Below are 72,089 nucleotides of genomic sequence, written 5' to 3'. Positions count from 1 at the left end.
TTCTAACATGGTTCAAACATAATTTGCATCATTCCTATAAATTATAACATAAATCCACAATTTCACATAATCATAATTTTGCATAATCCTTCATCAAACATAAAATTAAAGGAATTAATCATTTGGAGCATGTTATTTACCTCACTTTGATAAGGATTTAAGGAAAGAATGCAAGAAAAATCAAGTTTTCTTCTTCTCCCTCTTCAAACCCTAGCTTGAAATCCTTCCTTCAATGCATTCACCACCTTAAAATCAACCCCCTCTTTATGTTAATTAAGTTACTCACTCTAATTACTCACTTTAAGTAGTGAAATCAATGAGCATTTAAGTAGAAAAATCACACAATTCTTCCCCCTCTCTTTGTAGAAAGCTCACGGCTAAAAGAGAAAAAAAATGGAGCATTTATAGTCTAACTTTTACTTATTTACACATTGGCCCTCATTTCTTCTCATTTCTGTTTTTGCCACTCAACTCTTCTTTTTACTTAATTCTCACCTTAACATCTTATATTTTATTCTATTGTATCCAATTAAAATACTTGGAATCCTTTTATTTAATCTATTTGGTACTTTATTTATTTTACTCAGATTATAATTTAGCGGGTTTTCACATTCTCCTCCCCTAAAAAGAAATTTTGTCCTCAAAATTGAACCTCGTACCTGAATCTAGAAATAATTCGGGGTGTTTCTGTCTCATTTGAGATTCTCTTTCCCAAGTCACCTCCTCGATTTGGGAATTCCTCCACAATATCTTGACAATTGGAATCTTCTTATTTCTCAATTCCTTCACACTGTAATCTAAGACTTTCACTGGCTTCATTTCCAATGTTAAATTCTCATCAATTTCCAGAGGAATTTGAGGCAAGACACGAGATGGATCCACTTCAGCCTTTCTTAACAGAGAGACATGAAACACATCATGGATTTTGGCCAAATGTGGAGGTAGAGCCAATCTATAAGCTACGGGCCCAATCCTTTTGGTGTCCTCAAAAGGCCCAACGTACCTCGGCGCCAATTTCCCTTTCAAGCCAAATCTTAACACATGTTTCCACGGAGCGACTTTCAAAAATACTTTGTCACCAATTTCAAACTCTAGGGGTCTTCTCCTATTATCTGCATAACTCTTCTGCCTATCCTGAGCCGCTTTCATTCTATTCTTTATGATCTTTATCTTCTCAGAGGTAATCTGTACCAGCTCTAGTCCAATTAATTGTCTATCCCCTACTTCTTCCCAGCATACTGGCGTCCGACATCTTCTACCGTATAAGGCTTCATAGGGAGCCATTCCTATTGTAGCCTGGTAACTGTTGTTGTAAGTGAATTCTACTAACGGTAGATGATCTTCCCAATTTCCTCCAAACTCCAATATACAGGCTCTTAGTAAATCCTCTAATATTTGAATAGTCCTCTCAGATTGACCATCAGTCTGAGGATGAAAAGCTGTGCTTAAATTCAACTTCGTTCCAAGAGCCTGTTGAACACTTGGCTATAATCGAGAGGTAAACCTTGGATCTCGATCTGAAACTATTGACACTGGCACACCGTGTAACCTTACAACTTCATCCACATACAAATTTGCCAATTTCTCCACTGAGTCTGTCATTTTCATTGCCAAAAAGAGTGCAGATTTAGTCAATCGGTCCACAATGACCCAAATAGCATCGCTTCCTCTTTTTCCTCTTGGTAATCCAGATACAAAGTCCATCGTGATATTTTCCCACTTCCACTCAGGTATCAATAATGGTTGTAAAAACCCAGCTGGTTTTTGGTGTTCCACCTTTACTTGTTGGCAAATCCCACACTTTGCCACATATTCAGCCACTTCTTTCTTCATATTCAGCCACCAATAAAAATCTTTTAAATCCCGGTACATTTTAGTACTTCCAGGGTGTGTTGCAAATCTAGACTCGTGGGCCTCCTGTAAAACTTCCCTTTTCAGCGGTTGATCATCTGGTAAGTACATTCGTCTTCCAAGGACTACCATTCCATCTTTCTGAATTTGAAATGACGTCTCGATTCCTGACCTCACCTTTTCTCATATCTTACGAACTTCCAGATCTTCTTGCTGAGCTTCTAGTACCCTGTCTCGGAGTGTTGACCTTACTCTTAATTGGGTCACTAATGACTCATCCGGTCCCGCCTCTACTTGAGCATCAATCTTTCTTAATTCTAGCAATTCTTTTTCATCTCAATCCTCCCACTGAGCATCGATTGTCTTGACCTTACGACTAAGAGCATTTGCGACTACATTTGCTCTCCCCGGATGATAATCGATTATACAATCATAATCTTTTATCAATTCCACCCAGCGTCTTTGCCGCATATTCAATTCCTTCTGCGTCATTAGATACCTCAAACTCTTATGATCCGTGAATATCTGAACCCGAGACCCATATAAATAGTGCCTCCATACTCTTAAGGCAAACACCACAGCCGCTAATTCTAAATCATGCACCGGGTAATTTATCTCATGAGCCTTTAACTGTCTTGAGGCATACACAATTACTTTACCGTGTTGCATCAATACACACCCTAATCCCTTCTTCGATGCATCACTATAGACCATTAATCCTTCAGTTCCTGATGGAAGTGTTAACACCGGTGCAGTAGTGAGTCTTTTTTTCAGTTCTTGGAAGCTTTCTTCGCATTCCTGAGTCCACTCCCACTTTGTCTCTTTTCGAGTCAACCGAGTCATGGGAATAGCTATGGTAGAAAATCCCTCAATAAATCTTCGATAGTACCTTGCTAATCCAAGAAAACTACGAATTTCAGTGATATTGGTAGGTCTTTCCCATTTCAATACTGCTTCAACTTTTCTAGGATCCACCGATATTCCTTCAGCCGATATAATATGTCCTAGAAAAATCACTTCCTTTAGCCAGAATTCACACTTGCTAAGTTTGGCATATAGTCGATGCTCCCTTAAGGTCATCAATACCTGCCTCAGATGTTGTTCATGCTCCAAATATGACTTTGAATAAACTAAAATGTCGTCTATGAATACCACCACAAACTTGTCTAAGTATGGTCGGAAGACCCTGTTCATCAAACCCATGAACACAGCCGGTGCATTTGTTAGCCCAAACGGCATTACTAAGAACTCGTAATGTCCATACCGAGTTCTGAATGCGGTTTTTGCTACATCTAGTTCCTTAATCCTCAACTGATAGTATCCCGACCTCAGATCTATTTTCGAAAACACTCTTGCCCCCTTTAGCTGATCAAACAAATCATCTATCCGCGGGAGCGGATATTTGTTCTTTATTGTTACTCTGTTCAACTGCCTATAATCTATACAAAGCCGAAGGGTCCCGTCCTTTTTCTTCATAAATAGCACAGGAGCTCCCCAGGGTGAATTACTCGGACGAATAAACCCTTTATTTAGTAATTCCTGTAGTTGGATCTTCAGTTCGGCCAACTCGGCTGGCGCCATCCTATACGGTGATTGGGCTATCGGAGACGTACCAGGCAGTACATCAATAGTGACCTCCACTTCTCTCTCCGGGGGGACTCCCGGCAGTTCATCCGGAAATACATCGGGAAATTCCCTTACTATTGGAACATTTGACACTTGAATATCTCCCATTTTGGTCTCTAAGACATAGGCAAGGTAAGCCTCACACCCCTTTTTTATCATTTTCCTAGTGGCCATAGCTGAGATAATACAGTTTGGGATGACATTTCTCTCCCCCCCTAAACACTATCTTCTTACCATCGGGCCCTTGAAGAGTTACTGTTTTTGTGAAACAGTCCATTTGAGCTTTATTCATACTTAGCCAGTCCATTCCCAAGATGACATCAAAATCATGTAATTCTAGTGGCAATAAATCTACTTTTAATTCACAACCACCTATATTAATCTGGACCCCCTTATACATATGATCAACATTCACAGTTTCACTTAATGGAGTGCTTATAATAAACCCATTTTCTATTCTACAAGGATTTTTCCCTAATCCCCCCACAAGTTTATTTGCAACAAATGAGTGTGTGGCACCCGAATCAAACAATACTTGAACTGACAGAGAATTTAACTGCAATGTACCTGCCACTACGTCAGAAGCGGCCCTGGTCTCCTCCTGGGTCATGTAGTATACTCTGTCTTGGGTTCGGCCCCCACGTATTCTGTCACCCTGGGCATGAGTTCGGCTCCTACTGCCGCTAGCCCCTGACAAAACCTGTCTGGCTGGTCTATTCACGGTAGCGGACTGCTGCTGACTCTAAGCTTGCTGCTGATTTTGGGTGATTTCAGTCCTACGGGGGCAATCTCTTTGAAAGTGCCCTTGACCCCCGCAATAATAACAGCCTCGGCCTAAGTGCGGGCAGTCCCTCCACATATGCTCCCCTTGGCATATATAACACCGCCTGGTGTTGCAGAACAGTCCCCTGGATGTCTTTGCCCACAGTGAACACACAAGGGATAAGTGATCGTTCTCTGCTCTGACACTCCTCTAGAAAAATTACCCCTAAGATTTGGCTGTCCTCCTGTCGACCCCACCTCAGTAGTCTGAACTGATGCAACTGATGTACCTCCCACCTTTTAAAACTGGTTGTACTGTCCTTTCCCCTTTTTTGAGAAAGGGGGTCTGTTATGGGTGTACTCTGTATCCTTTCGTTTACCTAAACCATGCTGGCCTTGTTGGCCCTCTTTCATACAAGCTTCCAGGGCCTCTGCTGCTTCAACAAGATCTCTAGTGGTCTCGAACTTAAATGCAATCAACCCTTGTCTCAACTCTTGCCGCAATCCATCCCTCAACCTTTCCACCCTATGTTGCTCACTAGGGACATAATGCGAGGCAAACATGGAGAGGTCATGAAACCTCTCATAATCAAGTACTGACATGTCTCCTTGCCTTAGGGCCAGAAACTCCTGTTCCTTAATTTTCCGATGATATGAGGAGTAAAACTGATGTTCAAACTGCATTTTAAACTCAGCCCAAGTCCAAGATCCTGCGGGTCTCCTCGATCTCACTGTATCCCACCATGACCGTGCCCTATCAGAAAGCAAATGAGCGGCACAGTTCACTCGCAAGCCCTCTGTTACCTACATCTGATCCAGAGTATCCTCAATTGTGCGAAGCCATCTTCCTGCTATCTCAGCGTCTGGTTCACCTAAAAAGGGCTCACACCCAAGTTCTCTCATGCTTTTTACAATCCGCACTAATGTAACCACATTATCAGCTTTTTTCGTAGCTGCTGGAGCTGTTTGTACTGCCGGAGCTACTGGGATTGTCGGGGCTGAGGCACCAGGCATTGCCTCAATCACTGCTTTCACTATCTGAGCTATGAACAAAGGGTCGACATGTAGTGTAGGGACCGTTGCAGGTGCTGGAGTCGTAGCTGGAGGCACGACTTCCTGTCTCTGCTGGTATGAACCCTCGAGTTGTAACCCCTCAGTCTGTCTCAAGTCGGTGTCACGAATAAGTCCAGTCGACTCTCCCAGTCTTGACTGCTGAGGCTCTAGGGGCATATGAGAGGCAGTATCCTCCAATGGATCCTCTCCTTGTCTCTCCTCAAACCCTTCTCCAATCATTGTACCCTTCCTTGTGCGAACCATCCTGGTACAAGTCAAAAATTTATTAAACCCTTTTTTTTTTGTTTTCCATTCCTGAACCCAAACCAGGGTTCTGATACCAACTGTAACAATCTCAAATTGTAAACTCAAAATATATGATATATATTCGTAGCTACAAAAAATTTTTTATATATATATATATACAATTTTCCTAAAATTTCGGCAGAGTTTCCTTTGTATTCTTTAGATACCAAGTTATCGACTCAATCATTTCTCAACCTGTAACATCAATCACAATATTCGTCCCATTATTTGGACTTCAAAAAACTCAAGTATATTTCAATATCTCAATTCTATTTTTCTATAGAACACTATAATAAAACTAATAAATTCTTAACATGTATCGTCTCTTTTTCTTTTTCTTTTTATTTGTGCTCAAAAATATACACAACCAACCATAATTCAACTTAATAATAATAATAACATTATAAATTACATCATACATAAGATAATAAGTTAAACATTACATTTTTAGATATGGAAGTATATTACAACAAAATATTAGTTCTTCCCATTACATTAATCACATAACAAAATTATTTATCCAAGCATCCACTTTCCAGATCGAGGGTGCGATGTACCTAAAAACATTATCGCATAAAACATGATTAAAACAATTGCACATTTCAATAAGTAATTGATTAAGGACTAATTATTCATATACATTAAAGTGACTTTCATATCATAGAATAAATTGTCTCATTTTCTTTTGAAGTTTCTAATTTCATAAATTCTCTTCTAGACATAGGGATACAACTACTAAAATAAAATATCAAGAGTGTCTCCCACAAACCAGCATATTTAACTTCAAAGTTTTACAATTAATCTATTTTACATCAAGTGACTATCCCATTAATTTGTAAATTAATTTTCTTAACATGGTCATGCAATCAGACATAAATTCCAGTAATCAGGAAATGATCTTCAAGGCTTGTCCATTCAACAGAACATTATTTCCAGTAATTGCCCATTCACCAAGGCATTATTTCCAATAACCAGAAAATAATTTTTCAAGGCTTGCCCATTCACCAGGGCATTATTTCCAGTAATTGCCCATTCACCAGGGCATTATTTCCAGTAACCAGGAAATAATTTTTTCAAGGCTTGCCCATTCACCAGGGCATTATTTCCAGTAACCAGGAAATAATTTTTCAAGGCTTGCCCATTCAACAGGGTATTATTCTCAGTAACCAGCACTAGAATTTACAATCTATAAAAATTCATTTTACAATAATAATAATAATAAATATAAACTAATTAATTACTCCAAGGTGTCGAACACCTACCTGGTGTCTGTGCGCGTGAAGATGTCCCTTGTTGCTGATTAGGTCCTGCGGCCTCCTCTGTACCAACAAAAATTACTTTGTCATTGTTCATTCATTCGAACCGGTAAAAATTCTAATACCCATTACATATTCTTTGATTAAATCCAACACCCTTAATTAAGTTTAATTGACTTTTAATTCAAGGAGGACAAAACCCTCCTTTATGAAACATTTACTTATTATTATTATTTTTTCACAAAAGTCCCTATACAATTTAATCTATCAACATCAATTGTCTTCAATTTGGTAAGATTCCTCAATAATAATATTTAAACTCCATTCTCTATTTTTTCTTCTCCATTTAGTCAAAAACTCCTCAATAATATCATTTAAACTTCATTCTCTAATTTTTCTTCTGTATTTAGCCAAAAACTCCTCAATAATATCATTTAAATTTCATTCTCTAATTTTTCTTCTCTATTTAGCCAAAAACAACCTAGGGAAGGAAGTGAAGATTTTTCTTTTCTCTTTGAAAAACTCTTACTTCATTTATATAACAACACTTATAAACCTTCATCTTCCCATATTTTCCAAACAATTGTATTTAACCTCAATTCCCCCAAATTATTCCTTTTTTTGGCCAAATATTCAATTAAAATGAGGAAAAATAATTTTTGTTTCTTTTACTTAAAATTAAACACTTACCCAATCATAATTCATGCTTTCTAACATGGTTCAAACATAATTTGCATCATTCCTATAAATTATAACATAAATCCACAATTTCACATAATCATAATTTTGCATAATCCTTCATCAAACATAAAATTAAAGGAATTAATCATTTGGAGCATGTTATTTACCTCACTTTGATAAGGATTTAAGGAAAGAATGCAAGAAAAATCAAGTTTTCTTCTTCTCCCTCTTCAAACCCTAGCTTGAAATCCTTCCTTCAATGCATTCACCACCTTAAAATCAACCCCCTCTTTATGTTTAATTAAGTTACTCACTCTAATTACTCACTTTAAGTAGTGAAATCAATGAGCATTTAAGTAGAAAAATCACACAATTCTTTCCCCTCTCTTTGTAGAAAGCTCACGGCTAAAAGAGAAAAAAAATGGAGCATTTATAGTCTAACTTTTACTTATTTACACATTGGCCCTCATTTCTTCTCATTTCTGTTTTTGCCACTCAACTCTTCTTTTTACTTAATTCTCACCTTAACATCTTATATTTTATTCTATTGTATCCAATTACAATACTTGGAATCCTTTTATTTAATCTATTTGGTACTTTATTTATTTTACTCAGATTATAATTTAGCGGGTTTTCACACTCTCTCTCTCTTTATATTTTTGTAATGCTTAAGTTTTGTTTATATTAATCTCTTGTTTATGCTTTTCATTTCCTTTCCTTTACTTAGTTAACTTATATCTTATTTATGTTCTTATCTTGTTTATTTATGTTTCTCTCTTTCATTATGTTTAGCTAAGTTTATTATGTCAAGGTGAAAATGTTACACTAATGGTGTAAGAATAAGTATAGTATAAACTCAACATGGACTTTAATGTTTGATACTAACATGTTTTGTATTTGTTATCTTGTTCACTTTTAATACTTTGCTTGTTAAATGGTTAATCTAGATGTATGTTTTATAACCCTTGGTACAACAAATACTTGGTATTTTCATAGCCCAGCCGTATGGTATAACCGACACCTGTGCTATGAAAGGAACTTGATTTGTTGTTAACATAAGTTATAATCATGAATACCTGACAACATTTACAAGTATTAGCATTATTCGAATAAGATAACTAATATAATCATGTTAACAATTTATAATCTGATTGGAACCTTCTTTGTGTGTGGTTTCCAGTTGAGTAATAAAAAGAGCTTATAATATACTTGTTTGAAATACCATTAGTGGATCCTCTAACCTTAACAATTATTTTATCATTGTTTAATCCTTATATCAATATCACATCTCAAAGCTCTCTTCAACTCCTTTTCCGTTATTATCTATTTCTTTATTTGTAGTTTATACAGTTAACCTCCATGTGGTTCGATCCCGGTCTTGCCGGGTTATTTATTACTTCGACACTCCTACACTTGAAAGAAGACATCAACTCTTTAGTCGTGTCAGTAGACCTCCTATCATCAAAGTCCTCGACATAATCTGCATCTAGATATCCCCCAACCGAAAGATTACCCTGTTGTTTGTTAAACATGATATCATATTTTGTAGTACCCCTCAAGTATTTGAAGATCCATTTGACTGCATCTCAATAATTTTATCCCAGATTTGATAGAAACTAGCTCACCACACTGACTGCATGTGTCAAATCTAGTCTTATACAAACCATAGCATACATTAAACACCCTCACTACACTAGCATAAGGGACATTTGACATGTCTTTCACTTCATCGTTTGTCTTTAGGCACTGTGTAATAGATAATCTGAAATGATTTGCTAAAGCTGTACTCACTGGTTTTGCATTATCCGTGTTGAACATTTCCAACACTTTCTCAACATAGCTACACTAAGATAACCATAATCTACTAGTAGTTCTATTTCTATGAATCTCCATACCAAGAATCTTTTTAACAGCACTCAAGTCTTTCGTGTTAAATTCATTACTCAACAAAATCTTCATCTTATTGACCTCACTTATACTTTTTACAGTAATCAGCATATCATCCACATAAAGAAACAAAAAACATGAAAGAATCATCATCAATGCTCTTTACATAAACACAACAGTCATGAATCATCATCAATGCTCTTTACATAAACACAACAGTCATACTCATATCTTTTACTGCCAATCCTGATCATGTAGGAGTCAAATCACTTATACCACTACCTTGGGGACTGTTTTTGTTTATAAACTGATTTTCTCAATTTTCAGACCAAGTGTTTCTGTCCAGGTTGACTAAACCTTTCTAGTTGTACCATGTAAATTTGCTCCTCCAAACACCATGGAGAAAAGTTGTCTTGACGTCCATCTACTCTAATTGCATATCAAAATATGCTACCAAGTTTAACACTACCCTGATGGAAATATGTTTGACTATATGAAAAAATATCTCATCGTAGTCAACATCTTTCTTTTGTGATTAACCTTTTGCTACTAGACAAGCTTTGAACTTCTCACCCTTTTTTTTTATATTGCTTCTTTCTTCTTATACACCCATTTGTATCCTATCATATTTTTCCTCTCTAGAAGTTCAATCAACTTCTATGTCTGGTTCTTATGCAGAGACACTATTTTTTCTTTCATAAAACCCATCCATTTACTTTTATCTTGATTGTGTAATACATCATGAAAAGTAGTAGGATCCTCACTACTAGTAAAAGTGCATAAAAAACCAAATCTTCAAAACCATACATAATGGGTGGTCTAATGGTGCATTTAGGCCTACCTAAAGCTATATTATCATATTATTGATCTTCTAAACTAGAACTCCCTGAATTCTCAATGGTTTTTATCCTTAATATGAGTATCTAGCTCCACATGCACCTCATGATCATTGTTGTTGTAATTTTCTAGTACCTATTTCTTTTCTTCTTTAGTACGTTGTAACATGGCTTTTTCATTAAAAAAACCACATCTCTACTGATCACCACCTTGTTTGCTTTAAGATCCCAGTGCTTGAAACATTTCACCCCTTTCTAATACCCTAGAAAGATACATTGTCTAGACTTCGCATCAAACTTTGACCTCTCATTACTATAAATATGCATATAAGCTAGACATCCAAACACTCTCAAACCAAAGTAGTCTAGAACAAGAAACATGAAGTACACTTCCATATTCACTGCTTCTACCCAGAAGTTTTTAGTAAGCCCAGCATTTAGCCTAAAACACCTTGCTTTTTTAGCTATGGTTTTGTTTATCCTTTCTACTACACCATTTTGTTGTGGTGTCTTGCATATTGTGAAGTGTTTCTTGATCCCATGTTGCTCACATAACTCCATTAACTTTGAATATGTGTACTCAATACCATTGTCTGACCTAAGGCATTTGATCTTCCTCCCCGTCTATTTTCTACTTTTGCTTTTCATACCTTGAACTTGGCAAACATTTCTAACTTATATCACATGAAGTACACCCAATCCTTTCATGAATATTCATCAATGAAAATCATAAAATACATATATCCTTCACGTGATGTTACCCTTGCTAGACCCCAAACATTTGCATGAACATAGTCAAGAACCCCCTTTGTCTTGTGTGTGGTTGTCTTAAACTGCATCTTATTCTGTTTTCTAAAAAAACAATACCTACAGAAATCATGTTTGCATGTTTTGACACCCTTCAATAGATTATTCTTATAAATTTTCATCTTCCAACGCTCAACTATATGGCCTAATCACATGTGCCATAAGTTTGTGTTATCTAACTCAGATTCTACGACTGCAGCTTCATCTACAATTATGGTACCTGACAGTCTATAATTATTTCTAGGCAATCTTTGTCCCTTCATAATTATCATAACATCTTTACTCACCTTCAATACTCCACCTTCATACTTGAAGATGAACTCATTATGGTCTAAAGTGCCCAATAAAATCATATTCTTCCTCAAATTTGGTATATGTCTAACATCACATAAAGTTCTAACAACACCATCAAACATTTTAATTTTGATATTTTATATTCCAATAACTTTGCATGGATCATCGTTACCCATCATAACAGACTAACTTGTAATTGTGTAACCAATCTTTATTGGGAGTCATATGATAAGAACATATTGAATCCAATATCTAAAAATATATGGGATGATTTAAACTGGATGAAATAGAAAGCATGTCTCCATCATCGCTCTCTGAGTTTTCTTCCACTACATTCATAGACTTTGATTAATTCTCTTTGTTCTTTACATCCCCCTTCTTTTTCTCTAAACATTCTTGTGTTATATACCCTATTTTTCCACACTTATAACGCTGTATATCCTTCCTTTTATTGGATTTGGATCGAGATTTGTTGTTTCTTGATTCATTCCGAGATTTGTTTTTCCCACACTCTTGATTACTCCTCACCACCAGCTCTTCACCTTTTGAATTTTCATCACCAATTTTCTTCCTCAAATTAAAGCTTAATAGGGCACTTATGATCTCTTTTAATATGAGAGTTTCTTTTCCCCACATAAGAGTTGTAACCAAATTTTTATATGTAAGAGAAGTAGGTGGAGAATTCAGTAACATCAACACGTTGTCTTTATCGTTGAACTTCACATCAATTCACTTCAAATAGTTAACAATCTGATTGAACACATTCATATGTTGATTCAAATTTGTACCCTCTGACATATTAAGACCAAACAATTTCTACTTAAGATAAAGTTTGTTTGAAAATGACCTGAACATATACTAACTTTTTAGTTTTTCCCAAACTGTCGTCGATGATTCATCATCTATGACATGATACATCACATCATCATCTAGACAAAGCCTAATAGTTTCCACGACCCTGGCTTGTAGTTCTTACCAATTTATATTATCCATGCCTTCTAGTTGCTTTTGGTATAACACATTCACCATGCCCTGCTACACCAACAGATCCTTCACAAGTATTAATAATTTTTTCTAATACTCATTTATGATACTGCAAGGACAATGCCCCCGCACCCCCACCTATTAATCTTCCCTAACAATAAAACAGGAAATAAATCCTAGAAAGGTAGATGTCGTTGTTCCACTTTTCTCAATACACTCCACTCTGATATCTGCATATAAGCCACAAACTACAACATAAAGGTAGGGTCAAATGGCTTAGAAGAGATAAATGGTTGTGTTAATTAGGATCTGCGATAGGTAGAAGATGTCGTTACTTTATGGTTTGGATTGTGTGATGGAAAGGAAGAAAAAGGTTGGAATTTGGTGGCAATCTATGATTGCCATGTTCAGAGTAGCTGGCCATCGATTTTGGGCAGAGGAAGTCCAACGATGAGAGGGTTTGTTTAAAATGGAGTCTATCGAGAGTTAAGAGGGCGTATATCTAGTTTGTTCTCTTTTTTTGGCTTTGATTAGCTAGGTTCATTGTTTGTAAAGGTGTATCTCTATGTTTTTTCTTTTATGTTTAGTCTCCCTTGTTTATATTGTCTGAGTTCCTCTTAAAACAGTAAAAACCTAAACTTGAAAAGTAGTATTAAATCTTTATATTATTTCCTTATTAAAGTAGAATCTTTCTATAATTTTTTTAATTATACTTAGTCTCCTATTTATTTTTTTTCCCTCATTTGCATGATCTTCCATTATATTTTTTAGTTCCAATCGTCTCGGCTTCCTTTTTCTTTCTTGTCTCTTATTTCACTTCTTCTTATTTTTCTACCTTGTCACATAAAGAAAAATAATATAAAATAAATGAAAATTATGAAATAGTAAAAATTGATTGAGTTTTGTTGAGAATTTGTTTTTAGAGAAATTAGGGGGTCAAAATGGATTATGAAAAAATCAAAGTAAAAAAAAATTAGTTCATTTTCTTTCAAAAGACTTTAAAAACTTTATAAAAAAAACCTTGCAAATTTAGTTTATTATCCTCCTCGCTGAAAAAGATTTATTTTGATCATTAAAAATTAAAAAGAAATTTCCTTGAAGGATATAACTTGTCATATTTAAATACTTTTTTCTACTTAAATAAAGAAGAAGTTTTTAGCCCCCATTCTCAAACGTATTGAAATCATCTTTATCATAGACTCTAATGTATCTCTATAAATTTAATTATTTCAATATATTTTTATATTTTAGATATTTTTCTAATTTATAATTATATTTTCATTTAAATTGATAAAAAATTATATATTTATGATAATTTAAACTAGACATGATATATTAAAAAAATAGATTTAATTTCATCATATAACCTTGCAAACTTGAGTATGCAACTTAAAATATCCCGAGATGGTCCCCATCTAATTTAGTTTTAGGAGCAAAAATATTTTTCATTGTTTATCATTTCAAAGGCAACTTGTAATTAATGGAAATGAGCAGAAGAAAGGACTCTATAACGCACCATTGAGTTTCTCAAGATTCAATAATGATGATAATAATAATAATAATTTATTTTCACTTGTACTTGAATTTGAAATTTGATTTTTAATATATTTTTATATGTTAAGTCATTCTCCAATCCATCATTTTAGTTGATAATTTCATTTTCTTGTGTGACAAACTTAAATTTGATATGATTTATTAAATAATAAATTAAATTTTTCTTAAGAAAGCACTAGCATGTTGAAATTCATTTCTTTTCATATATTTTTAAAATAAATAGGCTGGGCTGGAGTTCATCACGTGAGGACATTATACCTTTAAAAAAAATGATTGATTAATGATTAGATTGACAATATAAAAGGAATAAATTTAAGGTAATTAAATTTGTAAGGGTATGTTTGGGAGTTTAGTTGCAGTTATTTTTTAAAGTGCTTTTCATGCCGAAATGCATTAAAATGATGTATTTTTATTTTAAAAAAAAAACATTTTTGATATCAGCGTATCAAAACGATCCAAAACATATAAAAAAATTAATTTTTAAAAATTACAATTTGCACTATATTTCCAAACGAAGCCTCAATTTATAACAATAAATTAAACAAGTGCTGGTCCTATGTATGGTAGGAAGGGGATCCAACTTCAAAACTCCCGTGGAGGTGGGCTTTATGAGCTGTATTTACAAACTTAGTTAAAACAATTCATTTTGGGTGAGCCCAGCGGGATTATTCATAACAGCCCAACCTCTCTATTTATTTCTCTTCAAGAATAACAGTTTACAGGTACAAGCTACTTACAGATCTGATTAAATTATTTCTTAACATAACAAAAAATCTAAGTTGTAAAGTTGCATAAAATTATTTAATATTATTATTAAATCTGGCCAAGCGGATAAATCTTAAAACCTTCCGTTTCAATTTCTTGTCTAGTCTAAGTTTAAAATTAAATTGTGTATGAGTTGTCTCAATGTGATCCAATCGGCCTTGTCAGTTCAGAGTCAACCTATAAAAAAATTATGATTATGAAATTTAAAAAACAAATAATGAAATTGACAGAAAAAACTTCTCGACCCGACTCTTTACTTAGCAAGAGTTTAAAATTAAACTACGTGAGATCAGTTATCCGGATATGATCCAGTCGAGTTGGCAAGTCCAAAAGCTACCCTGACGACTGATAAAAAGCATTAGACGATGAAATTTAGAAAAGGAAGGACAAAATTGAAAGAAAAAATAGGGGAAATAGAAGGGAAAAAATGGGGTTGAATTACAAAAGAAAAAAAAAAGAGCTTCACTGTTCACATGAACATTGAATCCAAACATAGAATCATAGTTTATTTGTTATAGAAGGTAACTAGTTTATTGACCGTGTTCTCCCTAGGACTTGGATTAAAAAAAGTTTGAACGTAAAAACGTAAAAAATAATAATATCTAGAGTAATAGAAACTTTTCGGCATTATTACGAAACTTGATACAACGGTTCAAATTTAAAAAAATCATGACCCAACTATTTTCTTAATTTAGATTCTAAATTAAATAATATGAAAATTATCTTAATGTGACCTTATTCACCGGGTAAATTCAAAGAAAAAAACTAACTCAATTCTAAAGGATAAAATTAAATAAAAACTTTTTATTGAATGATGGAATTGGAAAAAACAATAAAAGATTAAAAAAAAGAAAAAAGAAGAGAGGTAGAAAACCCAAAAGATAAGAGAAGCTCATATTAAAAAATAAAATTAAAAAGAAATTAGACCAAAGAAAAAAAAGGATCAGAAATTTTATTATATAATAAAAAATACAAAAACCAATTTTCACTCAATCTAATATAAAACGATAAACTTAAATAAAAACCTCATATTAAAAGAAAAAACTAAAAGAAAAAAACAAAAATATCAAAGAATCAAAATACTATATAAAAAAAAGAGAATCATATTAAAGGATAGAATTAAAGGGAAAAAAAACCTCAAATAGCAAATAAAAAAAAAACCTAAATTTTTATTTCTACTTTATTTATATAAGAGGGGGACGACTTATTGACTACCTTTCCTGGAAAAAAAATATTTATAGAGATAATAAAGAATATATTAACATGTTTCATTATTAACAACGAATATTATTTTAGGTGTGACCAACAAAAATCAAACCAACCTTGAAGATGGCATCTAATCACAGGCCAATAATTAATCCTTTGTCCAAGCATGCACGTGAATATGGTTAGTCGCGTTGAATGCCTAATGCATTTATGATCCAAGAGAGTCAAGTTGCCAGCCCACGTGGCATTTTGAAACTCAAAAGAGTCAAAAGTAAACGAGTATCTCCAGTGCCGTGAGGACTGAGGATGGCTACTTTTCTAATGCAAGTTATTCAGACTTTGTTTTTCCTTGTAAATATCAACTTAACCTTGAAGGATTAGCTTAATTGCTAAGAAATAGCCCTTCTTATAAAATATAAAATAAAAAATAAAAAATAAAAAATTAAGGCTTAAAGGCCACTTTTTCCTTCATCTAATCACAGAATGCATGTGAATGCGAATGCAATTTCTATGCATTATCGTAGAATATACTGTATAACAATGTATTTGAGTTGAAAATCATGAATAAGAACGACAATTAATGCGAAATATTGGGCATTAATAGGAGGACAATAAAGAGAATTCCTTGTAAAAGCCCTCGTCAACCCTGGCGATCGATCTTCTTCCATTTGTGTGAACTGAGACTTTTAGAAGAAACCCTCAAGAACCTTCCTCGTCCCCCCCACCCCTCTCCCCTCTCTCTCCATTAGTATTTCTCCTCCTTCCTTCATATACCAACTCCAAAAACATTTTTCTCTCTTCATTTCTAAACCAAACCCGTTATCCTTCTCTTTCTCTTAAGCACACAAGAATCAAAATTTGAGTCCATTTATTCAAGAAATGGACCCAGGCTCGAGAGATCCACCACCTGAATACAGAGAAGGCTATGCATTAAGTGGCAAGATAATGCTTAGTGCTATTGTTATTCTCTTCTTTGTTGTCATTCTAATGGTTTTTCTCCACCTTTACGCTCGTTGGTACCTCACTCGTGCACGCCAGCGCCAAGTCCGCCGTGTCCGCAACCGCCGTACCCATCTTGTCTTCTACGTCGACTCCGCCCAAGACCCCAACAATGTCACCTCTCATGTCACGCGTGGCCTTGAAGAGACTGTCAAGAATTCTCTTCCTGTTTTTGTATATTCAAGAAAAACCCACCAAGATTCGATTGAGTGTGCGGTTTGTTTATCCGAATTTGAAGAGAACGAAAGGGGTCGGGTCTTGCCCAAGTGTAACCACAGTTTCCACACCGAGTGTATCGATATGTGGTTTCATTCTCACTCCACTTGCCCTCTTTGTCGCTCTCCGGTTGAGCCGGTGGCGGAAAACCCCGTTCCAGAAGGTTCAAATTTCGGGATTTCAGAAGCGGGTTCGGGTCTGTGTACCTCGTGCCAGCACGAGGAGGATCACGTGGGATCGGCTTCTACGTCGTCGTTTAATGATGGAAGGAAACCTGTTGGGCTTATTGGTGTGACCATAGACGTCCCAAGGAGAAATGGGAATTTCGAGGACGAGTCAAATACCGAGTCACCATCAGCGAGTCACTCTTTTAGATCGCCAATGAGTCGGATGTTGTCGTTTAAGAGGATGCTAAGTAGGGAAAGAAGAGGTACTGTGTCTCCAACCGTGGCTAACTCAGTGAGCTGCGGTGGTGGGTCAGGGACGACCGAGTTTGATATTGAGCATGGGCGGGATGAGTCGATGCCTCAGCAAACTCGGTGTTAAAATCAGAGGTGGCAATTCTTGACCCGGTTAGAGGAGTAAGTAACCACGTGGCGATTTTCTTACTGAGAAAACCGGCGGCGATAGCCAGTCGCTTAAGTGGCAGTTTTGTTCTCACGTGGCGGTGTGGGTCCTTGTTGATGGGAGCGCCGCTTGAGGTCCTATGTTTGACTTTTGACTTGTATATAATGAAAGGAATCTTTTTGTTGAATTTTCTCCTCCTTATATTTTCTATTATGATTTGAATATAGAATTATTTAATTTTAGATACAGGAAGGAATGGTTTGTTGGGTTTGGAAAATTATTATTTTGAATAATAATTAGAATTTTCTTCATTTTTTTTAATTATTACTATGTGAATTCACATAATAAGGTTAATTGCAAGTTATATTGATGTGAATCTTGTAATCACGTGGTCACGTGATTCATAATCAAGATTGAGATCTGATCTTGAAAATTGAAAAAAGATCTGATAGGAATGTGACACAATGAAAACTTACCTCAAGGTATCAACATTATTAGAATGAAGTCAAATAATGATGCTAAACCAATTAATCTTTGATAAGTTAGATTTGGTTCGTTCAAGAACCAAAAAATACAAAAATATCTCTCACATGTTAAACTAAAAGGTTCAAAAATATTATTCATCAAAGGTTTTTTGAAATTTAGGTTTTATATGTGTTTAAATAGTTATGAGAAATCAATCCTAATGGATCAACCATTGTGGGCTAAATTGATTCACTTATAAAAAATGACCCAAAACATTTACTAGTAAACCCAAACCCTAGATCTTAGCTAAAAACCAGAACATTAATTAAGCTCAAACATAAAAATAATAGTAAAAATAACAAATTTGAACAATAGCTTGTTAATGCCGCATGTAATAGAAAAAAAAACAAGATATAATATCTTAATTCTCATAACTTGAATAACTCTTGATTGAGATCCACCTTCCTAGATACTCTAGAATTGCTTAGCTAACTTTTAAAGTTCTTTAGACACTAGAAAAATTGATCTAAATATAAATTTAATTGTTAAAGTCTTCTTTCTTTGTAGGATTAAAATTTCCTTTTAGAACATGAAAAACATTAATAAAAATTAATTTCTCATGTAGCTGCTCATCATCACTTTTCTTCCTTAACTAGAAGAATCAATCTTTAACATTAAATAATCCTTCCAAGTTAGAATTAAAATCTAACCGCCCCTTTAGTTTCCTTGAATTATTATGAAACTTTCTTCTTTTTTTGCTAAATATTCTTCTAAATAATCAGGACAGTAATTAATGAATTTTCCTTTCAATTTTGGAAGAATATTTTGTTGATCTTTATAAGAAAAGAATCTCGCATCTTAATTAAAACAAGCCAATTTCGGACCCCATGTGGTCCAAACTCATACTCATTGATATAACTCAAACCAGAACTGATACAAGCTCTCAACAAGTCTACTTTGCTGCCAAAATCAGACTCGTGCATGGGTTAACCTGATTTGACCAAATGAATTATCAAAGAGATTGGACCGAACCTATCATCATGCACAGACCAAGACTTGCTAAAACTATCCCATGCTAAAAACTCATCATGGCCAAATGGAAAAACAAGCTAAATTCTAGGAAAAACACAATCTTGACTGAATAGCCTCCTTATCAAACCCAAGCACAAAATTGAAGGCTCTTCATGAGAAATCAATGGCCGAATCGTATCACATATTATGTTACAAGTGTTTTCATTCGTGAAGAGTGGTTTTCTTTTTAGTAAGGTTTAGTTAATGTTTGGAGATAAAGATATTTTTTCTATACTTTTATTTTAAAATTGTTTTAGAATAAATTTTGTGTATGTCTCTTTATGTTTTTTTATTATTATTTTGAATGCTAATAAATATAATCTTTACTTGTTCAAAAAAAAAAAACAAAGAAAAAATTGTCATGTACTCAATTCAATAAAAAAAAAACTAGTTAAAGAATATCGTTGGTGATAAAGTTAGGTGGTATTTGGTAGTGTGGTTGCAATTTTTTTTTAAAGTATTTTTTATTCGTGAATGCTTTAAAATAATAATATTATTTTTTAAAATTATTTTTGAAATCAACACATCAAAATATCAAAATGATATGAAAATATATATAAAAAATTTATTTAAAGCAAAGAAAAAATAAAAAAAAATATTTTTTTAAAAAATATTTTTAAAACACAAAAATAAACAGACCCTTATTATATAATATAAAATAAAAAATTAAAGTTTTTTAAAAGTGCCAGAACTTGAAATTCAGAGTGCATGTATAAATGGGGACGCCATAGAATGAAGGTTAGGAGTAGTTGTGAATTGGCCCCAAGGAAAAGTAGGGGGAAGCATCGTTGTCGGGCAAGATGGGATTTATTTTACAGAAATATTCCTCCTACAATGTTGTTTCCATGAAGAACATATTATGTTCAGGATAATGCTTAGATGACATGAACAGAAGTTAATAAATCTTATTCAAATAGGACACGATGGGCCATACAACTTTTATATTATTTAATTCATATATTATGTCTAAAATTTATTTTATTTTTTAATAATTTAATTTTAAAAAAAATTATTTTGATACCATTCTGGTCGAATTAGTACTTTTTATCCTATTTTTTAATATTATGACACACTATCTATATTTTTTTTATTTTAATTTCACTTAGTATCCTTTAGTTTATAACTATTTATCATAGCATATTTTTATTAATTAGACTTTGTAGAAAAAAGAACGAAAATAATAATCAAGCATCCAGAGAATTAATTAAAGTTATCTTTTCTTAATGTTTTAGAAATAATAGATATAAATGTGTTTAATTATAAATAAGATAATAAAATAAACATGTTTCTCATATTTTATTTGTGTTTTAAAAAAATTGAATTTTTATTTATTTTTTTATACTTTAAATTATTACTCTTTTATGTTTTTGGATAATTTTGAATTTTTTATATTAAAAATAAATCTAAAACAATATTTTAATATATTTTTAAAATAATGGTTGCGCAGCTGACGGAGCCGCCGTACTAAACCCCTAAAACACGCCATCTCTGCTCCCGAAGAGAGGTCCACACGCTTTCGTAACTGTTTGTTTGAGGCTTTTTAGGTAGAGACACAACGGATAAGTCAACAAATCGTGTTTTGTTATACTGAATGGCGTACGATGTCCTTGACACGTCTTCTTAGAGACCCGCCAACAAATTCCAAAATACTCTTCATGCATGTCTTGCAGACTAGGAGGCCGAATCCTCACCGTTCAACATCAAGCTAGTTTGATTGATCTCCTGAATTTGGTATTTTTTATAAAATTAATTTTATTTTTTTAATATGTTATATAAAAATAAATTTTAAAAAATAAAAAATATATATTTTTAATATATATAAAAAAAACACTTAAAAACAACGCTACAGCCAAAAATAAAAAGTAACGCTGCCAAATATCATGAACAGTGGTGAATTCAGTCGTGTTCACCACCAGAAGACGGAGAATGTACTGTCCAATCAGGGCATTTTAGTTGGAGTGTCATTTCAAAATGAAGAGGACGAGGTAACTTTATAGGCATAATAGGAGCAGTTGATCACACAATCATAGGCAACAATTCTGCTGAAATCATTTCATTGATATAACACAATCGACAACGTAGATGTCCTGCAAATAAAACGGTGGATGCTCTTTTTTCTTTTTTTCTTTTTTTGCATTTCATAAATATTTTTGAAAAATTTTAAAAAAATGTTTTTTATTTTCAATTAATATTTTTTATTATTTTTAAATTATTTTGATGTGCCGGTGTCAAGATTAATTTTTTTAAAATAAAAAACTATATTATTTTAATACATTTCTGAGAAAAAAGTACTTTAAAAAACAATCGCTACCACACTCACAAACACAAGTTCATGAAGAAACTAGTCAAAAGAACCCAACAACCTCAAGAAAGAAATAAAAAAAAAAAAAAAAAAAGAAGAGGAAACAAGAAGCATCTAAGAGATGTGATTGCATCACATGCAATTGTAGTTGATGGATTCCACCATCTCTGTGGGTATATTGTGTCATTCAAATGGAGGAAATGATTAGGCGTCTGCACGAACAACGACACATGCTCCAAACCGTTTTGTGAAAAGTAAATAAAGATAGAGTATCTTAATCTTAGGGAGGCTACTTTTAGATCAAGACAAAGATTAATTAGAAGATCTAACGATGCATGAATGCTAATTGGTAGGTGGTTTGATCTATCTAACTATATGTCTCATCAACCTAATCATGCTCATGCTCTTGTCATTCAAGTTAATAGGAGAAGGAAAAACAAATGGGAAGTAGTTTGAAGAATTTTGAGGTGTGTGTGAAGAGGTACATGATCACTCCATATCATATAAGAAATTGAGAGAATACACGATATAGTGCTAATTAAAAACTTGTTTGTTTTTGTGTTTTAGAAGTGTTTTTTCAAATGAAATATATTTTAAAAATAATAATTACCATATTTTTTTGATAGGTGTTCATGGCACTAGTCCCTCGAAGACTTTTGGTGTTCAGCCTTGATTCAGGAGCAGTTTCTTGGTGTAGCAAGAGAGTCGTTAATTAGTCTCATTACTAACAATCGAAATGGAGTTTAGAGGAGCATCTTCATCTGTTTAATGATTATGCAGCCCTCAACCAGTCAACATCTTGTATCATGCAAGAACTAATAAACACGTGGAAGTGAGGATCAAAAAAAAAAAGTAGTGGTGGCAAATATATTTATCGAAGGAGATGGTGGAACCAAGTTCAGAGTCCTCGTCCTCTACGGCCGGCCATTCTTCTTTTCATGTCATTACTAATACTGTTTTTTAACCTAACTTCGAACTATCATTTTTACATTTAAGAAAATCCAAGCAGAGAATAATACTGCAAACATCTTGAAAACATTACCGGAAGCAGATTGGTATTGTTAGATGCTACAGGAAGATGATTATTCTATCAAAAATATATAAGATAGGCTATTTGTATTCGGCTCAATCCTTTTAGTAAAAGATTAGGCCGAGTTTAATTTAATTGTAATTTAATTATGAAAATGAACATTAATTAGTGAATTACAACTTATCCACTGCTACACTTGACAATTAGTATTTAGTAGCGTTATTACAAGGCCCTTCACCTGCAAGTCCGTGATGTATTAAAAATAGATTACACATGCTAGCTAGCTGACCATTGTCTCTAGGACTACTGAGTCAGAAATAATGCAATCACATTGTAAATGCACCAAGCCATTCAGCACTAGGATTGAATAACTCGAGCAATAAAGTACAACTTGCTTATCATGATTTTGTCACCCGGTCGAATGCAAGTCAACTGGTTCAACAAGTCGAGATCTTCGCCTCTTCTTACCTTCCGGCGTGCACCTACTAGTGCCACCGTTCTTCCCAGGCCTCGGACCTCTCTTTCTTATTGGTGATTTAACTCTCTTTTTGGACATTTGAAATTGTCTTCCTTCCTGATCTTTTTTATGACCGAGGAGCCGAACATTGAAAGGATTGACAGCCGAGTAACAGAACGACTCCCCATTAGCTTGACTCCTTTCCAAATCAACTTCTCCATTGTTCACCTGAAATCGGAGAGTTCATGGTAATTCTTTCAGCTTTTTAAAGCAATGATTGTATTTCACTCCAAATCACTTTCCTATAGAATTGATTTCGTCCAGCGCAACTTCATATATAATAACAGAAATTTAAGTTGTCTTTTAAGAAAATATCCTAGAGGTTGTAGCCTACATATCGCAAGTTTGAGGCCTGAGAGCAATTGCATTGCATACAATAGGGTACCAGCCTTTTATTTTAGAAGCTATTCTACTTTAATCTACTAAGATTGGTAGATTGAAATAGTGAAAGAGAACAACCAGCTGAAGAAGCGCGGAGAAGGTTCGAGCCACATCATGCTTTTCCTGGCCCTTTACAACGTCAGTAAAGGCCATGACATTTTTGCTATCCACTTCAAGAGAGAGTTTGTCAACAATCCTTTCACCATAGGCATGAATGTTGAATGGCGGATGTGAGTCCTATTAGAAACAAAATTCACCTTCAATTCAAAACCAATAAAAAAAATTGAGAACAAATAAAGAACAGCAACAACATATACAAATAGTGGCTGTAGTTGCCAAAAGTGAAATTCGGATAATATGAAGAGAGCAGAGAGATAGAAGTTACTTGTTCTTCCAAGTTTTGCTCAATTTTCTGTTTCCATGATGAAACCCGAGTAGCCAATTCAGTTTGCTTCTCAGTTTCAGCTATATTGGCAAGGAGAGCATCCTACGTATAAAAAAAAAAAAAGAGGGGGTGGGTAAGCTACAACTAGGGCTCACAGTCAATTCCAAAATTTTAGGGTCCTGGTTGATCTCTGTAATTCAACTTTCTACGATTTCTAAAATCATTGATTTCAAAAACCATGCTTGCATGTCCTGTGAAATTCAAATGAAAAGAAAAACCAGCAAAGCGCGCAAATGAACAATGATGAAAGCAAGGTTTCAGAAATGGCCAGAAAGTAAATGCAGAGGACTAAGCATGTGTTAAAAAACTGCAAAGAGAGCAGAACTTATTCAGCTTGCTCCTCAGGACAAAATCAGGAAGAAAAGAGTACATGTTCCAAAATATTAGGCAAGTTACCGAAAATGTTTTGGACAGGTAGAAAAGTCAAACACTTAAGGCTGCAAAGAAATTTCACCCAAACCCTTAAAATAAATATGTGAGTATAAGAGTGCATGTACTATTTCCATGGACTGGGTAAATTTAGTCAAAAAGGATCGAAATATAAGCTTACAAGATGAGAGCGACATAGATCTTCTAGGCTTGCTTGAGAACTTTGATCTCCGTGTCCAAAATCTTTATAGGTGTCAAAGCAAGTAGCGCCATCATCATGCTGTGTAAATCAGTCAGTAAGCAACTGGATTGTTCCTTCTATACTACAGCAGATACGAATTAGAATAAAACACAAGCCTGCCAACCTTTTCACGTGGAGGGGGAAAATCTTCATCCTTGTATTCCGGAATCTCATCATCATGCTGCCCGAAATCAGGGAACCCAGTGTAATATGCATTGTCTTCATTGTCATTCCCAGAGGTACCAAAAGTATCAGGAATATTATGTCCTTCATTAGTAAGGGATTTCCTCAGCTGCAATTGGAGCATCGGGTATGGTATAACAATCACCAGAAATTAAGGTTAAGACAGTATCAGAAAAAAAAAAAAAGAACAATACCTTTACATAAAATGGAGTAGGTTGTGTGTTCCTATGTTTTCCAAGTTCGTTTTGCCGTGCTTCCCACATTTCTGTGAGATCCAGACTAACAGGACCATGCATCCTTGCAGGTGGAAACAGAGTAGTTATAGATGCGTGCTTAGCAGATTTTTTCCCATTCCTTCTGAAAGCTTTTACTGCTTGTTAAGAGAAATATATTATGAGTGCAAAGTAAACATACTACATGGAAAACAGAGGGGAAAAAAAACAGAAACAAATTCTGTAGTAACCTTTCTCAAAAGGTTTCACTTTTAAGTTCCCAGGTTCATGAGGATTCAATGGCTTCCAGGGATCATCATCATCATCCAAATCTTCTTCATTATCAGGTTCTGAATGTGTGTCTTCCATATCAAATCCATGATTGCTGTCAAAATTATCATGGACAGTAGGATCAGGCCCCGTCTTATAATCATTAGCTTGAAAACCGCAACCAGCAACTGGTGGTTGCATGGGATTGGCATCCCGATTCTTTCCAAAAGAAGGCTTATAAGCAGTCCCCCCAGAACATCTTGTCGGGGATTGAAAGGTCTTGCGTGTTGAGCTGCCCCTATAAGAACCATATTGTGCCTTTCTAGTATCATCTGCTTTCAAAAAATCATTTACGGCTATGGCATCACATGGGTTTAAGAGAATAAAGTCTTGGTAAAGATCATTGGTGGCTAACTGCAACCATGTAGAAAAAATAAGTAATTTAGATTGGGTCAGTAACAGAAAGATCGATATATTAAAATGTGGAAGTACATGTAATACCAGATATGACTCTAATTCCCCGCCATCACCACTGGTGTCTAAGCAATCGCCTTCAAGAACAATAAGATTTGCTGGTGGTTTCACAAAGTGATAGAAAGAAGCATCTTTGCTGGTTGAAGCATCTAAGTAATTTCTTGGTTCAACTGCAGTAAACGGATTTCTTTCAGCCAAGAGTTCCATCATAACTTCATCAAATAGAAGGCAGAGTTAGGCCTACCTGGGACATCATCTGAGACCCAAAATTGATCAGTATCTTCTTCAGAAACTGCTTGGGAACCACTTCGTTCAGGCTGGACTGACGCGCCCTCTGATTGCTCCTGCTGCCTGTTTCAAAAATTTATAAAACCAATCTGAACACCATTTCATTTGGGCTTCAAGGCTACTCATTATAAAGCGTTCAATGGCTTTCTTGTGAGAATATAAGTTTTTATTTGGGTATAGATGATGTCTCTTTTTTCTTCATGATATTGACCTTGTTTATAATCCATAGTTGAGCTTTCATGGGTTGGTTTGGTTTGAGAATTTATTGGGAAGAGTATATTAAATCACCTCTAATTTGTGAATTTCTAATGATCACTGTGTTCCACAACAATTGATATTTCCCTGACAAAATGATCAGTGTTCTGTAATTGACTGTTCCAAATCTATTTATAAAATTCATGGAAATTAACTGAATACACAGTACATCCTAGCAATTCTTTATTAAAAGATAACAACATATAGTTACACAAACTTAACTTGAATATCCCAGCTCGATTAAGAAGATGACAGTTGAATACATCACCTGTCATGTCTTAACCAGTAGCCCCATTATCTATCTCCATTTCAAGCAGTGGAAAATCACTCAAAAAAGAAAATTGAATTTGGCAACTATACATATCATACACAAACTCTCCTTGAACTTGTAACAGCTATCAATCACAGCAACAAAATTATGAAATACTTATCCTGAAAAATGTAGGTTTCAAAGCAACAAAACCACCAAATTTTATATTTCAACTGTATTACAATTTAAAAACCAAATGACAATCACCTTTAGCTATCAAATAAACTCACAAAAAATGTAATTTACACACAAATTCTTAAAAGAAATCAATTTTGCATCGAAAAGGAACTTGACAAACAATCAAAACCCAACAAAATAGGCATAAAAGGTACCTTTTTTGAGAAAGGAAATCCAAAGCATGCAAAACCAAGTTGTATAGATACTCAACCTTCCTGCTATAAACTTGAACTGAACCTTGAAGCAATAAAGCAGCTACATTTGCCACAAAAAGAAAAGCCCATTAAAATCCCTCAACAACAGAACCCTAGAAACACAAATAATCTAAATAAAAATCCCAAACCTTTGAGCAATAAAGCAACTGCACTGTTCAAGAAAATTAAAAATAAAACACAATTAATTTCTATAAAACCCTAACCTTCAGCGAAATTGACGTTACTATCCTCTTCGTTTCCAGCAATTTCACCAGAACAAATCTTTAACAAGTAATCTTCGAGCTTTTTTGAAAGGTCGACTTCCCAATTGGCTTCTAAATCACGCTCTGCTTGTACAGTGTGGTACTTGCTTGGTTCTTCTTTGTTGTTGCTAATCATTGTTTTAGAATAATTATATAAGAGTTCATTTGGGGGGCTTTTTGGAGCACTAGGGTTTTGGGAATTTGAAGAAAGGCACAAGTGGGGGAGGTTGGGAAATTCAAGGGTGTTTGGCTGCCTGGAAAATTAGAGAGAAAGTGTGAGAAAATCAAAAGCGGTTTTGTGAGTTCAAAATTTTCGGTGCCTTTTTTTCCCGCTTGTCTTTGTTTCCGATTTTTTTCTTTTTCGGCTTTTCAGTTGTATTTATTGGGTAACATTTGGTTACAAGAAAATAGTGAAGAACATTTATTGATAAAAGAAACTAAGACATAATAATATATTTGTTTTTGTGATAATTTTAGAGTAAATTAGATTATTTTTAATATAAAAAAATATTTTGGTATTGCTAATATTTTTTTAGTAAAAAAAAAAATTGTATGAGAATTAATTCAATGTGACTTAGCTATTTTAGCGAGTTCAAAAACAATCTCAATAACAGATAAAAATATAGTTTGATTCAAAATAAATATTTATGATGAGATTTTTTTAATAAACATTGAGAAGACAACATATTTGATCAATTCATGTCAACTTTGTAGTAACCCGTCAATTTGTATACTAAGTTACGAGATCATGATAATCTCATAGAAAATAAATCAAAATAAATTACAAAACTCAATTTCCAATAAACTCAATGTTATAGGATGAGATTAAAAAAATCAATTAAAAATAGGATCCAAAAAAATAACCTGAATAAGTCCGAGTTAACTTGACAAACACGTGATTTAGGTAATGAGACCAGAATAACCTAAAAAAAGATAAATTAAAATAAATTATAAAGTTTATTTTTCGATGTACCCAACATTAAAAGATGAAATTAAAAAAAAATCAATTAGAAAAAAAAAACTCGAGTCAACCCATCAAAGCCGCGGTACAGGTCATGAATCTGAGATAACCTTATAAAAATAAATTATAAAAAATTATAAAATTCAATCCCTAATAAATTTAATATTGAAAATGGAATTGAAATTAAAAAAAAATTAGAAGAAAAAAAATGAAGAAGAAGAATAACATCATTCTAATGAATAATGTAATGTGATGAGGGAATACATTAAAACCCTCTCTTTTTTGTGGTTTTTTTTTTTAATTTGCACTTTTAAAATAGAATGAACATATCACAGTATTTTTTATTTTTTATCATTAAAATATCTCTTAAAAATATTTATATTTCAAGATTTTTTGGCTATAGATTATAAAAATAAAAATAGTTATTATTATAATTTTAAAATCTAACTTGGAGGTCATTATGGAGTAAGGTTCAAGTCACAGGTATTTATAAGAAAAATTAAAATGATGTCCATTTCACCAAAAAAAAAAAATTAAAAAATCAATGGAGTTTAATTGGTTTGTGGGTCAACCTAAGTTTTTGATCAGTTATGGTTGAATCAATTTTTTTTTTATTTTTTTAAAATCTAAATTGATTTAGGCCTTAGATCGACCACATCCAATATCTTAGCCCAAAATTCTTTTATCACTTGTGAATTTTAATAATAACAATAATTTGGTGATTTTGATATAAATGTAAGGATTTGATGTTGTAAGGATTTTTCTACTATGTTAACGTGAAGCAAAATGGATTCAATAGAATGCAAATTCGAATATACATAAGCTTAATTTTATTTGATCAGTTATGGTTGAATCAATCTTTTTTTTTTATTTTTTTAAAATCTAAATTGATTTAGGCCTTAGATCGACCACATCCAATATCTTAGCCCAAAATTCTTTTATCACTTGTGAATTTTAATAATAACAATAATTTGGTGATTTTGATATAAATGTAAGGATTTGATGTTGTAAGGATTTTTCTACTATGTTAACGTGAAGCAAAATGGATTCAATAGAATGCAAATTCGAATATACATAAGCTTAATTTTATTTGATCAGTTATGGTTGAATCAATCTTTTTTTTATTTTTTTAAAATCTAAATTGATTTAGGCCTTAGATCGACCACATCCAATATCTTAGCCCAAAATTCTTTTATCACTTGTGAATTTTAATAATAACAATAATTTGGTGATTTTGATATAAATGTAAGGATTTGATGTTGTAAGGATTTTTCTACTATGTTAACGTGAAGCAAAATGGATTCAATAGAATGCAAATTCGAATATACATAAGCTTAATTTTATTTGATCAGTTATGGTTGAATCAATCTTTTTTTTTATTTTTTTAAAATCTAAATTGATTTAGGCCTTAGATCGACCACATCCAATATCTTAGCCCAAAATTCTTTTATCACTTGTGAATTTTAATAATAACAATAATTTGGTGATTTTGATATAAATGTAAGGATTTGATGTTGTAAGGATTTTTCTACTATGTTAACGTGAAGCAAAATGGATTCAATAGAATGCAAATTCGAATATACATAAGCTTAATTTTATTTGATCAGTTATGGTTGAATCAATCTTTTTTTTATTTTTTTAAAATCTAAATTGATTTAGGCCTTAGATCGACCACATCCAATATCTTAGCCCAAAATTCTTTTATCACTTGTGAATTTTAATAATAACAATAATTTGGTGATTTTGATATAAATGTAAGGATTTGATGTTGTAAGGATTTTTCTACTATGTTAACGTGAAGCAAAATGGATTCAATAGAATGCAAATTCGAATATACATAAGCTTAATTTTATTTGATCAGTTATGGTTGAATCAATCTTTTTTTTTATTTTTCTAAAATCTAAATTGATTTAGGCCTTAGATCGACCACATCCAATATCTTAGCCCAAAATTCTTTTATCACTTGTGAATTTTAATAATAACAATAATTTGGTGATTTTGATATAAATGTAAGGATTTGATGTTGTAAGGATTTTTCTACTATGTTAACGTGAAGCAAAATGGATTCAATAGAATGCAAATTCGAATATACATAAGCTTAATTTTATTTGATCAGTTATGGTTGAATCAATCCTTTTTTTTATTTTTTTAAAATCTAAATTGATTTAGGCCTTAGATCGACCACATCCAATATCTTAGCCCAAAATTCTTTTATCACTTGTGAATTTTAATAATAACAATAATTTGGTGATTTTGATATAAATGTAAGGATTTGATGTTGTAAGGATTTTTCTACTATGTTAACGTGAAGCAAAATGGATTCAATAGAATGCAAATTCGAATATACATAAGCTTAATTTTATGTAATCGAGTTTTTATAGGATTTAATGTTTTTCATTGTTGAATTATGCATATTGAAAAATATCTCATGAGAAAAATTTTCACCATAAATTTCAATCAGGTCATGGGTTGATCTACTGGATTAGTTTGAGTTTTATAACTAGAATTATTATGCTATTATTAATTTCAACACTTAATATAAACTAGTTTTTTAAAATATATCAGTTTGATAATAATACTCATGTAAGTTCGATCTTGAAACTTCATTTTTATCTTAGGCAATGAGTTTATGATTTGATTTTTGTATGTCTTAGGTTCTGAACGGTTGAATACAATATTTGATTTTAAAAAATAACAACAAGACTATTAGATAGCGTTTGGTTACTATCTCGAGATAAAAAAGATAGAGATGATAAGAACAAAGAATACAAGATAAAACAGAAAACAAAGATAAAATTAAGTTTACCAATGATGTACAGAACATATTGAATGTCTCTTTATAGAATAAAATATAAAAAAAATCCATCTTGCTCTTAATATATATTATTCTCAAACTTATATAATTAAAAAAATAAGTGATATTTTTTTTCTTTAATTTATATTAAATGTTAAATTTAACGATAATATAATAAGTATAGTTATAAAAACTCGGGTTGACTCGATAAATTATCTTGAACCTCGGCTAATATGCATTTAAGAAAAAATAGACCTGATACCATTAATAGACAAACATGGTTAAGTTTCTAGCATAATTTCACACACAGAAGATTTGCATGATCAAACAAAAACACTAGTTTTTTTTTTTTAAATAAAAACCGAATTGAATCGAAAATAATCACTCTAATAACAATAATAATAAGGATTACACATTCAACATGCAACTCTATTAGAACAAGTAATGATGGCAGACACACCTTTGAATTCTCATGGTTTTCTTCCTGCTTCAAAGCCTATTAAACAAGCCGGAAATGAACTCTTTTGCCCGATCACTTGTATTTGTATTTCCTTTCTTCTTTTCTTTTTTCTTCAAATTCCGCCACCTATTATTTGTGTTTATTTATTTTTTCTTGAATCTTTTCTCAATTAATTCAAACAGGACCCATTTTTGACATCTATGAGTAGAAAATGACCATGTCATCATTGAATAGACCCAAGTGATTGAGTGCACTTAAATATAATAATAATAATAATAATAATAATAATAATAATAATCAGATGTTCATCACTCAATTAACTAAAATTAAAGATTGTGCACCGAAATAGAAAAATACTAAAATACTAAACAATTTTCTCTATAATAAACACTTACAAACCAGTAATTAAAAGAGTTTGAAGGATTTAAATTATGTAGAAGAAAATATATATCTTAAATCGTAGTCTCCATTATTTATTTATTCATTTTTTATTTTAATGAAAATTATCTTTTTTATTAACAACATCGTTATTTTAATAAAAACTCAACGTAATTAAAATAAATATTCATAGTAATTTTAATAATTTAAACTAAGAAGGGAGAAAAAAATTATTGAGGCAAAACTCCCATTTCATCATTATTTTACAAGGTAAAAAATTTATTAGTAGTATTTTTATAAAATAAAAATTTATCATGATCTAAAAAGTAAGTTTAAAACAAAAACAAAAACAAAATCATGTCTTTATAAATTTTAATGTGGTTGAATGAAAAAAAATAAAAGATTAATTACTTCATGAAACTTATATAAAAAAATTAAAAAGAATTATTTTATTCTCATTAAATATTTATGTGCAATTTGTTACATATTACACTCATATATAATTATTAATAAATTTATTTCAAATACAATCATAAACGGTTCTCATTTTATTTTAAAAGATGGTATAATCGGATAGTTTTTTTAAATACATTGAGATTATTAATTTAAATACATTTTAAATTAAAAAATATATAGAGCTAGGAGGTCGGGCTGCGCGTCTGACCTCTAAAATAGAAAGCTTAAAAAGCTAAGATGACATGCCTAACATTTTTCTTTTCTTAAACGCATCTTTTGCTCAATTTATGTATATAAAAAATTGTAGCACAAGACGCGTGATCTGCTGTAATAATTTATTTTTTTTAGTTTAACGTAAGTGTCCGGACCAGCTTGCGCGCATCTCAACTAATCCTACGGGCCCTGAAGTTAACAACCATGTAAACCTCCATTTCTATCACCTCAAGTGGCTAGAAATCAATGCTGAGTTTTTAGACTTAAAAACCCAAATTCCAACTTGATTTGACTTTAAAAATCCATAAAAATATTATAAAAACCTCATTTTCAACTCAAGAAAACCCTCTAATCACTCTAAATATCTAAAATCAAACCAAATGTAAAAACTTTTATGTTCTAATCTATTTTTTCTAACATAGTTAAAAGGCAAAACCACCGCCAATAAAATCTCTTCTTAAAGACGAACATATTGACATCAATATTGACAGGTGTTTTTGCTAGAATATAGCCGATAAAATTCACTCTCTCTTTTTTTTTTTCCAATAACTTTCTCTCTCATATTGAAAATTGAGAAATTATAAAAATAAAGTTTAAGGACTAAAACATAAAAAATATAAAACTACAAGAACCAAATAATGAAAAATTCAAAGAATTGAGGGATGAAAGTGTATTTTTCTGCAAAAATAAATAAATAGATGATGTTCTTTAGTGAAAGTCATCCTATTCTATTATAAAGAAGTAATACGAATTGTAACCGTAATGGCAATAGGAATAGTAACATAGAGAGGAGAAAATTGAGGAAAAATAAGAGGAAAGACACTGGACATCCTCATTTTGTCATCTATTCTTTTCAAAGGGCTAATCCGTAATGATTTGATTACCCTGCATGAAACACTCTTCATGATAAAAAAAAAAAAAAAAAATTAATATATATTTTAAAATATAAAAACAATTAAGTTTAGGCTATTTTTTTTTTCTGGAATTCACTTTCTGGGAAACCACTTTCCAAACTTTCCTGTGTTTGTTTGCCATTAGAAAAGTTGGTCAATGGAAAACACTTTTCAGTTAAAGAAAAATTTGGTTTAGTTTTCAGGAAAGTGTTTTCCTGGAAATTTGGGCATAAAACACTTTTCGGAAGTTGTGAAAAATTTAGAAATGTCATTATTTGCTGATTATATCAAATTTGGTCCTCAAACTTTTGATTGCTATATATATTTTGTTTTGAATATTTATTTTTCAATTTTATCTCTTAAAATTTAATTTTTATATTAACTTTGGTCCTCATTTTTATAATTTTTATTTGCTTTTCCTTTATTATTTTTTTATTAAAATTTTTTATCTATCAAATTTGATCCTCATTCTTTTGATTGTTACTTATTTTATTTGAAATAATTTATGAAATGTTAATTATTATTATTTTAATTTCTTCATCTTTCATTTTTTTTTATTTTTTAGATTTGATCTCTATTATTTTGATTATTATTTATTTTATTTGAGATAATTTATGAAATAATTTTTTTTCAATTTCATTCTCATTCAACTTTTTAATTTGTAAGATTTGTTCCTCATTATATTAATAAACTTAAAAAAAATAAAACATTAATAAGTTATTTTCCAGCTTATTTTCCATGACATAACCAAACACTGGAAAATATTTTGCAATTTATTTTTCATTACCCTACCAAATATCAAAAAATAATTTACTTTCTCATAATTTTATTTTTTAAAATTTACTTTTTAAAAAAATTTCAATAAATAAACGGGCCTTAGGATGATTTTGAATTGATTTGAGCAAAACAGGTTAAAAAGTCGGGGATCAATTCTCCGATAAGGCGATAGTTATCCATTTATTAGAAAGACATGTGCGACGACGCGTCTTTCGTTTCCATTCTGTTGGGAGGGCTTGGCAGTTGGCACCTCCACCCTAGGCAAGCACGCACAAGCTTTTGCTTCCTAGGCTGAGTCGCCCATGAACCTCTCTCTCTATTTATATTATTTTTAAATATAAATTTCCAAAATAATAAATAAATATTTGTTTAGTTTTATGAAATGAATTGAATTAGCATTGTTTTTATATGCTCACATAAACTTCTATGAAATTAAATTGTTACAATTTCAAACAATTAAGGATTTATTTGTATAAAATATTTTATATGCAAAATATTTTTCATAGGTCCTAGAAATGGTAAAAGAGAAAATAATGGTGAAAAAAATAATAATGATAATAATAATAAAAATAATGGTCATGATAATGATGATGAAGATGATAATAAAATAAAGATATTTGTTAAAGTATTTAGATAATATTATAAATAAATTACTTTTCATAAAATATTTTATAAAATTTTACAAGTTAAAAATAATTTTTAATAAATTAATTAATTTTAAAAATTAAATATAAAATATTTTTCATTAACTAGTTTTTTTAAAAAATATTAAAAAAAAACAAAAACATGGAAACATTTTCTGAAAAATATTTTTAAAAAATAAACACAAACATAATTTTTATAAAATATTTTATGCTAAACAAAACAAACACTTGAGATTATAAAAAACACATTTTCTTATAATTTGATCCACGCAACAACACAATATTCAGTTCATCTCGCACTTCCCATGTATTGTACAAGTATTTTTTTTTCTTTCCCTTACCTTTTTATATAATAGGAGGTGTTTAGAATAATAATTCCAGTTATTTTTTAAAATATTTTTTATTTAAAAATTTATTAAAGTAATATTTTTTTATTTTTAACATTAAATAATTCAAAAACATAAAAGATTAGTTTCAATAATTTTAGCATTTGTGTTTGTGTCACAGCGCCTCCAACTAAAAAGATCAAATTCTGCTTTTCGGGATTTTACTCCGAGGCTTTTAAAGCTTAGCTCTCTGTAATTCCAACTTGGCAATAGTACCCAAGTGAACTTCATCAGGGCCATCTGCAATTCTCAGTGTTCTTGCAGTTGCCCAAAGATGGGCTAAAACGGTGTCAGATGATAAGCCAGCAGCGCCATGCACTTGCATTGCCATGTCAAGAACCATGAGTGCCATATTTGGAGCTGCTACCTGTTCCAAGTTATTATACCAAACCATTTCTCTTATTTATGTTTTGGATATTTAATGTGAAGAGAACAATACTAAGTTGCCCTTCAAATTGAAAGGCAATAATTACCTTGGCCATCGCAATGGTACCACGGGCTTTTTTGTTTCCAAGCCGATCAAGCTGATCAGCTGCCTCAAGCACCAATAGTCTGGCCTTCTCAAGCTCTATTCGACACTGCACGAGACGGTAAATTACACATCAGAATTTCAACAGAACTGCTAGACGGATAGTTTTCGATGAAAGGAACTTATAAGGCACGCAGCATGTGCAGCAGACAAATTTCTAACACAATATCCCATATCTATTTTTCAATTCAATACTGCTGGGGATGGATGGAGTTCCCTTTCTTTAGATTGAATGATCAGTTTCTCATTTTCTTCAAGTTAATAGGATCATTTTTATTTTTTTTGGAAAAAATTGATATTGGACAAAATAGCATATGAAAAAATTACCTTGGCAACATCTGATCGAAATGCACCCTGCTCTGCAATTAATTTTCCAAATGCTCTTCTGCTGAGAGCCCTTTGAACCATCATCTGCATGCCACGTTCAGCAGCACCTATCAATCTCATGCAGTGGTGCAATCTTCCAGGGCCCAGTCTCCCCTGCAAGAAATCAGGGATATACTGATACTGACACAGTAAAAACCAGGGTGCTAGCAGTGTGAACACGCTGTTTTCTAAAAATAGATAGCACAGCTTTTAATCCTCACAGAGTTCTACACAAGCGTCTCCTGGTTTGTGTCTATTATAGAACTGGTTGCAAAACTAGAAGTAGATACTACTTTCGAATCCTGAGCATATGTCTTTGAAAGTTGACTATTAACAGTTTCAATCATAAGCACGAGGTGCCTTGCAAATTGATTGAACTTTTACAATTACACCAAATCTGAAAATCAATCAGTGTAAAATTCATGCAATCCATTGAGTTAAGTGCACCAACTTACCTGCGCAATCTCAAATCCACGTCCTTCTCCCAGTAGAATGTTCTTTGCAGGAACACGTACATTATCAAATACAACTTCAGCATGGCCATGAGGTGCATCATCGAAGCCAAAGACCATGAGTGGCCTTTTTATGTGTACACCAGGAGTATGAATGTCTACCAATATCATAGACTGTTGCTTGTGATTAGCAGCAGTGAAGTCTGTTTTACCCTGCGGGTTATTCCAGTCCCATTATTAACAAAATGGACGAGTAATTTGACAATCCCTGACCAGAAATACCAGAACTAACCATGACTATAAGAACTTTACACCTTGGATCCATTGCTCCACTTGTCCACCACTTCCTACCGTTAATGATGTAGGAATCCCCTTCTCTGTTCAATGAAGGCATAGATAATTAGAGCTGAAGCTCAAAATCATTTGCATACATCACATAAATATCACACATAATGATTAACCTTGCACCGAGCTTTAAACTCTTGTGCCCATCTAATTCAATTTAAATGGGCATCACCTTTTCAATATACACTACCTTCTAATGGAACACTCAATATTCGTTGCATCCGATGATGCAACTTGTGGTTCTGTCATTGCAAATCCAGAGCGGATCTTTCCTTGAAGCAATGGAACTAGCCATTCAAGTAGATGTTCTTTATTCCCGTAGCGCAACAATACCTGAATAAAGAAGTATAATTGCTTAACGCAAGTAAGCATCCAGAATGACAGTAAGCATGTAATGCAACAAGCATACACCTTGTTGTTAATAGTTTGAATAGAAGGAAAGCAACAGAAGCATGAACAGGAAGTTTTCTTGACAGTTCTACCTGAATGCAAGTCCATAGTTTGGTTTGGTGCAGGTTTGAAAAGCTTTTGAGATGCACATTCTTTCACTTAATTACTAACTCTTAAGACATTGAATCTATGTAATATACCGCTCTCTATTGGGGAGACCAAGCCAAGTTTGGGCCTGGCCTAAGGCAGGCCCGGTACATTTTTGTTATGCTTGAGCCCAAACCAATTATTTATGTCCAATTTCTAAGCCCAAGCCTAGCCATGACAGGTTGGTTTAGGCTAACGTGAAGCGTGTTACAACTATATTTATGAACCGTATAGACAAGACCAAGCCTGAAGAGAAGTTCATGAAAAAACCTGGAAACATCTTATATGAAACCTAAGTTACTGTTTTAATTATTTTTCTAATTAATTTTGAATTTTAATTATTTGTTCTTTAATTAGTATTTTACTATTTAAAATTCCTAATCCTAAATGACTTCTATTAATTAGTAAAATTTTAATTAAAAATCATTTCCTATAAAGGATTTTAAAACTAATATAAATAGGAATATCTAGTTTATTTTGAGAAAAACAATTATTCAGACTTCTAATAAAACACTAGAGTGTTTTCTCTAAATTTCTCTACAACTTATGTTTGTAACCTAAAGGCTTGAGAACCCTAGCTTTGAATCACGCTATACGCCACGTCAATTGGTATTGGAACAAGTTAGCCTCTTTAATGGACGGAGACGATGGCAACCCACTCTGCAATGCAAGCGTGGAGGCCCTCTAGGGTGTTGTGCAGGCTCAGAAGCAGAAACTAGATTATTTGGAACTAAGGTTTGATCGTTTGGAATAAACCATAGCAGATCTAGCTCGGCTAATAGATAACGCAAACAGGGATCATGAAGAGGAGAGAAACTTGTTTGGAGACTTGCCTCGAGGTAGGCCAAATCTCAAACCTATTCTTGAAGATCCACTTAGACAACCAGTTGTCCATGTGGAGAGTGTTGGTAGAGACGAATTTGATGGGGTTTGTAGGGCTTTAGTATTCCAAGACAGATCACGACAACAAACACATGATTTTTGCATCAAGATAGAAACGTCAACATTCAATAGAGATCTGGACATAGAAGAGTTCTTTGATTGGGTCGCTAAATGTGATAGGGTTAAGGAGTACTCAGGTTTCTTAGAAAATAACATGGTGAAACTGGTTGTATATAACCTGAAAGGTAGATCTTCTTCCTGGTGTAAACAATCAGACAAATACAAGGTCAAGAGAAGGGAGACATCCTATTACATTATGGATGTATATGAGGCAGTTATTGCATGAGAGATTCATTCCTCCTAACTATGAGAAGGTTAAACCAGCAATCCAAGATAAGATTGGAGTACATATCTTGTTCACGTTCCATGAGGCGAGAAATATAATGCTAAGAGATGAGATGCTAATGAAAAAAAGGGTTGGTAGCAGTAATAGATTTGAGAGGTCTAGGTCTGATCCTTCTAGGAGACCGTATAATAAGAAGCAGATTTGGTCCTGCTGATAAGAGAAAGGCAATACAACCATCAAGGTCAACTCTATTAAGACCTGATACTACTAGACCTGACACTACCAGACCTGACAAAACTTTGAGAAAACAAGTTGAAACAAATAAATCAAATAAACCCTATCTCAGGCCAATGATAGCCAAATGCTTTAAATATGGAGAACAAAGACAACATTCAAGTGACTGTAGGAGATAGAAATCGGTCAATCTAATCAAATGATAGTAAGAGCCAGAGCCCCCCGACGACAAGGGCAAGCTGTGTGAACCTGACAGGGTGACAAAAAATTTATAGAAGCTTGACGATGATAATGATGAGAGACAAAACCGTGGTTAGGAAGATGTTACTAACACCCGAAGTTGCTGAGGATTCACAGCGAAATAGGTTATTTCGTACTCGTTACACAAAAAATAAGAGCATGTTTGACTTAATTATCGATAGTGGAAGCTATGAAAATATTATTGTTAAATACACTGCTGATCAATTAAAATTACCACTAGAACCTCATCCTGAACCTTACAAGATTGGGTTGATTAAGTCAACAGAAGAGATAACGGTAAACTAATGTTGTGCAATATTGTTTTCCATTGGAAAGTAATGGTTGAAATGTATTGTGATGTGGTAGATATGGATGCTTGTAGTTTGATCTTTGGTAGGCCTTAGCAATATGATATCGATGCTAAACACCTTAGTAGAGATAATTTATACAAGTTTAGAAAGAATTGTGTATTATGCTTTATACCGTTGAAGGAAGAATCCAAACCTATTGCTTCTAAAGTAGAGGGGAGACTTTTCTTACAATAACCGGTCCAAAACTTAAAATACAAGTAGAGGTACAAGAAACTAGGCAGATTCATGCATTGACTGTGAAGGAATTAGTGGACGAACAAGCAAAAGAGAAAAGACAAAACATTCCTGAAGCATTTAATCCTTTACTTGCTAATTTTGAGGAGATTTTACCTGATGAATTGTCATATACATTGCCATCAATGAGAGACATTCAACATCAGATTGATTTGGTGGCGGGAGCTAACCTTCCAAATCTACCACATTATCAAATGAGTCTCAATGAGAGTGAGATATTGAAGGAGAAGGTAAAAGAGCTATTGAGAAATGGACAAATTCAGGAGAGTTTTAAGTCCTTGTGCAGTTCTGACATGATTGACTCCAAGGAAGGATGGCAGTTGGCGTATATATGTGAACAATTGTGCCATCAACAAAATAATCGTGGGATACAAGTTTCTGATTCCTTATTTAGATGACATGCTTGATCAATTACATAGGGTATCAATCTTTATGAAGATTGACTTTAGGAGTGATTATCATCATATTTAGATTCAGTTAGGTGATAAGTGTAAGACATCTTTCAAGACAAAGGAGAAATTGTATGAGTGGTTGGTTATGCCTTTTGGGTTGTCTAATGCACCGAGCACTTTCATGAGGATGATAAATCAGGTTCTACATCCTTCTATAAATAAATACGTGATTGTTTAATTTGATGATATCCCAATTTATAATAGATCTAAAATTGATCATGTGGGACACTTGAGGAAGGTGCTTGAGGTGCTGCTGAAAAATAAATTATATGTTGAAGAAGTGTAGTTTTATGACTAGTAACCTAATGTTTTTAGGTTTTATTGTTAGTGCAAATGGCATACATGTTGATAAGGAGAAGGTTCGGGCCATTAGAGATTGGCTACCCTCTAAAACAGTTAGTGAGGCTCGTAATTTCCATGGGTTAGCTACTTTTTATTGGTGATTCATCTGAAATTTCAGTAATATTGTGGCACTCATTACTGAATGCATAAATAAAGGAAAAGAGATAGAAAAGAGCTTTGCTTTAATCAAAGAAAAACTAAGCAATGCTCCAGTTTTGATACTCAAAGATTTTGACAAATTGTTTGAGGTTGAATTTGATGCTGGTGGTGTCAGGATTGGTAGAGTTCTGTCCTAAGAGAAAAGACCCGTGGCATTTTTTAATGAGAAGTTGAGTGATGCTAGATTAAAATGGTCCACATACGATAGAGTTCTATGTTGTTTTTTGAACTCTTAAGAAGTGGGAGCATTATTTGATTGATAAGAAGTTTGCATTGTATTCTAACCATGGGGTGCTGAAATTTTTACTTATTAAAAGAGAATAAGTAATGACATGCATGCGAGATGAGTCACTTACCTATAACAATTTTCAATCAAAATTGTATATAAGACTAGAGTTCATAATAGAGTTGTTGATACTTTGAGTTAAAGAGCAATCTTGTTGGTTACTCTAAGGAGAGAGGTCACTAGATTTTACTTTTTAAAAGAATTGTATGAGCATAATGAGGATTTCAGTTAGGTGTGGAAGAAGTGCAAGAATCTGCTCATTGATGACTCATTTATGATGGATTTCTAATGAAAGGTAATCAACTTTGCATTCCTCGATCTTCGTTGCGAGAGAAGGTAATTCGAGATTTGCATGGAAAAGGTTTGGCTGGTCACTTGGGGCGATAGAAGACTGCTGATACAGTCATTGACAAATATTATTGGCTTCACTTAAAATGAGTTACTGGTAAATTTGTGCAAAAATAGAGGTCTATATATACCTTTTCCTATTCCTAAAAACATATGGGAAGACTTGTCTAAAGATTTTGTACTTGGATTACTGTGTACACAATAGGAGATGAATTCTATATTTGTTGTAGTTGACAGGTTCTAACAAAATGACGCATTTTATTCCTTGCAAAAAAACAAATGACGCATCTGCTATTGCTTGGCTTTTTTTTCAAGAAGTGATTCGTTTACATGGGGTGCTAAAGACCATCACTTCTGACAGAGATAGTAAGTTTCTTAGTCACTTTTGACGTGCATTGTGGAAATCTTATGGTTCTTCATTACAATTCAGTAGTATAGCACATCCACAAAACAGATGAGAAAATAAAATCGCTGAATCGGACACTTGAAAACTTGATAAGGAGCATTGCAGTGACAAACTGAAACAGTGGAATAATGCCTTGCACAAGCAGAATTTGTATACAACAGTGCAAGCCATAATGCCACGAGTAAATCATCATTCAAGATTTTGTATCTTCAGTGTTCTAAGCATGTGCTAGATTATGTGCTAGTTTAGAAGGGTGTTGGGTTTAGTATGGCTGCCGAGAAGATAGTTATGGATGTGCAAGCTACTATGAAGGATGTGAAGCAGAAGTTGATGAAGACCAATACCAAATACAAAGAAGTTGTTGATAGGAACCACCGTGATAAAGTGTTTAAAGAAGGAGATAAGGTAATGATGTTCCTTTGTAAAGAGAGAATTCCAGGAGGGTCATATGTTATCGATTTACATGATAATATGAGTATTTTCAGAACTTTTAATGTGTCAGACATTTATCCTTTTTAATTATTTTCCTTAAGTTATGAAGCCTTAAGTTACTATTTTAATTATTTTCCTAATTAATTTTAGATTTTAATTATTTGTTCTTTAATTAATATTTTACTATTTAGAAATCCTAATACTAAATAGATTCTATTAATTAGATAAATTTTAATTAGAAATTCTTTCCTATATAGGATTTCTAGACTAATATAAATTGGGATGTGTAGTTTATTTTGGGATGTGTAGTTTACTTTTAAAGGAAGACTGTTATTCAGACTTTTAATAAAACACTATAAAGTTTTCTTTAAATTTATCTACAACTTAGGTTTGTAACCTTAAACTTGAAAACCCTAACTTTTAACCACGCTATATGCCGCATTATAGGCTTATTAAAAAATATATGTTTATGGAAAAGAAGGGATGATTTTTTTAGGTGACTCGATGCTTTAATTGTTCATCATCATCAACAACAACAAAAAAATGGTTGAAGAACTTGAGGTGATAAAAGGGATGGTATTAGCCAAAAAATGGTTGAAGAACTGAGGTGATAAAGGAGAGGGTATTAGCTTTGCAAGAAATTTTGATCCATTTTCCAACACAAATAAAACCAAAGGTCATTCATTCTCCCATCAAGAACACAAAAGACGACTTGCAGGAAATGATTTGTGTATAATCTCAGATTAGTAAACTTGGCCAAACACGAACAAAATTCTCAACACCATGAATATCACACCACTTGCCCACACATGACACATATACCATCAAAACTTCAAACCTGTCCCCAAATCTATGGTGAGAGATTTCATATCACTGCAAGCATTGTAGAACAACTTGAGAGAGAGAGATTACACGAGAGAGAAACGAAAGGTGATGGTTGCCAGTGGCTGCCTATTTGGAAAAATGTCAAGCCTTGGCCCAATGCGATTGTTAATCGGGCCAAGCCACCAAGTCAAATATTCATTTATGAATATGATTTTAAAAACCAATTATTAATTGATCATGCCATTAGGCTAAAACACACCCAATAACATATGGGCCTGAGATAGCCTATTGAGCTACCCAAACCATGAACAGGTATGTATATATGCATGTATGTTTTTTATGTAACTCTAATTTAGAGATGGCAATTCACTTCACCCATCACCTAACCCAATTGGGTCGAGTTTATACCTAGTTAAACTGAGGCCAAGCAGGTCGGGTGAAAACCGAACCTAGTTTAACTTGGATCAGATGTCAAGTGAAGGTTCCATCTACCCCATCACTTAACCTAATATCTTTACTATTTAGTAATTCTTTTTGTCAGTACATATATATAATCATTATAAACCCAATAAAGCAAATCTAATTATTCAATTTTTAATTTTTAACTAAATTTTACTTAATAAGTTCTTTAAGTATATATAATTATTATTACAATACTATATTTTTTATTTTCTTTTAAAGTTGAAGTTTAATTTATAATTATAAATGTATGATAATTAATGAGTAATAATTATGAATATATTAGTATGTTAGTATCCCTTATTATTATACAAAATACATTTCTATCAAATACTAAGTGATATATGATATAAGTTATATAGTTGATATACTCATTTTGAAATACATGATATAAATCAATTAAAAAATAATAATCACTTCATTCAATGTCATATATGTGATTTCCAAATATAAAAGAGGTCTTGAATGATTCATATACATAATCATACAAGTTACTAATTGGTACACATTACTAGTGATATTTAATGGCATACCTCTATATTTTAAATCATATCTAATATTAAAATTTTAAATGTGACATGAAGAAAAAAATCATTGGATACATGAGATTATTTATTAAGATGTGATATTGCAAGGTGCTATTAAAAATTCAAAGAGTTTCAATTTTTAAAGACAAAAAAGTTGAATTGACTACAACACCGAAGGTATTCAATGGGAGGAAAATACCTCACCTGATTCAACTTGATCGGGTATGGGTACGGGTCGGATGTTGATGATGGTTATAAATGTACTTAGGATGCATAAAAAAATACACATAAAAAACTCGCCCCATCCCCACTCTAATTATATTTCCTAGTTTTTCAGTTTGAGACAATATTTCAAAATTAATCGTATAAGATGAGCATGCATGCTAATAAATTGTTCCCAGACCCTATAAAATCAGAAAATAAAATTTACCTCCATATTTCCTGTGTCAGGTGCGCCACAATTTAACACCTGTGGAGCCCAAATTGAACGCCCCATGATCTCACAGAGGTATCCATATTCAAGGTTTGAGAGACCCGCACCAAGGAACTGATCATGCTCACCATTAGAGATCATATGACCACTCCCATCAAATAGTAATTTTCTAGCTCTCTCAGCACTATCGAACTGCAAAAAAGTACACATGTTTCTCATGATTCCAATCATTCTTTTGTAGAGTTAGAAAAGGTAATAAGACTAAAAAGAAACATGGAGCTCAAAAAGGTAGAAGCAGAAATACAGGTATCCATAAGTTCCACAATCCTTCTTTCTTTGCCAGCTCCTTTAACCTCTCTTCCTCTGGGTGCACTGTCCAACGTGAAGGAGACTGAGCAAGTTTATAGAACTCATTCTCCATGGGGTAAATATGATCTTCCACAAACTTGATTAACCTGTTCCTCAATGTTAGGACCCTTTTGCTAGGAACAAATCTCCCACTTGCATTCCCGTCACCAAATTGTTTCATGCAATCTCGTGCAATTAGAACTGGATAGTTAAGAGAATAGCACACTAAATAATAGATTAGGTAAAGATAATGATAATGTTGCAACTGAAAACCTACAATATCAATAGAGATATCACTGGCATGCCCTCAATCTACCCAATGTTTAACCATGTAGTATGATGGATCAAAGTTGAATTATGCAACCCATAGAAGAATAACGTTCTTAAATATAACTTTTATAGGTAAAATAACAAAAGGCCAAGAAAAATAAAAAAGAGAAGCATCTACCTGATGCAGGGTGATCAGGAAGAACAGATTTTTTTGCAATATAAGCCCATGCAAAGTCTACAAGATCATTAGCTTGCTTTCCTGAATTTCGAGCACGCTCACCTCCTGAGGCATTGCCCTGCAGTATCATGGGGACAAAATACAGTGTTAATTTATTGACCTACCACTGATAGAGATTTTACCACAAAGTTAATTTATTGATCTTCCAATTATGGAGCTTTTACCACAAGCCTAACACAAAGAATATCAAGTTTTGCCTTTGAACATTACCATAAGCCATCGACTGTATATCCCTGCAAAGATTGCTGCCCCACGAAACATAGCAAAGGCAACATAGAACTTCCACACAGAAGCAGGCCACGGTTTTCCCTAAATTGCAACATTTCCAGTCTAAGTCATCAAATAAACATATACCATGAGCATTGATAAAACAAGGCAAGAGCAAGTAGTGGGTAGCTTCATAGTAGCAGGAGGGTAAAACATGCAAGAATCAATAGTAACAAGCATTCATTGATACGGAACATTCAAAAATACCTGTCAATTTCTCCTACTTCTAAGTACTAAAATTGCATCAAGAAAGTCAAGAGGACTGAATTATAAAGCATGTAGCATTGAAAATATAATCTCAAACCCTACAGGTTAGCTGCATTATCAGCTTTTTCAACAAATCATTAGATCTGTTTCTTAAACACCTAATTCACACATCTTGTAGTTACCTTGATTTCTTTCCAAAAGAAATAAAAATCCACAGAATGTGTATATGACGCTTTTAAAAGATAACTTCAAAAATAGGTTGAAGGTCAACAAATCTAGGACAGTACAGACATGCGGGAAAGCCTGGAATCAATCCTGAACAGAATTCATGACCTAGATAGAAATAGAATTCACAGCTGTCTGTCAATCTCCTTCAGTATACAAATTGCAAGCAGTAAAAGTGCATTTGGAAAGTCATAAAAAGAAATCACACGCACAGATCTTGGCACAGAATGCATCATTTGTAAAATCTACTAGACAGATATGCTCAGTTTAGTTGCATTAACCACAAATAAATTCATATTTTCTTTCAATCAAATATACTCACATCTTTTTGAATCAACTACTACATTCAATTTTCAAGACCCACATAGAAAACATGTCCATATAGTTTAATTTCCTCACAAAGAATCATACTTGAACAATGTGGAAGGAAAACATTATGAAATAAAAGTTTCACAATGGATCTTACTGATGCAGAGCAGTATTCTGCCAAAAATTCTGCCTGTGAAGGAATTCCTTCTGGAATTCCGGTAAGTTCAAAACCTTTACCCGCTTGTTGATTTTCAAGGTTAATATCAACATTGTAAGCCTGCCAAAAAAGATGCATACAATCAACTTAAAATTGTTGCTTAAAAGCTAAAGAAAAAGTATTTATCCTCTATATTTTGAGACCATATCCAGAAAGAAAAACTGCCATCTGCACTGTAAGGTTAAAAATAAACACGGGAAAATACTCTTTCCATAAAAAAAAATGAAATTTGAAATTTGGGTCAATACCAAACAGCTGTACGCAACATCAGTCATCTGGTTTCCCAGCGTGGATAATTCCCAGTCAAGAATACCAATTACTCGATCCTGCACATTAAGAGTCTCATTAGATTCCTGATACTATTTAAAACATTCAGATCTCACAATATGATCATCTAAAGCATTAATTTTGCTGCATTTTTAATCTCAATACCATGTTATAGTGCAGTCAGATACTTTAATCAAATATTCAACTAACTCGCTGATATATATATATATATAAAAAGCATTTGCAGCAACATGCCTCGTTGGGATGAAATACAACGTTATCTATGCGAAAGTCTCCATGAACAATTCCTCCCGATGCTCTTGAGGAATCTTCACTAGGAATATGTTGCAGCAACCATTGAGCCAGCTCCAACATCTTTGGATTACTCGGATACCTGCTATCACATGTTGATGCAATATATTGTTTGGTCCATCTCTCTACCTAAAGAGGCACCAAATAAAAAAAAATCATAAGCACCGTCATTTTGTGGAAAGGAAACAGTTAAACTGTCCTTTGAACACCCCACTCCCATTCAAAACACCACATTAACTCAATTTATGGTGCTGGGCACCAGTAGGTATATTAAACAAAGGCAACAAGCTTGCAATCTTGACAGAAAAATTCACCACCTGTCTTTTACAATAGTGGTCTCGACGTCCATATATTCCTAAACCAATAGCATCCACATCAACAGAATGTAAAGCAGCCAATACTTTAGCAATTTCTCTATAAATTGCCCCTCTCCTCTCTGGTGCCAAACCCTGAATCAAAACATGATGACCCGTGATCACAACTCTTAAGTCTTAACCCCTCAAGCTCATATTACAATTACTCAACGAAATCGAAATAATAAAAAAAAGATACCGGAAGCTTAGGATCTATGAAAATGCGTCCTTCCAAATACTCCATTACATAAAAATCAGTTCCAATCACACTCGCATCCCTACACAAACAAAACACTTTGGGCACTGGAACTTTTGTACTTTCTCCCAGCGCCCGAAGAACCTGTCACATATAAAAAACAGAGCAAACAAAATTCACTTTCCCTTCAATTTTTTTCTCAGTAACCAAACAGAATCAAACTCATAAATCTCCATTCAATCAAAATCAACAGAACAGAAGTTAGTTACCTGATATTCTCTATCAACAGCATGAGCAGACTGAAGCAATTTACCAGGCGGTTTCTTCCTCACAACGTAGCGTTTCACGAAACCTCCATTTTCCACTTCCAATAAAAACGTAGGATTCGATTGTCCATGTCCAAACTAAAATCTCACACACAAAATCATAAAAGAAAAAAAAAACGATTGGTAAAAGTTGAGTAGTTGTGTACTAACCTGTTTGACAGTGAAAGATGAAGGTGCAGAGGAAGGGAAGCCAGGGACATGGACAGAGGCATAGCGGAGCAAGGAGTCGTAATCGAATTGGTGAGCTACTTGAACTTGTCTTAACAGAGCAGACGTATGACTCGCCATTTTTATGCAAGGTGTTGACTTTCTTCCGAAAGGGGAAGAAGAAGAGAACTGCTTGTAATTTATTTTGTAATCTTGTTTGAAACGGAGTTATAGAACTCTGGATATAGTTAAAAATTTAAGAAGAGATCGGATAGTAATGATTCGACAACAACAGTCTAATGTCTAGACAATAACAGTGAAATGTATAGACAGTAACAACTTAATACAATAATAGTTCAAGACAGTAACGGTTAGACAGTAACATTCGAATGTCTAAACAGTAACAGTCTAATGTCTAGACAGTAACGGTTCAAGACAATAACGGTTGGACAGTAACAGTCTAATGTCTAGATAGTAACAGTTGAAAAGTAACAGTCCAATGTCTAGACAATAATAGTTGGACAGTAACAGTTCAAGATTTAAACAGTAACAATTCAAATATATATATATAAAAAAGATAACTATGGTTGGACAAAGAACGACAATATTATTGGTGTAATGAGAAAAACATAAAATATAAAGAAATGATTGAAAGAAAGACTTATTGGTTGTTTATATGGTTATTATAAAACATATCCTTGAATGAGAAAAATTTATGAGATAAACCTGTGATTCGCAAGAGGGACCACAGACGTGGTGCAACAGTAGCAGCAGGGGAGCACAAGTAGGACTTCTATTATAGGTAGGTGATCTGCACATATACTTTATATTTAAATTCCATAATTTAATATGTTATTAATGTGAAATGTGAATTAATGAATGTTGGATATTATGTGAATGAAGGAAAGTTGCGTAATGATATCGATATTTTGGATAATATTATGAATGTATGTGTATTCGAGGTGAAATGTTGTTGTGTGAATTGCTAAGCAATGAAATTATCGCTGACAACAGAAATATGAGAAGTGTGATATGGGGCGTGGACTAGCATACATTTAGTGTATGTTAAGATCTCGGGTAAGGGGATCAATATGTATTGGCTAGCATACATTTAGTGTATGTTAGGATCCCGGGTAAGGGGATCACCATGTATTGGCTAGCATATATCTAGTGTATGTTAGGATCCCGGGGAAGGGGATCACCTTGCATCGACTCCTACGAGGTGATGATGATACCAGTGAAAGTGGTATCGGCAATGTGTTAAGTGGAAATAATCATGTTTGATCTTATGAAATCTTGAATTGAGGTTGATAATGGAAGAGGAAACGGTTTTTAGTAGTTGAATGAGAAGAGTTTCCAATAAAAACTAGAAGGGAGAAATGAATAAAATATGAATGCATGTTTGCCTTTTTAAATTGTTGAATATTTGTGTTGTTATATTTATTGTGATATTCATGTTTTAATAATATGTATTTTGTTTCAGGACCCTCTCATGCACGATAGAAGTAGATCCTATCTTATGTTCACTTTTTATAATTCTAGGTTCTATGGAATATACCCTTGTATTTTGTAATATTATAACTTTTATATAACTTAATTTGTATAATCAATGTTTAAACTTGAATAGATAATCTTAACTTTGAATTTCATATGAATGTGTCCATGTATACATGTTTATCTTATTTATTCCTATATAATGATATTTGTTGCTCAATGTATGTTATAAATATTATGGTTGTGATGACGATAATGTTTGTAGGATTAAGATCCAGGACGATTGGGCCGTGATTGAGTTATGAGATGTGAAATATTAGAAGTGTAAACAGGTTAAATGTCGATAACTCGGGACCTCGCGATATAGGGGAGACTCTGCCGAAATTTTAGTGAAAATTTAATATGAACACCTTGCGCGTGCGCGCGCGCGCACACACACACACATATATAATTTAATTACTCTGTGTATCAGTTGACATGAGATTGTTGCTTAATCCCGGATATGGGGATGTTACATTTTGGTATCAAAGCCGATCTCACTGGCTGTCCGGTTGTGTCGACGGGGTCATTGGGCTCCTTGAGGGGGGTGGATTGTAATAACCCACATCGGCGGGTGAGGATTTGTTAGCTGACCTTATTAGTAGTGCTGGTTGTTGACATGTCAGATGCGTTTTGGGACCATACGTGGTCACCAAGAATAAATTCATGAGGGCGGTAAGGTCCAAAACGAACAATATTTGGCAGGTTAGGTCGGGCTATGACATTTGATATCAGATTACCATGATATTTGATCCACGAATATTCCTTCTGCGGAAATTACATGGCCCAAAAATACTACTTTTTTGAGCCAGAACTCACACTTATCCAGCTTTGCATATAATCGGTTCTCCCTCAAAGTCTGTAGCACAACCCTTAGATGTTGTTCATGCTCCAAGTAAGAGTTTGAATACACCAAGATATTGTAAATAAATACCACCACATATTTGTCCAGGTAAAGCCAAAACATCCGATTCATCAAGTCCATAAATACGGCCGGAGCATTGGTTAACCCAAAATGCATCACCAAAAACTCGTAATGCCCATAACGAGTTCTGAATGTCGTCTTCAGTATGTCTTGTTCCTTGATTCTCAACTGGTGGTATATAGATCTCAAATCTATCTTAGAGAACACCTTAGCACCCTTCAACTGATCAAACAAATCATCTATTCGTGGGAGTGGGTACTTGTTCTTCATCGTCACTTTATTCAATTGACGATAATCGATGCACAAACGAAGTGTGCCATCCTTTTTCTTTACAAACAATACTGGAGCTCCCCAGGGTGAGTTACTACGCCAGATGGAACCTTTATCTAACAATTCTTGAAGCTAGACCTTCAATTCAGCCAATTCCATAGGTGCCATCCTATAAGGAGACTGAGCTATATGAGAAATTCCTGGAATAGTTTCTATGGAAACTTCAATTTCTCTAACTGGAGGTAATCTAGGCAACTCTTCTGGGAATACATCTCGAAACTCCCTCACAACAGGAATACTAGCTAAATCTATACTACCTTTTTCCAGCTCTCTTACATGGGCTAACCAAGCAGAACAACCCTTCTTCAGTAACTTTCCAGCCACCAAGATTGAGATTACACAACTTGGAATTATTTTTCTTTCCCTTTAAACACTATTCTTTTATCACCTATTCCTTGGATTGTCACCATTTTGGTGAAACAATCCACTTGTGCCTTATGTTTACTTAGCCAATCCATGCCCAGAATTAACTCAAAATCATATAACTCCAATGGCATAAGATCCACCCTCAATTCTAACCCTCCAATATATAGTTTTACCCCTCTATAAATATCACCAATATGTATATTCTCTCCCAGAGGTGTACTAACCGTCACTCCTACACCCAACTTACTAGATAACACATGCAAGTTATTCATGGTTCTATAAACTACAAAGGAATGACTAGCTCCAGGATCAATTAAAGTATAAACTTACATTGTATCTAACTATAAAGTACCTGCCACCACATTAGGTACAACTCCCACATCCTCGTGGGTCAAGTGATATACCCGACCCTGAGTCCTCCCCTCCTGAATTCTGGGCCTCCCTCGAGTAGCACTCGTCCCTGATTGGGTAGGCCTAATAGGACGATCGACTATAACTGATTGCTGCTTGCTCTGAACCTCAGTCCTCTGACCATGGGCTCCTTCGGTAATTTTACAGGGACAATCCTTCTTCCTATGACTCATGTCCCCATAATAGTAACAACCTCTACCTACATGCGGGCATTATCTCCATCGATGCCCCTATCCTCTACAAATATGACATCTTCCCGGCATCGCGGAGCAATCTCTAGGGTGTCGCTGCTTACACCTTTGACATAATAGATACACTGGTCCCTTCTGCTCTGTAGATCCTCTAGCAATTGTGACTCCATGTTTAGCCTGTCCTTCCCGGGATCCTCTTCTACTAACCTGTCTAGATCCTCCTAAGCTACCTCCTAGGGTGAAACTCCCACCTCTCCTCTGGAACTGTTCTGATGATTGTCCACTCTTCCCTTTCTTTGGGAGAGGAGGTCTCCTAGATTAAAATCCAAAATCTCTCCTCTTAGCTCCAGTTGCCTAACTCTGCTCGACCATTGGCTTCGGGGCATCCCTTATTACCCTCTCCATACCCTGAGTAGCCCGTATCAATTCCCGAACCGACTGAAATTGCATGGCTATCAGTATCATTCTCAGCTCCTGCCTCGGTCCATCACGGAACCTCTCCACCCTGCGGCGCTTTATGGAAAGGTAAGTGGAGGCAAAAGTTGCTAAGTCCTGGAATCTCCTCTCATACTCCAGAACTGTCAAATCTCCCTACCTCAAATCCAAAAACTCTTGTTCTTTCTCTCTTCTATGCTCCCAAGAGTAGTACCTCTCCTCAAACTCTTCACGAAAGTCCCTCCATCTCAATACCTCCCACGATCTCCTCTCTCTGATGGTCTCCCACCATGAGTGGGCACTTTCAATCAATAGTTGTGTCACGCAATCCACCCGTAGCTCGTTTGGCACCTGCATCTGATTTATAACTCTTTCCACTTTCCTCGGCCAGTGTCCAGCAACCTCAGCATCCTCTTCGCCACGGTAAGTCATACAACTCATCTCTCTCATACCCTTCACCCACTGCACTATGGTGACTACCCTCAATGATCTAGGAGTTGTACTGGAGGCTCCTGTTGTCATTCTTGCTGCTACAACTCTCACTATATGATCCATAAAAACAGGATTTGAAAATGGGTTTGACGCAGCTGTCGGTGCCACTAGTGGGGGTATATAATGATGCCTCAAAAAGGGGTCTGAGATGTGTGTTGATGCAACATGGGCGTGTAATTGCTTATGCATCAAGACAACTAAAGTCGCATAAGATGAATTACCCAGTTCATGACCTAGAACTTGCAGCGGTGGTGTTTGCCTTAAGAGTATGATGACATTATTTGTATGGATCACCAGTTCAAATCTTCACGGACCATAAGAGTTTGAAGTATTTGATGTTACAGAAGGAGCTGAACATGTGACAGAGGAGATAAGTAGAGTTAATAAAAGATTATGAATGTATGATTGACTACCATCCTAGTAAGGCTAATATAGTAGTCGATGCCTTAAATTGGAAGGGAAAAACAGTAATAAATGATATGGAGATAAAAGAACAAGGAAGTATAATGGAATTGAAGAAGATGGGCTTGCGGCTAAGTGTAGGGCCCGAGGGATCACTGTTAGCTCAGTTAAAGATCCAATCTGTGCTTCGAGACAAGGTCTTGGTGGCTCAACAGGTGGATGGAAAAGTAAAGGAGATCAAGGAGAGGGTAAACTAGGGTACAGAAAAAGCATTCCAAATGTTATCTAATAGGCTAATAGCTAAAGGTAGGCAAATTTATTTGCCCGAGGATAAGACTTTGAAAGAAGTATTAAGAGAAGCTCATGAATCCCGATTTGTTACTCATCCTGGGAGTACAAATGTAACGCTTGACGATTTCGTAAGCATTTATAATTAATTCCTACGATTTGGTACTTAAAAAAATTGGGCAACTTTTTATTTTATTTTTATTTTGACGTTCCAAGTGTCGACATTAATAATCAAATATACATTAACCCTTCATAAACATCTTTTCATACAACACCTGTCATATCAATTCCCGATTCAATCAACCTGGATCGTAAATTCATTGCACTAATTATTCTTTCTATTGTATCTCATCAACCATCACACACAATTAATTACTCACATTTGCATGATTAATATTTATGGATAAGAAGCACGTTAAAGATTAACCGCGGAAAGGTTTTTCTCGATAAATACATATACAAATTAAATTAAGTACATTATCTTTATAAAACATGTATAATATACATGACATGCATTGTAAATCCCATTTATTTTTACAAGTTTCTACATGTAATGAATTTTTGCTATAACTACCATTAATTAGCTTATATTACATAATTTTAGTAAAAGTAATGTCCTGGAAGATTATTAGGTGTCTTGGGTGTGAGAAGGTCCGGTTCAACATTAATTTATATGAGCATACAAAACATAAGAAATAAGATCTAAATATTTAAAGCCATGCATATAATTAAAATATATCCTAATCCTCATATTCTATAGGAATTCATTAATTTTTCAAAATCAATTTCTGGTGATCATCGTGAATCATTTTAGACATTCTTAATTTTTGTAATTGGATGCTCATTTATATCAGTTAAACTCTTTGTCTGGAGACCCAATCATTTCAACGTGGGTATTATTATTAGTCAAACTAATCTCATCAATTATTCCCGGTCATCCCAATTTGGATGCTATTAGCCAAAGCTAATCTCATCAATCATTTTCATGGAAATAATATTTATTTTTATCTTTATTTTTTTATTTTCCTACTCATAGGCAATATTTTTACGATAGTATTTTTTCTGCCCGTAGGCAATATTTTTACGATAGTATTTTTCCTGCTCTTAGGCAATATTTTCAAGAAATTATTTTCCTGCCTGTAGGCAATGTTCTCGAAATAATAATATTCTCCTTCTCATCAGCAACACTCACACGATAATATTTCCTGCCCGTTGGTGATATTTACATAACAATAGTATTTCCTACTCGTTGGCAACATTTACACAATAGTAGTATTTCCTACTCATTGGCAACATTCACATAATAATAATAATAATAATAATAATAATAATAATAATAATAATAATAATATTTCTCCTTCTTGTTAGCAATATTCACACAACAATAACATTTCTTACTAATTGGCAACGTTCACACAATAATAAATTTCTCCTACTTGTTGGTAGCTTTCACGCAACAATATTTATACTGCCCGTAGGTAATGTTCACATAGCAATATTTCTCATGATACACAATAGTACAAAATACGCATAATGTTTATCACATACTAGCATTGCAAGAATTTAAACAATTTAAAGAAGTAAGGGAGCGACCCTTACCTTGAACTCCTGTTATAAATGTTCTTGAGAAGTCATGTGCTCCTCTGAATGCTTATCCTGAAAATTGGAGACCTACTGTTCGGGAAGTAAAATTTATGGTAGGAGTGTTTGTTTCCGATCTTAATCGTTCTGAATTTATACAACATCTGGATGAACAACATATCCAAAATCCAGACCAATCCAACGGTGAAAAAATGATATAACGGTCGACGAACGAGGCTGTCTTGAAGGGTGATTTTCCAGAAATGTTCATCCGGTGACAGCCCTCAAACGAAGCTTGCTATTGAAAATCCCTCCGGTCAGAATGTAGGTGACATTGAGCATAATAACATATCCAAAAAGCAATATAATCCAACAGTGGAAAGCCAAGATATGGCTGCCAAAGTTCCTGGCCTGTTGCCGTCCCAAAACCCATAGTTTCAAATCAACTTATTCCTTCTATTTTTCTTTGTTTCTTTAACTTATTTCTAACTTATTTCAATGAGTTCTTGCAAAAATATACAAAAATCATGTCCTCCTCTTTCAAGTTCCAACTTCTACTCTTTGTTTTTCCCAAGCTTTATAACTCTCTAAGTATAGTCACTTGATTTGTTTTCTTGGATATAATTCTCCCAAGAACACTCCCTTTTTATTTAGCTTGAAGAAATGGAGAAGAGATGAATAAAATGGGAGAAAAATGGTCTCCCTCCTATTTTCTACCTTTGCAGAGGACGTGGGCTATCTTTAAAGGAGGAGAGAGGAGTATTGTTTTATATAAAATTACCAAAATGCCCTTATTAATGCCCCTTGTGTCATTTTCTTCAATTTACTCGATTGTAAGTAATCTCGTAAAGCTTCCCAAAATCCGATTGGCATGAAATTTTAACCTAAGATAAAACAATCAATCTGGAGATTCCTTATACAATTTCAACCCGATCCAACGGTCGGATTGAGATATATCATTGATACCGTAAAACTAAACAATCAGTGTCTTTTACGCTAACATCTGAATTTCATGCATTACTTTATTTACTTAGATTCTCATAACATTTCCCCTTAATTTATACTCAATAAATTCAATATTACCACGTCCATCACTGATTTATCAAAAATAATCCTTTTATTCGTTGAGACTCTTCTCCGTTTTCGCTAACATTACAAATTTTAATCCAAAATTTGTAACCCTCATTTCGACTTCCACATCATTCTCTCCCTTACACATATCATTTGTTATTATTTCTACTATTTGTTCATTTCTTTTCATATTGAGTCTCTATTACTCATCGATGTCCTTCTTTTTTTTCTTTTTCTACGATCCTATGTTTATTCGAGTCATTTCAACGTGGGTATTATTATTAGTCAAACTAATCTCATCAATTATTCCCAGTCATCCCAATTTGGATGCCAATAGCTGAAGCTAATCTTATCAATCATTCACATGGAAATAATATTTATTTTTATTTATTTATTTTATTTTCCTACTCATAAGCAATATTTTTACAATAGTATTTTTCCTGCCCTTAGGCAATATTTTCACGATATTATTTTCCTGCCCGTAAGCAATGTTCTCAAAATAATAATATTCTCCTTCTCATCAGCAACACTCACACGATAATATTTCCTGCCCGTTGGTGACATTTACATAACAATAGTATTTCCTACTCGTTGACAACATTTACACAATAGTAGTATTTCCTACTCATTGGCAACATTCACATAATAATAATAATAATAATAATAATAATAATAATATTTCTCCTTCTTGTTAGCAATATTCACACAACAATAACATTTCTTACTAATTGGCAACGTTCACACAATAATAATATTTCTCCTACTTGTTGGTAGCTTTCACGCAACAATATTTATACTGCCCGTAGGTAATGTTCACATAGCAATATTTCTCATGATACACAATAGTACAAAATACGTATAATGTTTATCACATACTAGCATTGCAAGAATTTAAACAATTTAAAGAAGCAAGGGGGCGACCCTTACCTTAAACTCCTGTTATACATGTTCTTGAGAAGTCATGTGCTCCTCTGAATGCTTATCCTGAAAATTAGAGACCTACTGTTCGGGAAGTAAAATTTATGGTAGGAGTGTTTGTTTCAGATCTTAATCGTTCTGAATTTATACAACATCTGGATGAACAACATATCTAAAATCCAGACCAATCCAACGGTGAAAAGATGATATAACGGTCGACGAACGAGGCTGTCTTGAAGGGTGATTTTCCAGAAATGTTCATCCGGTGACAACCCTCAAACGAAGCCTGCTAGCTTCTTTTTTTTTTCTTTTCTACGATCCTATGTTTATTCGGGGATTTACAACAAAGATGTATAGGGATTTAAAGGAATATTACTAGTTGCCAAATATGAAGAGGGAAATAACATAATTTTTTGTCGAAATGTGGGATCTCTAAGCAAGTAAAGATAGAACACTAGAGACCTGCAGGGGAATTACAGTCATTATCGATTCCAGAATCAAAATGGGAGAATATTGACAAGATAATACAAGAGAAATTCTGAAATGTTTTCTGTATTTTTCACTAAGAGAGTTACAATATATATATACATCAAGAAGTATCAAATCCCTTAATTCTGGGATCTAATCATCATAATCAGGTCCTTTTAGTCCTAGGCCTAGACAATAATTGAGGTCTTTAGAGAGAATCAAGGGATATACAGCTATGACAGAAATTTAATAAGAAAAGAAGAATATACTGACAGCTACAAAAGAAAAGAAGAATATACTAACAGCTACAAAAGAAAGACTGACAGCTATTAAAGAAATGCAAGAAGGAAAGGAGATATTGACATATATTTCTATGGATTTTGTGATAGGATTATCTAGGGAAAGAAGGGTAATGATGCCATATAGGTGGTGGTGGATCAACTGACAAAATCTTTTTTTTTCTTACATATAAAGATGACTGATTTGGTAGATAAATTGACAAAATTATATATACATAAAGTCATCAGACTTCATGGGGTGCTAGTGTCGATTATATCGGATCGAGATCCAAGGTTTACATCGAGATTATGGCCTAACTTACAACAGGCATTGGGGATAAAGTTGAATCTAAGCACGACATTTCACCCTCAGACGGATGGTCAATCGGAAAGGACCATTCAAACTCTTGAGGATCTCCTCCTGTGTGCTGGAGTTTGGAGGGAACTGAGAGGATCTCCTACCATTGGTGTAGTTTACTTATAATAATAGCCATCAAGCTACTATTGGTATGGCTTCATATGAGGCATTGTATGGGAGGAAATGTCGTACCCTAATTTGTTGGGATGAAGTAGGAGAAAGGAAGCTTTTGGGATCTGAAATGGTGCAACTGACAACTGACAAGGTGAGGGTGATCAAAAAGAGGATGAAGGAAGCCCATGATAGACAGAAAAGTTACGTAGATAGCCGAAGAAGGCCTTTAGAATTCCAAATGTGGAATAATGTATTTTTAAAGGTGGCGTCTTGGAAAGGCATCATTCGATTTGAAGTAAAAGGAAAATTAGCTCCGAGATATATTGGCCCTTTCAAGATTAAGGAAATAATCGGACCAATTGCCTATCGATTAGAGTTGACTGCATATTTGGATAAGATTCACAATGTATTCCATGTGTCATTGTTGCGGAAGGCCAAGATAGACCCCTCACGGGTATTGCCATAAGTTCCTATGAAGATTAAAGGGTATCTAACCATGGAAGCTAAGTCTGTCAAGATCTTGGATTGAGATGAGAAGGTGTTGAGGAATAAGAGAGTTCCCTTGGTGAGAGTATTGTGGAGAAACTCTCGAATAGAAGAAGAAACATGGGAAAGAGAATCCGAGATGAAGTAGAAGTTCCCGCATTTATTCTTCGACATAGGTACGTAATTTGAATTTCAAGGATGAAATTTCTATTAGGAGGGGAGAATGTAAACCCCGAAAAAAAAAAGGTTGCTTAAATTGCAAACTAACTACATAAGAAATAAAAGTGAAGAAATTCATACATATGGTTAAATAAAAATAGGAATTCAAAAAAATTTTAATATAAATTTTCGAGCAAAATAATTCGAGACATTATAAATAAACCCGGTAATGTTGAGGGTTGGATTTAATTGAAGAAAATAATAAACTTAAAGGAAATGAGGCCTAAGTGCAAATAAGAAAAAAAATATAGAGTATAAATACTCCTCTCCTCACCAAAAATCTGTAGCAACCATAAGGAAAGGAAAATAAGGAATTTTTGTATTCATTCTTGCAAATCAAGAGAAACACCAAATTTCAAGAACCCATCCAATATTAAGAGTTTATAGGTAGAATAAACACTTGGGAGAAAGGAATTAACGAGAAAACTTTAAACAAAAGAGGGAGGGGAGTGCCGACTATCCATAGGAAAAGGGGGGAGTCGAAAATCTTCGACTGGTTGAAGATAAAAACCTTGATTCTTACTGGGTAAGATGTTCTAATCATGGTCCTATAAATCGTTTCAAATTCGATTATGAATTGATCATTGAATTGAGGAAAATATAATAAATGTTAAAATTAAGTTAATTCATGTGTTGTATATGATTGGGGACATGAAACCATGATGATTTACCCAGAAAATGTAGTTTGTGAATGTAATGTGTGAATGGAAGGGGTGACAAATTTGGATAGGCTCATCTCCCGACTTTCGATAAGATTTCAGGTAGGAGGATGAAGGAATTTGAAACAGGTTTCTTATAGAAATTGTAGTTTTGGATGTTGACTAACTAATGAAATTGGTCTTGCTTAATTTGGAGCTATAGAACTCCAGTTATGGATCACCAACCGAGACTGGGTCTGACAAACCCTGTAGGGCAGTAGGACTGATTAGTTGATGAGCAATTTTGACTATCTTGGAGGCAGAACTGAGTTCTCCTTCCTCGGAGAACTTGTAGCCCTATGTCTTATCTTTCCAACGAGACCAATCTTGCTTGAAACAGAGTTTTAGAACTCTGGATATAGTTAAACATATGAAAAGAGGTCGGACAATAACGGTTGGACAGTAACAGTCCAATGTTTAGGTAGTAACGATTCAATACAATAACAGTTCAAGACAGTAACGGTTGGACAATAACAATATTAAGAGTTTAGAAAATATTTTAAAACTCCTAGGTCTGATAGTAAAGCTAAACCCATGAGCCTTGGATCTGACGACTATACCATACTCAATAGCCTTGAAAAAAAAAAACATTTAAACTATTATTGTAGTATTCTAAACATAAATTCTAATTAATTTTTTATATATATATGTTTTTAATATTTTTTACAAAAAAATTTTAACCTATCATTGAATTATCCTGGAATAAATCCTAATTATTGTTTTTATAAAAAAAACATTTAAACTATCCTTAAAGTATCCTAAACAGAAATCATAATTATTTTTTTTATAAATTATTTTTATTTTTTACAAAAAAATAATTTAAACTAAAGTATTCTAAAGAGAATTTCTAATTAATTTTATTAAATTATTTTATTTTTTTAAATGTTTTATAAACTCTTGGGTTCAACGACCATGTCAGGTCCAAAACACTTAGGCCTGACGGCCATACCATGCTAAATTAAATTTTTTATAAAACAATATTTAAACTATCATTAAAGTATCATAAACAAAAATTATAATTAATTGTTCTTTACAATTTTGTTTTATTTTTTTTATAAAAAAATAAACTATTATTAAAGTATCATAAATAAAAATCCTAATTATTTTTTTTATTTTTTTATAAACAAATATTTAAATTATCATTGAAATATCCAAAATAGAAATCATAATTAATTTTTTTAATTGTTTTTATATAAAATGTTTTAACTATCATCGAAGTATTTTAAACAGAAATCTTAATAATTAATTTTTATAAATTATTTTTATATTGTTAAAAAAAAATTAAACTATCCTTTAAGTATCTTAAACAAAACTTCGAATTATTTTTTTAAAATAATTATTTTTATTTTTTATAGACACCAAAAGCCTTGGATCTGACGGTCATGCCTAATTAATTTTTATTTTTATTTTTTATCAAAAAAAATTAAATTATCCTTAAAGTATCCTAAACGGTAATTATAATTATTTTTTTTTGTTTTATTTTTTAAGAAAAAAAATTTAAATTATCATTGAGATATCTTAAACAGAAATTATAATTAATTTTTTTATATAAAAAACATTTAAATTATTATTGAAATATACTGAAAACAAATTCTAATTAATTGTTTTTATAAATGATTTTTATATTTTATAAATAAAACATTTAAACTATCATTGAAGTATCATAAACAGAAATTGTATTAAATTTATTTTATATTTATTTTATTGTTTAAAAAGCAATAATGTAAACCATCCTTAAAATATTCTAAGCAGAAATCATAATTAATTTTTTCAATAATTATTTTTTATTTTTTATAAAAACAAACATCTAAACTACCGTTGAAATATTCTAAATAGAAATATTAATTATTTTTTTTATAAATGTTTTTTAATTTTTATAAAAAAACATGTAAACTGTCCTTAAAATCTTTTAAATAAAAATGCTAATTAATTTGTTTTTTTTTTTTTATAAAAATAACATTTAAACCAACCTTGAATTATCATAAATAGAAATCCTAACTAATTCTTTTTATAAATTAAATTTTTATTTTTTTTTATAAAAAAAATTTAAACTATCTTTAAAGTATTTTAAAAATAAATCCTAATTAATTTTTCTTATACTTTGTTTTATTTTTTATAAAATAAATATTTAAACTATCCTTAAAGTATCCTAAATAATTTTTTTTTTTTATAAATGTTTTCTATTTGTTTATAAAAACAATTTAAAATATATTTGAAGTATCTTAAACATAAATTCTAATTAATGTTGTTTTATAAAGTCTTTTTATTGTTTTAATTAAAAAGCATTTAAACTATCATTGAAATATCCTCAACAGTAATCATAATATATATATATATATATATATATATATATATATATATATATATATTTTATAAAAAAATTAAACTATCCTTAAAATATCCTAAATATTTTTTTTATTTTTTTAAAATTAAACTTTGTTTAAAGTATCCTAAACATAAATCCTAATTAATTTTATTTTATAAATTAATTTTATTTTTTTATAAAAAAACATTTAAACTATTATTGAAATATCATAAATAATTTTTTTAATAATATTTTTAAATTTAAACTATACTAAACATAAATTGTGATTCATTTTATTTTATAAATTGTTTTTAATTTTTTTTATAAAAAACATTTAAACTATATCATAAATGGAAATTTTAATTATTTTTTTATTTATTCTTTATAGGATATTGGGTCTGGTGGTCACGTCAGACCCGATACCCAACAGATAGATCAAAGTTTGCTGGATTTGACGGTCTTGCCAGACCCAAACATGTCTGATTTTATAAATAATAATAAAAATATTAGTTGTAAAAAAAAAAGAAGAAATATCTAAAAATAAATGAAAAATAAAAATATTATTACAATCCATAATAATAATTTTTTATTTACAATGATTTTCACGAACTCTTCAACCACCGAGGCTGCTACACAATGTTTATCAACCAAATGCGTAAAATAATATACCAAGCAAGTCATCTGTGCAATGAAGGAAAATACTAATCGAACCCGTGACCTCGCGATACCACAGCCAAACTATTGAGTTAATATACCAAGCAAGTCATCTGTGCAATGAAGGAAAATTCGTTCTTTCTTCCATGCTTTGCTATCTGTTTTTTGTTCCTTTTCTCTTTGTTCTTGCTTTTGATGTCATCTTTGTTAAGCCTTTGGCGTTGTTTGTTTCCATGTTTTTGTTGGCATGCTTTGCTATTTTCAAGGATAAATCTTTTGTGGTCGTTTGTTGCTATTGGAGTTTCATTTGATGGCATTTACATTGCTGTTTCGGTTGTCTCATAAGAGGACTTACTTCTTTTGGCCTGTTTGTTGTCGGGTTCTTTTCAGATTGCACCAGGTCTGCTTTTTCAGTGTATGCCACTGTTTTTTCAGGTTATTCTTTTTCTTGCATGGTCGTGTTAGAGTTGTTGTTGCTACTTGAGCTACCTTGGTTGGTTGTTCTTGCTCAACTTCTATGCTTTCTTATGCTTTGCTTGCTTGCTTGCTTGCTATTGTTCTACCTTCATTCTTTTCCTGCTATTGTAAAAATAATGGAGTTTGTTTTCTTCTTTCCATGCTTTGTTCTCTCTCTCTTTTTTTTTCCATTGCTTTTGGTATTTCTTCATCAGAGCTTTGACGTTATTTTTTCCAGGCTTCTGTTGTCGTTATTTTCTATGCTCTGTTCGCATTCCTTTCCCCCCCTCCAGCTCTTTGCTTTGCATGTGATCTGGTTTTACAGTGTATCTAACACTTTGAACAACAACTATTTCTTTTGCCTGGCTCTGTTGGCATCACTTTGTTCGCTAGGCTTTGTTTTGGTCTTCTTACTCATCTTCTATGCCATTTTCAAAGCTGGTCGGTATATGATGTTTAGCATTTTTTTCTTTGCCTTTGCAGGCGGCAACCTTATTATGCAGAGTTAGGACCATTTTGACAGGCTCTTGGAGTATCATCTCCTCTTTAAATTGTTTTTGCTCTTATTTGTCTTGCTTGAGCTCCTCTCAACGACTGCTTCAGCTTCGATTGCATATTGCTTATGTTTGCAATGCGTTAACAATCTTTCTTGGTCTTTCAGGATCCTGCTTTGTGGTTGCTGAACTTGGTGAGCTTGAGCTCATCTTTTGACACTTGCAGGTCTTTCTCTCAATATGTTTTTTTCATTGCTGAACTTGGAATATATATATTATTGATCATGTGAATTCATACTGTCATTTAATGTTTTTTGTTGTTGCTATGTTTTGCTCTTCATATGTGTTGGTGCTACTTTGGTATGCTAGAGAAAGTGGATGTTTACTTTTCACACTTTTTTGAGAATTATATGCATTTGATTCTGTCTTGCTCTTTGCAATATTTAAATAGTATTTTATTTTGCAATCTAAATAAACTTATATAAAAATCGACAGTTTATATTTAAATAGTTTGTTTCATTTTTAAAACATATAAAATATATTAACTACTGTTGAATAGAAATGGTAAAAGTGAATCATCTTTCATCATTTAATAATATTATATAATTAAAATCACGTAATCTTGTACTAATTTATTTATTAATTTATTAAGTATAGTTAGAAATTGAAATAACATTTTTGGTGTTATGTTATTGTTAAGGTGCTTCATGACTTTATTTCAATTTAGAAAAGTTAGTTTGATTATATGATACAATAAGATTATTAAATATAATCACGATTTTTGCAAGGAATTATTAAATACAAGGTAGTCATATCTCCCATGTGAATATAGGACCCTTACATATCACAAGTATTCTTCTATTGCATGATCTTTTCTTTATGTATAAATATACCTCTTCAAGTGACTTTATAGTTGAAAAATAAAGCTAGTTGGATAGGTTGATTCAAATATATATAATCATATAAAGAATATAAATGTATCAATAAATATTCTAATATTTATTTTGATGTGCACCTGTGATCATATGATCACGTAATCCACATGCAAGAAAGATAAATCCTAGAAAGCTAAAAAATCAGGTTTGATAAGAGTATGACATAGATATTACCTGAATCAAAATACCAAAACTATTGGAATGAACTTCATCTTAACGATTAACGAATCGGGAACAAGAAGTAAAACAAAGAACACTACAAAGTCAATTATATTTTGATAAGTTCAATTGTTTTTTGTGTAAACAAAAAGAAAAATGTGTTGCTCCAAGTGTCATAATTCAATTTTAGGTTTCCTCTAAAATTATCCCTTTTCTTTTAAAATTGAAAAAATAATAATCAAAAAGCAATCTAAAAATAATAATAATAAATGAAAAAAGTCACAACTTGATAAAAATAGGCTGAGAAGGGTTTCAAATGCATGAACTAAACTAGAGTTTTGGACAAAAACTGAGAGCTTAATTGTACTACACAATGCTAAAAAGATAATGCAGATTCAATATCAAATTAAATGATTATTGGATGAATCTTTATAAAAATTAAGTATGACGACTTCATAAGACTTTTAATAGGCTAATTTGATTTAATCATGGGCCTAGTTAAATGTTTAATTAAGTTTAAAAATTAATTTGAGTCAAATTAAAAACTTCAATTAAGTGTAAGGACTTAATTAGATTTTTAATGGGTCATAATATTTTTATCAAGGACTTAATTGGTGAAAAATTAAGTTTAGAAGCCTAATTTAGACTTTATTGAGAATAATGAAATTTTAGAGGATCAAATTTAATTTTTTCAAGCTCAATTAGGTGAAATCAGGAATAAAATTGTAAAAAAATAAAGTTTGAGGGTCAATTAATGGTCAAATTAAGAATAAGGACCTCTTTGTAAAAAGTGTGTAAAAAAAGGGTAAAATTGAAGAAATTAGAAATTTGAAGGTTAATTAGGGATGAAATTAAAAATACTCAATATAAAAGACCAAGTTGAAAAACACATTTAAATCAAGGGTGTTTGAAACTATACTGGGGTGAAATTGAATTGATTCTTGAAATTGAAATTCAATTAAGGATTTAATTGAATAAATTAAAAAATTAGGGGTTGAAATTAAAAAAAAAAGATTAATGATCTAATTCAATCCAAAACACCCGGTGTGTTTTGGCTATATTTTGACCAAAATGACATGTTTTTATTTTAAACGGCGTCATTATAGAATACTCTAAAACGTGTAGGTTTTTCACTGTAGCAGCAGGGTTTTTTTTTTTTTTTTTTTTTTTTTTTTTTTTTTTGCTTTTGTTTTTTTTTTTTTTTTTGCTTTTTTTTTACCCAAAATTGATTTCTTCTTCTTTTTTTTGTTTCTTTTTTTAAAAATTTTTTTTGTTTCAAAATTATCTTTGCTAATTTTTTTAAATATTGGGTTAAACGGCGTCATTATAGAATACTCTAAAACGTGTAGGTTTTTCACTGTAGCAGCAGGTTTTTTTTTTTTTTTTTTTTTTTTTTTTTTTTTTTTTTTTTGCTTTTGTTTTTTTTTTACATGTTTTTTTTTTGCTTTTTTTTTACCCAAAATTGATTTCTTCTTCTTTTTTTTGTTTCTTTTTTTAAAAATTTTTTTTGTTTCAAAATTATCTTTGCTAATTTTTTTAAATATTGAGCTGGTTGAAAATTTAACTATGTAGTTTTTTTCTTTAAAACATTGTGGATTGCTATAATATTCTCATACATTGTTTTCTTTTTTTTTTAATGATTTCTTTATTCTTTTTTTTTTTAAAATGGTCTTTGTAGATTTTATTTTTTTATATTAAGTTGGTTGAGAATTTAGCTTTATAGTTTTTTTTTTTTAAAAAAAACAATATGGATTGTTACAGTGTTTCCCCTACATAGTTTTTGTTTTACTGCAGTGTTTCCCCATATATTTTTTTAAAAAATTATCTTTATCGAATTTTTTTTTTAATATTGAGCTAGCTGATAATCTAGCTTTAGCTTTCCCCATATGTTTTTTTTTTATTTTTTTTTATTTTTCTTTTTTTCCAAAATTGTCATTTTTTACATATTTTCTTTTTTTTTGTTTTGTTTTTTTCAGAATTATTTTTGTTGATTTTATTTTTTTACTATTGAGCTGGTTGGAAATTTAGTTTTTTTGTCTTTTTCTTTAAAACACTGTAGATTTCCCCACGTGGTTTTTTTTTCGCTTTTGTTTCCTTTTTTGTACATTTGTTTTTCATTTCTTTTACCCAAAATTGACTTTTTTTTTAGATAGCCTTTGTCTGTTTTTTTTTATATATTGAGCTGGTTGAGAGATTAGCTTTGTAGCTTTTTTTAAAAAAATACTATGGATTACTACAGTGTTTCCCTTACATGCACTACCAGAAAACCGGAGAAAAGCAACGGAATTACCGACGGAAATATTCCGTCGGTAATTTATACCGACGGACATAATTCCGTCTCAAAATCTGTCGGTATATACCGACGGTTTCACCGACGGAATATACATTTCGTCTGGAAATACGCAACGGCATGGTGACGTCAGGCGATGTTACCGATGGAAAGTACCGAGGGATTCAAATTGAGATTGTCGTACAGTGACGTGGCGATGTCACCGACGGAATCACCGACTGAAGGAATTCGTCGGTGATTCCGTCGGAAAAAACCATTATATACACCCATCTGCCGACACTTTCATCCTCTGTTTCTCCTTCTTCTTCTTTCCCATCCCACCTCTCCCCTCCCAAACTCCTCCCAAACTGCAGCCAAACACCCATCCCAAACTCTCCACTATTCTCAACACGAGCACTCAAGTTTCTTATATCCGTTTCTTGTAGATTTTATCATTTTTTTGTAAGTAAATCTATCCTTTTTAGTTTTAATATTTAATTGTGAATTTTATTGTTTTAGTATATGTATTTTGTTAACGTTTGTACTTGTTTAATTGTTATTTGTCAAAGAAACTTGTAGTATGAATGTATAATTTTGTAGTTGTTATAGGTTGTTTTAGATTTTGTCAAATTATATTTGTTTGTAAATTGTTGAAATTTTGTTTGAATTACACCGAATTAAATGTGTCGTTGTGATGAAATAAATAATTAATAGCTTATTTAAGTGTCTTGTTTAATTGTTATCAATTATATTTCGAAGTTGTGATTAATTCTGTAAATTTATATATGTATAAATTTGTATGTATGAACGTTGATAGTTGATAATTGATAATGAATATTTAACATAAGTGTTGTTTTAGTTTGTTGGATAATGTCGGGGAAAACCAATATTTTTGTTATGTTTTATAGAGGTTCAATAGAAGTCATGGATGATCGTTCATGGATGTATCGGAACTCACCCCAAGGATTGCGGAGGATGGATTATTGTAACGGTGTCCAGGGTTTTATTAATTTCGCAACATCTATTCCGAGGAATTTTACTGATGGCGGTATTAGGTGTCCATGCAGGAAGTGTAAAAATTTAAAGTTTCTGCATCAAGATGTTGTAACGATGCATCTTCTAACCAAAGGGTTCATGGAAGATTACCTGTGTTGGTATGCTCACGGAGAACTATTTGTTCCTGATGAGAGCATGGAAGAACAGGTGGTTGGGTCAACTTCTAGTGCTAGTAACATGCATGAAGTTGGAAATGAGAACAGTAATCCTTACAGGAATATGGTTATGGATGCAATGAGAATGAGTGAAGATAATGTCAGGGGATGTCCAATCGTAGAAGAAGAACCTAATGCAGATGCAGCAAGGTTTTTTGATCTGTTGAGAGATTCTGACGAACTATTATGGGATGGCTGCACGAACCACAGTAAATTATCAGCCGTAGCACAGGTGTTCACCATCAAGTCAGATCACGGGTTGAGTGAGGCCGGTTATGACAAGATTATTGAATGGGTGAGAAGCATTTTACCTGAAGGGAACAGGCTGAAAGAGAACTTCTATGCTGCCAAGTCCATGATGAAACCCCTCGGTTTAGGATACCAGAAAATTGATATATGCCCTAACTTCTGCATGTTATACTACCTTGAAAATGCCGAGATGACCGAGTGCATGACGTGTGGGCATTCCCGTTACAAACCCAGAACTGGTAGAGGGAAGACTCTCGTGGCATATAAAAAACTTAGATACTTCCCAATCACACCTAGACTGCAGAGGTTATTCATGTCACCAAGGACTGCTGAGCACATGACATGGCACCAATCACACCATGCGGTTGATGGAGTGATGGTTCATCCTTCTGATGGTGAAGCCTGGAAACACTTTAACAGTATGCATCCTCCCTTTTCAGCTGAATCAAGGAACGTGCGTCTTGGGTTGTGTACAGACAGATTCAATCCATTCGGGTCATTTGCTGCTCCTTATTCTTGTTGGCCGGTCATACTGACGGTTTATAACTTGCCACCGGGGATGTGTATGAGGCCGGAGTTCATGTTTTTATCTATGGTCATACCAGGTCCGAGCAGTCCGGGGCGGAATATAGATGTTTGTCTTCGTCCGTTGATTGATGAGTTGACGCAGTTGTGGTCCTCTGAAGCTTTGACTTATGACATCTTGAGGAAACAAAATTTTGTTATGAGAGCGGCTTTGATGTGGACTATCAATGATTTCCCAGCTTATGGAATGGTTTCTGGTTGGAGCACGCATGGAAAGCTAGCATGTCCATATTGTATGGAGAACAACAAGGCATTCACGCTAACAAACGGGGGTAAAGCTTCTTTTTTTGACTGTCACCGTCGTTTCTTGCCACATAACCACAGGTACAGAAAGAACAGAAAGGATTTCTTTGTTGGCAGGGTTGAAAATGATGTTGCACCCCTGCGTCTTTCCGGTGAAGAATTGTTTGATGTTGTGTCAGAGTACGGTGAAATTGTGTTTGGTCTCCAATCAGGTAAGCAGAAGTTTCCTGGTTTTGGTTTGACCCATAATTAGGTGAAGCGAAGTATATTTTGGGAGTTTCCTTATTGGAAGACCAATCTTCTCCGCCATAACCTTGACGTCATGCACATTGAAAAGAACGTGTTTGAGAACATTTTCAACACCGTCATGGATGTGAAGGGGAAGACAAAGGACAACATCAAGGCTAGATTGGATGTAGCGCTGTTCTGTAACCGTAAAAATATGGAGTTGGTTTGTGATGGGTCACGGGTCGCAAAACCAAGAGCAAGCTTCGTGCTAGAGAAAAACGCACAACTACTAGTCTACAAATGGCTTAAGAGTCTGCGTTTCCCCGATGGACATGCCTCGAACATATCAAGGCTGGTTAATACGGAGGAATGCAGATTATATGGAATGAAGAGTCATGACTGCCATGTGTTTATGCAAACACTCATCCCATTAGCTTTTCGTGATTTGTTGCCAAAGGGGATATGGGATGCACTAACGGAGATTAATCATTTCTTCAGAGATATATGCTCCAGCAAGTTGAATGTTGATTTCATTGAGAGGCTTGAAAAGAATATCGTCGAGACAATATGCAAACTTGAGATGATATTTCCTCCATCATTTTTTGACTCAATGGAGCATCTACCCGTACATTTACTATTTGAGGTAAAAGTTGGAGGACCGGTCCAATACAGATGGATGTATCCATTCGAGAGGTTAGATATTACAGTTGCTATGACATTTATAATTAAATGTTTTTATTTCTATTTTAATGTTTTTAATTGATAATTTTTTTATTAATATATATATATATATGCAGGTACTTGTTCAATCTTAAAAAAAAGGTTAAGAACAAGGCGCATGTTGAGGCGTCAATATGTGAGGCGTATATTGTTGAGGAGATCTCAATATTTATCTCATACTATTTCGAACCTCATTTGAGAACGAGGATAAACCGTGTTCCACGGCATGATGATGATGGTGAAGTGCATTCAAGTGGGAACTTGTCAATATTCTCCAATCCTGGACGACCCACACCTAAAAATGCCGTGAGGGGAAGATATTTGTCTGAAATAGAGTTCAGACAAGCACACAATTATGTCCTATTTAACTGTGATGAGCTGAGACCTTTTATTAAGTAAGTAGATGTTCGACTTAAACTTTGTCAAGAGTGTACTATTTATGTTTTGTGATGCCATACACTCATATACTTTGGAACAACCTTGCAGGCAACATCGACGATACTTACTGTCCAATAACTCACAGCTGACCGAATCCCAGATCTTTCAATTACAAGATGAACAATTTGCCACATGGTTTAGAACACATGTAAGTCCTAGCACAAACTCATTATCTCTTGCAATGTAATTAATTGTAGTCAATGTTACATAATATCCGTTTATTGATTATTGTTGTATTTAATTTACAAGCTAGGTTTATCAAATGGGAGGTAGTGCTGCTATTTCACTGTCTTTACTATGTCTGGGCCCTGAAAGAAAAGTCAAGTGCTATAATGGATATTTTGTCAATGGATATGTCTTTCATACTGAAGAATACGGGCATGGAAGAAAGACATACAACAGCGGTGTTTGTATTAAGGGATCGACTTCTAGTGAGTTTGAAGTTGACTACTACGGTAGATTGGAAGAGGTCATCGAACTGCAATATCATAGCGAGCAAAATAGAGTGTTTTTATTCAAATGTTATTGGTATGACACAACTGACAGAGGAATCAGAGTAGATCCTCACTATGGTCTCGTTGAAATCAATTCAAAAGCTAGACACCGCAACGTAAACGACGTCTTTGTTTTCGCAAAGCAATGCCAACAAGTTTATTACACATACACCCCTTCCTTTAGAAAGGACCGATCAAGAGTTGATTGGTTATCCGTTTTAAAAACAAAACCCAAGGGTCGTGTCGAGGTTGTTCAGGATGAGAACGAAGACACAAGTGTGATAGATGAAGTCTTTCAAGCTAGTGAGTTGGTTGAACCATACCGAGTTGCTCCGTCGATTGACTTAGAAGAAAATTCGAATTTTCGCGTTTTCAACGATAGTCTTGTTGATGTTGACGCAGAGGAGTTGAATGTTGTTCTGAGCTCCACTAGTGGAAAAAAGAATGTTGTTGAAGAAGATGATAACGAAATTGAAGAGTGCGATGAAGCTGATGATAACAATTCAATGGAGGACGAAGATGAAAATTCCGACTAACTAAACATGTTTTAAAGCCTTATTTTTATAATGTAATAATTTGAAACATGAAATATTTATTCTTCTTTAAGGGTCAGCCGTTGTTATTGTGTTGTGTATGTTTTTTAGTTTGCAATTCAAGATTTTTTGAGAGGGTTACATATAAAAAATAAGAAAAATTTACCTTTTCACCGACGGATAAACCGACGGACTATAACCCGTCGGTATTTCACAGAGAGTTGCAAAAAAATTACGGGATTTTGCCACATTCACCGACGTCTTTCCGACGCTAATACCGACGGCATCACTGACGGGTTTTCCGCACGCATGTCTGACACGTGTCCGTCTGCAGATCACCGACGGCATTACCGACGTCCCATACCGACGGCATTACCGACGAGACCGCGCATGTCTGACACGTGTCCGTCTTCACCATCTCCGATGGCATTTCCGACGGATCGAAAAGTTTGGCGGGATTTTCGAACTTTTTTGGTGCGCATTTCAATTAATTTCCGACGGAATTACCGACGAAAATTAATTGCACCGACAGCAATTAAGTGCCGTCGGTAATTCCGTCAGAAATGACCTATATATACCGCCGCGCCCACCCCCCCCGCACCGTCT

General features: G+C 33.2%; 4 protein-coding genes and 1 pseudogene across 6 annotated transcripts; 1 reads left to right on the top strand and 4 right to left on the bottom strand.

Annotated features, from left to right (window-relative positions):
* The window catches only part of LOC127905682 (uncharacterized), a 13,799-nt pseudogene extending 8,243 nt beyond the window's left edge, over positions 1-5,556 (bottom strand).
* An 11,048-nt stretch (positions 5,557-16,604) lies between these two features.
* On the top strand, positions 16,605-17,971 carry LOC18096532 (RING-H2 finger protein ATL2). Its single transcript, XM_006386784.3, has one exon. It carries the CDS (start codon positions 16,748-16,750, stop codon positions 17,627-17,629), a length of 882 nt encoding a protein of 293 aa, XP_006386846.1. The 5' UTR covers positions 16,605-16,747; the 3' UTR covers positions 17,630-17,971.
* A 4,672-nt stretch (positions 17,972-22,643) lies between these two features.
* Positions 22,644-27,461, bottom strand: LOC18096531 (condensin-2 complex subunit H2). Of its 2 annotated transcripts, none has more exons than XM_006386783.3 (11): positions 27,059-27,459; positions 26,796-26,895; positions 25,855-25,961; positions 25,638-25,780; positions 25,118-25,550; positions 24,849-25,024; positions 24,596-24,763; positions 24,412-24,510; positions 23,802-23,903; positions 23,495-23,653; positions 22,644-23,203 (listed from the first exon to the last, which is right to left on the bottom strand). In XM_006386783.3, the coding sequence occupies exons 1-11, from the start codon at positions 27,231-27,233 to the stop codon at positions 22,928-22,930; spliced, it is 1,938 nt and encodes a 645-aa protein (XP_006386845.3). In that variant the 5' UTR covers positions 27,234-27,459; the 3' UTR covers positions 22,644-22,927. The 2 variants fall into 2 exon arrangements, 1 of the variants encoding a protein (XP_006386845.3); XR_008059779.1 differs by having other exon boundaries at positions 23,054-23,203; positions 23,495-23,673; positions 27,059-27,461.
* Positions 27,462-35,054: 7,593 nt separating this feature from the next.
* LOC18096529 (probable acyl-CoA dehydrogenase IBR3) lies at positions 35,055-48,180 on the bottom strand. Of its 2 annotated transcripts, none has more exons than XM_024607452.2 (17): positions 47,950-48,180; positions 47,743-47,877; positions 47,477-47,617; positions 47,242-47,373; positions 46,868-47,053; positions 46,594-46,671; positions 46,286-46,405; positions 45,331-45,429; positions 45,061-45,178; positions 44,569-44,837; positions 44,262-44,456; positions 36,942-37,084; positions 36,699-36,783; positions 36,410-36,619; positions 35,916-36,068; positions 35,533-35,637; positions 35,055-35,426 (listed from the first exon to the last, which is right to left on the bottom strand). In XM_024607452.2, the coding sequence occupies exons 1-17, from the start codon at positions 48,085-48,087 to the stop codon at positions 35,235-35,237; spliced, it is 2,499 nt and encodes an 832-aa protein (XP_024463220.1). In that variant the 5' UTR covers positions 48,088-48,180; the 3' UTR covers positions 35,055-35,234. The 2 variants fall into 2 exon arrangements, with proteins under 2 accessions (XP_024463220.1, XP_024463221.1); XM_024607453.2 differs by having other exon boundaries at positions 44,569-44,813.
* Positions 48,181-50,215: 2,035 nt separating this feature from the next.
* LOC127905681 (uncharacterized) lies at positions 50,216-52,659 on the bottom strand. The gene is made up of 6 exons (XM_052455434.1): positions 52,298-52,659; positions 52,099-52,207; positions 51,827-51,996; positions 51,453-51,673; positions 50,813-51,015; positions 50,216-50,731 (listed from the first exon to the last, which is right to left on the bottom strand). Exons 1-6 carry the CDS (start codon positions 52,657-52,659, stop codon positions 50,216-50,218), a joined length of 1,581 nt encoding a protein of 526 aa, XP_052311394.1.
* Between the last annotated feature and the right edge of the window lie 19,430 nt (positions 52,660-72,089).

This window comes from Populus trichocarpa, chromosome 8 (genome assembly GCF_000002775.5).
Source record: "Populus trichocarpa isolate Nisqually-1 chromosome 8, P.trichocarpa_v4.1, whole genome shotgun sequence".
NCBI lineage: Eukaryota > Viridiplantae > Streptophyta > Magnoliopsida > Malpighiales > Salicaceae > Populus > Populus trichocarpa.
The sequence above is the reverse complement of the archived record's forward strand: the minus strand, read 5'-3'. Positions and strand labels throughout refer to the sequence as shown.

Bases quoted from the DNA above. Each gene is read 5' to 3' on its own strand.
- LOC127905681 (XM_052455434.1), bottom strand. From the start codon at position 52,659: ATGACAACAGGAGCCTCCAGTACAACTCCTAGATCATTGAGGGTAGTC. The intron at 51,016-51,452 runs GTACTTTATAGT...CTGCTTGGTTAG, and splicing joins TGTACCTAATGTGGTGGCAG to CCCATGTAAGAGAGCTGGAA. The intron at 50,732-50,812 runs GTCTAGCTTCAA...TTGTTTGTAAAG, and splicing joins TGGAATTGGCTGAATTGAAG to AAAAAGGATGGCACACTTCG.
- LOC18096529 (XM_024607452.2), bottom strand. From the start codon at position 48,087: ATGGCGAGTCATACGTCTGCTCTGTTAAGACAAGTTCAAGTAGCTCAC. The intron at 46,672-46,867 runs GCATGTTGCTGC...CTTAATGTGCAG, and splicing joins TTGTATTTCATCCCAACGAG to GATCGAGTAATTGGTATTCT. The intron at 35,638-35,915 runs GTAATTTTTTCA...CGTCTCGTGCAG, and splicing joins TTCGATCAGATGTTGCCAAG to TGTCGAATAGAGCTTGAGAA.
- LOC18096531 (XM_006386783.3), bottom strand. From the start codon at position 27,233: ATGATTAGCAACAACAAAGAAGAACCAAGCAAGTACCACACTGTACAA. The intron at 24,511-24,595 runs GTTGGCAGGCTT...TGATTTACACAG, and splicing joins TTCCCCCTCCACGTGAAAAG to CATGATGATGGCGCTACTTG. The intron at 23,204-23,494 runs GTTGTTCTCTTT...CTCCGATTTCAG, and splicing joins TCTCCGCGCTTCTTCAGCTG to GTGAACAATGGAGAAGTTGA.
- LOC18096532 (XM_006386784.3), top strand. From the start codon at position 16,748: ATGGACCCAGGCTCGAGAGATCCACCACCTGAATACAGAGAAGGCTAT.